At 39.9% G+C, this 72,089-nt stretch overlaps 1 protein-coding gene across 4 annotated transcripts; it reads left to right on the top strand.

Moving 5' to 3' along the window:
* The first annotated feature begins 37,222 nt into the window (after window positions 1–37,222).
* Window positions 37,223–68,415, top strand: BLACAT1 (BLACAT1 overlapping LEMD1 locus). 4 transcript variants are annotated; one of them, XR_012688133.1, is made up of 4 exons: window positions 37,223–37,424; window positions 38,234–38,415; window positions 67,364–67,481; window positions 68,168–68,415. XR_012688133.1 is itself a non-coding variant. In XM_075196132.1 (3 exons), exon 3 carries the CDS (start codon window positions 50,654–50,656, stop codon window positions 50,753–50,755), a length of 102 nt encoding a protein of 33 aa, XP_075052233.1. In that variant the 5' UTR covers window positions 37,223–37,424; window positions 38,234–38,415; window positions 50,616–50,653; the 3' UTR covers window positions 50,756–53,271. The 4 variants fall into 4 exon arrangements, 1 of the variants encoding a protein (XP_075052233.1); XR_012688134.1 differs by lacking the exons at window positions 67,364–67,481; window positions 68,168–68,415 and adding an exon at window positions 44,602–46,246; XR_012688135.1 differs by lacking the exons at window positions 67,364–67,481; window positions 68,168–68,415 and adding an exon at window positions 41,088–41,319.
* The last annotated feature ends 3,674 nt before the right edge of the window (window positions 68,416–72,089 follow it).

Raw genomic sequence — 72,089 nt, 5'->3', positions numbered from 1 at the left:
GTGAGGGGGTAGTATGTTAATATAATGTGTGTGTGTGAGGGGGGTAGTATGTTAATATAATGTGTGTGTGTGAGGGGGGTAGTATGTTAATATAATGTGTGTGTGTGAGGGGGGGTAGTATGTTAATATAATGTGTGTGTGTGAGGGGGGTAGTATGTTAATATAATGTGTGAGGTAAGGGGGGTTTTTAATATAATGTGTGAGGGAAGGTTTTTTTTTAATATAATGTGGGAGGGAAGGGGGGTTCTTAATTTAATCTTGGATTGCAGGTAGATGCTAATTATTTAATGGGTGCTATTTTATTTGTGGAGTGATGGTGGGGCAATTTAATGTAATAGTGTGGGCTATCAATTTAAGATGGGGTGATTGGACCTTTAAAATTTGATGCTGGGGTGGTTTGGAAGCTCATAAATGAATGTGGGGCTGTTTGGAGAAAATTAGGTCTGTTTATTAAATGTGGATATGAATTATTTAATGCAGTGGATGATTGTGCAAAATGGTTATATTTTTTAAACATAAATGCCATTTAATTTATTGATAGGGCTGTTTCGAGGGAGGGAAATATGTTTATATATTAAATGGGAATACTATTGATTTAATGCTGGGGTTGGTTGGAATTTTCTAATTTTCATGTACCCATTTTTTTTTCCAAATAGGGCCCCCATCATTCCAGTATCCAGACAAGCAGCAACTGAGCTAAAGACACCAGCAGCCACAGGTGGAGAAAGTGACAAGAACAGGTAGGAGAGAGCAGGGCAGTCTGCCAACTGTCCTGAATCTGGTCGGGCAGTCCTGAATTTGGGTGACTGTCTCAGCGTAGTCAGGATTGGGTCCGACTACAAGGACAGTTGGGAGGTATGTCCCGCTTCACCTTGTACTGCTTGTGAAGGCAGAGCTGCGTGCACCTAACAGCAGTGCACACAGCATTGCCTGTGTGTTTGTCTAAAATGATAACCATGTTACATCATAGGGGCCCCCCTGCCTAAAGTGCCCCGGGCCCCCCAGAGCCTTAATCCAGCTCTGCTCCCAAGGTAAGACCACGGAGAGAAGGTAGGTGAACAAAGTGGTTTATTAGAAACACAGGTAATACAGGTTCAGGATGTAACACTGGTAAGGCAATAATATAACCACATTTCTTAACAGTGGAATAGGCAATGTTGTAAAGCAATGGAGAGATGCAGTAGTCAGCAAGTTGCAGGGTGGATTCCTCTGGAGGAGGTGGAGAGATGAGTAGTCTGCGGATTGCAGGATTGGATACCTCTGGAAAGGTGGTGAGAAAAGTAGCCTGCGGGTTGCAGGGTTGGATACCTCTGGGAAGGTGGTGAGATGAGTAGAACAGGTAGCAATAAGATGCAAGGCATTACCACAGGATAGTGGAGTAGACACAGTGGCTGAGTCGATCTGCGGATAGATGTGCTGGAGATTCAGAGAACAGGTAGCAATAATCTGCAGAGCTTTACCACAGGATAGAGGAGTAAACACAGTGGCTGAGATGATCTGCGGATAGATGTGCTGGGAACTGCAGAGAACAGGAGCCATGGAACAGGAACAGCAACACAGGTAAATGCAACAGATGATCTGGCAAAGGTTGCTTAGGACAGGCAGGCTTATATAGGCCAGAAGCAGGTGTTTGCAAACTAGGCAGGTAAGAGCAGTCTATGTACCAGTCTAAGTACCACAGTGACCTGCCACCTGTCATTGTGGCTGATATTGGAGCGGTTCCTCACAACTTGCAATTGTCAATGTTGACAGCGCACAGATCTTCAGAATGGGATGCCTGGATACAGCAAAGGGGAGCGTCTGGAAACAAGGAAGGGGAGTGTGGCAGTTTGGGTATTTGCATCATAACTGACCAATCCTCTTATTAGGGAAAGGATGGTGTCATGGTTCCACACGAGGGGCCAGGGCTTTACTATAAGAATCCTAGGGTTCGTACAGTTTAGCGCCACTCTAGCAAGGCGCAGAGTCTAACGAGGAGACGGTGTTAACCAGGAACCGCCGAAAAGCAGTATGGTCTTAGCTGCATCTGACTCGCAGGTGCAGCCTCCGCTAAGAGTACTGAGCGAAACCCTTTGGGGAAGTCAGGTGAGAAGGAATGGTAGAAGGATTAGTCAGCACCGGTGAAGAATAGATAAAATACAGGAACAGCAGATGGAGCTTCAGCTCTGTAGTCTAGCCGGTTACCACACAGGGATGGAGTGGAGAGAATCAGCCTTAAGACAACTGTAGAGGGTCAGCTCTGCAGACAGATAAAGTAGCACACAGGTACCACGGATAGAGCGTCAGCTCTGCAGTCTAGCCGGTTACCACACAGGAATGGGGTGGAGAGAATCAGCCTAGAGACAACTGTAGAGGGTCAGCTTTGCAGACAGATAAACTAGCACACAGGTACCGCAGATGGAGCATCAGCTCTGCAGTCTAGTCGGTTATCACATAGGAATGGAGTTGAGAGAATCAGCCTAGAGGCAACTGCAGAGGGTCAGCTCTGCGGACAGGTAGCGTAGCACACAGGTACAGCTGATGGAGCGTAAGCTCTGCAGTCTAACAGAATGGTATGCAGGTACAACGGATTGAACATCAGCTCTGCAGTCTAATAGAATGGTATACAGGTACAACTGATGGAGAATCAGCTCTGCAGTCTAATAGAATGGTATGCAGGTACAACGGATGGAGCGTCAGCTCTGCATTCTAGCTAGTCACGTAAGGAAAGCCACGTCTAGCACCAAGGGGTAACTAAAGGAACAAGCACCCGGATGTCCAGAGGAGGTGCCATTTAAACTTGGTGCCAAATAGTCTGGCCAATGGGAGAGCAGCCAAAGGTTTTATATCCAGCGGGTCTGTACATGCGCAAACGCGAATCCAAGATGGCGGCGCCCCCGGGTCGGGTGCGCCGCCCGATCACCCGGCGAGTGACAGATGGGTCATGAGGGACAAACTGAAATCCATAGTTTGGAGAAGGTAGAAGCATAAGGGACAATGTAGAATTTGATGGTATGGAGAATTCAGAATTGTTAAGGACAAAACTAAAGTTGATAAACAGGCAACCAAAACAACCTTTGAAGTACCAGCAACAAAACAAAATTCTATCGTTGCTTGTGCAAATATTGGTAGTAGTATATTAGTAATTAGTCCTACTTGACTTGCTTTTTAGCAAAGTGCTGATAGCAGTAAGTGTTAAAGAATGTGCAATTGTCAGTAGCTAAACTTGTGGCGGATCCTCACAGTGCCTGCCCCCTTTAGGAATAAACTATTGATGCTGCACTCTAGGGTTGTTAATATGTAGCCTGAAGAATTTGGCAGCAAACAAGGTGCCTGAACATTAGTTGACTTAATCCAAAAGTGACCAAAGCCTTTCCAGTGTGTTAAGTACTGCACGCCACTTTTGGATCTGCAGGAGTCAATGCTCCACTAGATGATGTATTCCTGGTGGCACTCTATCTCTACTGTGGAAGAAGGAATCATCTTTCATCTTAAAAATTGGTCACCTGTTTCAGAAGAGAGATGTGAAATACCAGGTGGATCCTATTCAGCCCCCAATTTGAATTAATGCATCTTCAGGGCAATGCTGCATGTGGAGATCTACACTTTAGTGACAACTAAGATCCTGCACATGCTTGTCTGCAGAAGGAACGCCATAGGGAGCATGGAATGACAGGATGGCCATCGAGTATAAACTATGATCAAGGTGGTATGGGGATTCCCCATGAAGTCCTATACAAAGTTGTTCTGTGAGAACTCACACAAGCAAAAGGAACCAGTTGTTCTGGCCACCGAAGCAAAGCACCATAGAAACTGCTCAAGGGATTGGTTAACATTCTCCGTCTGTCCATTCTACTGGGGTTGGAACCCAGATGAGAAGTGGAGTAAAATTCCCTGCCCCTTGCAGAATGCCCACCAAAATTTATCCTGGACCCCCCAGTTCAGTATCTCCAAGGGAAGTCCGTATAGCCAGAAGACCTCTTTGGTGAAGATCCAGGAGAGTTGAAATGACTGTGGCTATTAAGAGAACTTGCTTGGGGAAGTGATCTACTACAACCAGTATAGTGCTGTTACCGTCACCTTGTGAGCTGAGGAGGTCAGTGATGAAATCCATGGAGATATGGGTCCATAGCTTTTCTGGAATAGGTAAGGGCATCAGGAGTCCAGAGCACAGGGTCCATGGCACCTTGGTGCATGCCCAGGTATTACAGTATTGGACAAAGGAGGCAATATCTTACTGTCAGCCACCAGAATTTATAGAGGACCAAATATTTTAACTAAGATCAAGAGTAGTCTGTCCTAGGAGGTTATGACCTGGCCCTCCAATAATGGACAGTCTTTCCTGATCCTCTGGCCAGAAGGCCAGAAGATTGAAAGATAAAGTGCCCCAGAGTAGTGACCCGGGTGTGCTGAGAATCACACAGTAGTGGTGAACCCAGTTTACAGAATAAGGTGCTTTGCACAAACCACCACTTTTAAGTTGCACATCATTTTCTTTGTTGTAGGCTTTTGGCTGAGCAGGAGCAATGTTTATACATCCAACTGAAAGAATGGGTCTGTAATTAATGGTCAACAATTATTTTATTTTTTTTCACTTGTTTTGCCACTTAATTTTTTTTTTTTTTTTTTTTTTTCATCAGGAGTTTTGATCTAGCAGAGGTGATGTGGTCCTAATTGTAAACACCACACACAAACCTTTGGTATGCCCCCCTTTTGAGGAGAGACAGAAGATTTTGTGCCATGTGGGAAGTGCTGTTGCAACCCAGGCGATAAAGCACTCTCCCTAGCCTTGAGGGATGGCAATGTATTTCTGTGGGTGTGCACCTCTTCTCAGAGATTCAGGAGGCATTGTCTTTTACATGCCATGACCAATGGAAATGCTTACAGATCAAACACTGCCTACAGAAGAGAGGGCACAAGTCTGATTTGAGGAGCAGATAATTGATTACCCCTAAGGTACTATGCATTGTCTCAGGGTCTGAAATATTCTATTTTTATTATTTATAAAACGCATACAACTCTATGTGTCACTTTACTAAGGCCAGGAGAAAGGACTAGAGTGGGGCCCTTGCAGAAAACCAATGGCAAAACGTAAGTTTTTTTTCACATATGCTTTTTAAGTCTTTCTGTGATAGAGACTCAATTCAATATTCTTTCTAGATAGATTAAGTGGCCTAGTATACTAAATACATTTTTTCCAAGCCTCACAGCCATTTGCTTTAATTGCAGCTTAGCTCCCGGGACACCCACGTACATTTGGTGGAAATGTTTAATGATATCTCCATTCTGGCTGATTATTCACTCGACTGATCCTGATTTTGGTGACTTATTCACACTAGTATTTTGATTTCTACATAGAAAAAAATTCTGCTAAAATAATCAGTCATTCTTGTCCACTGAAGATCCCTAATGTCCCCTCTATAGCGAGTACATTCAAAAAATTGATTTCTACATGACTTTGGAAGCTATGATGCATGCTGCTTCATATAGATATGCAGGGCTTATATCTTCTTGGTTTAACTGGTTGTAATTTACAGATATTTAAAGACTGTCATACCTATAAATCATAAACACCCTTAGGCTAGTCCGCCACACCTAGGAGTATGAGGCTATATTATGTAGAACCACTATAGGTATGGCTTTGTCAATCTTAAGTGATCTTTAACATTGTCCCTTCCTGCCACAGTTGGTCACTCTAAGCATCACAAGCTTTTAAAATTGTAGATATATGCCTTCCCCACACCCCTTCCTTTCTCCACCCATATTTTTCATGTTCCCTTTTATTACTTCCGCTCGATCTGTCCCCCCTCTCCCATCCTTTGTTTCATTATTCTAATTGAAAACCTTTGGAAAATGAACAATACTGGAAATATGTATATTGTGTGTTTTATTTGTTTCATGTACTTTGCAAGTATTATTAAATACCATACTTGCCTGCTCTCCTGGAAATTCTGAGAGGCCCCCGAACTCCCAGAAAAGTAGGCAAACCTCCCGGACCCTGTAAAATGCCGAAGTTCACGGCATTAAACAGCAGGAGGAGGGGCTTAATTGTGTCATTAAGCCTCGCCCCCCGCTTTTCAATACCTTTAATTCTGTATTTTATAGTAGGGGCAGAGCTATAGTGACGTAATGACGTCATCACGTCCCCTCCTAAACTCTGTCACATGATCTGTACTCCAGGATCTCCCGGAGGACAGATTTAAAAGGAGGCAAGTATGTTAAATTCAGATAAGATTAAAATAAAATATAGCATTAGTCCTACGCTTTAAAAAGAGCATTGGCATCACTTATTAAAAATGTTATTTACATCACACAATAAAAATAAGATTGCCTGAAAAATGAAAATAAGACCTGACACTATACATCAAAACTACCTTCCACATTACACAATAAAACTACATTAACAATGCTGCAAAAAATAAAACTACAGTATCATTGCCAAACACATTAAAAGTAGTTTTGACAAGGCGCACTACAACTAGCATTGGCAGTGGCATTAATATTAGCATTGGCACCATTAAAAATGGAATTGGCACCACACACTAAAATTAGCATTGGCATTTCACATTTTAAAACTAGCCATGCACAAAAAATAAAAATAAGCCCTTGCTGCACACATTAAATATTGCATTGACACTGAACATTAAAACTGGCATTGGTACCACATAATAAACTGACCAACAGATTTCAGCTATCATTGGCACTGCACGTTAAAATGAGCAGTTACCCATATGAAAATAGAGATTGGCTTTGCACAGTAAAAATAAAAGTGCACCATCAAAGTAAAACTGTCATTGGCGACAAATTACACAATAAAACTAGCTTTTGCACCACACATTAAAATTAACTTTAATGCAACACATTAAAACTAGAAATTCCTGCATATTCAAATAAAGACGCACATTGGGCCTGATTCATTATTAGGGATGTGCACCGGCGACTTTTGAGGTCTCGTGTTTTGTGTTTTGGATCCGGATTTTCGTTATTTTTGAGGTTCGGATTTGTCTCGCAAAACACTTGACGAAAGGTCTCGGTTCGGATTTAAGGTATTGGATTCGGATTTTTTTTGAAAAAAACATAAAAAGTTTAAAAATCAAGTTTTTGGGCTTATTTTCACTCCTAGGCTGTTATTAACCTCAATAACATTCAATAACAAGCATTTCCACTAATTTACAGTGTATTCTGAACACCTCACAATATAGTTATTAGTCCAAAACGTTGCAACAAGGTATCTTTCTGGACTGCTTAGAGGAGTGGGTCACCACAATATATTATAAACCCTGAACTTTTATGATTCGCACCAATAATTGTACCTGGACTGCGTAGAGGAGTGGGTCACCACAATATATATTAAAAACCCTGAACTTTTATGATTCGCACCAATAATTGTACCTGGACTGCGTAGAGGAGTGGGTCACCACAATATCTTAAAAACCCTGAACTTTTATGATTCGCACCAATAATTGTACCTGGACTGCGTAGAGGAGTGGGTCACCACAATATATTAAAAACCCTGAACTTTTATGATTCGCACCAATAATTGTACCTGGACTGCGTAGAGGAGTGGGTCACCACAATATCTTAAAAACCCTGAACTTTTATGATTCGCACCAATAAATGTACCTGGACTGCGTAGAGGAGTGGGTCACCACAATATATTAAAAACCCTGAACTTTTATGATTCGCACCAATAATTGTACCTGGACTGCGTAGAGGAGTGGGTCACCACAATATCTTAAAAACCCTGAACTTTTATGATTCGCACCAATAATTGTACCTGGACTGCGTAGAGGAGTGGGTCACCACAATATATTAAAAACCCTGAACTTTTATGATTCGCACCAATAATTGTACCTGGACTGCGTAGAGGAGTGGGTCACCACAATATCTTAAAAACCCTGAACTTTTATGATTCGCACCAATAAATGTACCTGGACTGCGTAGAGGAGTGGGTCACCACAATATATTAAAAACCCTGAACTTTTATGATTCGCACCAATAATTGTACCTGGACTGCGTAGAGGAGTGGGTCACCACAATATCTTAAAAACCCTGAACTTTTATGATTCGCACCAATAAATGTACCTGGACTGCGTAGAGGAGTGGGTCACCACAATATATATAATAAGAAAACCATCAACTTGTATGATTCGCACCAATAAATGTACCTGGACTGCGTAGAGGAGTGGGTCACCACAATATATATTAAAAACACTGAACTTTTATGAATCGCACCAATAAATGTACCTGGACTGCGTAGAGGAGTGGGTCACCACAATATCTTAAAAACCCTGAACTTTTATGATTCGCACCAATAATTGTACCTGGACTGCGTAGAGGAGTGGGTCACCACAATATCTTAAAAACCCTGAACTTTTATGATTCGCACCAATAATTGTACCTGGACTGCGTAGAGGAGTGGGTCACCACAATATCTTAAAAACCCTGAACTTTTATGATTCGCACCAATAATTGTACCTGGACTGCGTAGAGGAGTGGGTCACCACAATATCTTAAAAACCCTGAACTTTTATGATTCGCACCAATAATTGTACCTGGACTGCGTAGAGGAGTGGGTCACCACAATATATTAAAAACCCTGAACTTTTATGATTCGCACCAATAATTGTACCTGGACTGCGTAGAGGAGTGGGTCACCACAATATCTTAAAAACCCTGAACTTTTATGATTCGCACCAATAATTGTACCTGGACTGCGTAGAGGAGTGGGCACTGGGCACCACAATAAAATATATAAAAAACCTTCAACAGATCTGCATTACACTACACATACGGCTGCTCCTCCATCCTCTCCATCATATACATGTTGGAGTTTTAGCGTGTGACAACCTCTTGTTTTTGATAATGTCAGTGCATTTTGAATATTTTTCAATTTGCCCCACACCACTGAATGTACTTTATCTATGATACGCAATACGCATCTATCTATCTTGACTGCGTAGTGTGGTGGCCCCGGTACACAATTTGGTACCGAGGCCACAATATAATTAAAAAACCCTCCACGTGTCTGAATTCCACCAAACAAGTATCTGGACTGCATAGTGGGGTGGCCCCGGTACCCAATTTGATACCGGGGCCACAATACCTCCTCCAAACATGGTACAGACAATTCGTCATTGAGAGACCCCAGACAGACAGGGTCGAAGTGTTATTGTTTGACTTTGTAAACCCAAAAAAATGTCCCTGTTGCACATAGTCGTGCAATGAAGACTGACTTTTTCATTTAAAGGCACGATCTTTAAAGTGTAGTGTTTGTAAGTCTAAGTCATATTATACTTTTGGTAAAATTGGTTTATTTTGTTCCTCTTTATGGTAATTAATTAGTAATAGAATTAAAGTAGGAAATAGAATTAAAGTATGAAATAGAATTAAAGTAGGAAATAGAGTGGTATAGAGTTGTAGTGTGGTATAGATAGAGTGGTCCACACAATATAATAATAAAACCCTCAACTGGTCTGAATTCCACCAAACAAGTATCTGGACTGCGTAGTGGGGTGGCCCCGGTACACAATTTGGTACCGAGGCCACAATATAATTAAAAAACCCTCCACGTGTCTGAATTCCACCAAACAAGTATCTGGACTGCATAGTGGGGTGGCCCCGGTACCCAATTTGATACCGGGGCCACAATACCTCCTCCAAACATGGTACAGACAATTCGTCATTGAGAGACCCCAGACAGACAGGGTCGAAGTGTTATTGTTTGACTTTGTAAACCCAAAAAAATGTCCCTGTTGCACATAGTCGTGCAATGAAGACTGACTTTTTCATTTAAAGGCACGATCTTTAAAGTGTAGTGTTTGTAAGTCTAAGTCATATTATACTTTTGGTAAAATTGGTTTATTTTGTTCCTCTTTATGGTAATTAATTAGTAATAGAATTAAAGTAGGAAATAGAATTAAAGTATGAAATAGAATGAAAGTAGGAAATAGAGTGGTATAGAGTTGTAGTGTGGTATAGATAGAGTGGTCCACACAATATAATAATAAAACCCTCAACTGGTCTGAATTCCACCAAACAAGTATCTGGACTGCGTAGTGGGGTGGCCCCGGTACACAATTTGGTACCGAGGCCACAATATAATTAAAAAATTGGGCATCAACTGTCACCGTTGTTTAATATCTGATACACCTAAATATGGACTGCACAGTGGAGTGGCCCCGGTAGTAAATTTGGTGCCGGGGCCACAATACCTCCTCCAACTTCCAAGTGTAGTGTTTATAAAGACACACAGCGTCGAAGTGTTATTATTAGTTGACTTTCTTAACCCTAAAATTGTCCCTGTTGCAAATATTCGTGCAATGGACAGTTACTTTTCTATTGAAAGACTCAAGCTTTCAAGTGTAGTGTTTATAAAATATAAACAACAATACAGTAGTTTTAGAGCACGTCAATACCTCTTGTTTTAAATTATGACACAGCATTTTACTTTTGGTTTAATTTCTTGAATTTTTTTACATTTGGTTTTACTTTTTGAACATGGCAAACGACTGTTGCTTGGTCATATAATGCAAAAAAAAAAGTTCCAAGATGGAATTGTCCTTGGGCCCTCACACCCACCCTTATGTTGTTGAAATAGGACATGCACACTTTAACAAACCAATCATTTCAGCGACAGGGCCTACCAAACAACTTTGGCTGAAATGATTGGTTTGTTTGGGCCCCCACACCAAAAAAGCTATTCATCTCTCCCTGTACAGACTAAACAGGCTCTACTGAGGCAAGATGTCGTCCTCATCCTCAACCTCTGATTCCTCTCCCCCTACAGTGTGTACTTCCTCCTCATCACACATTATCAATTCGTCCCCGCTGGACTCCACAACCACAGGTCCCTCTGTAGTATCTGGAGGGCAGTGCTGTACTTCATTGAGGAATTGATTATTCATTTTTATAAACATCATTTTTTCAACGTTGTGAGGAAGCAACCTCCTTCGCCGCTCACTGACCAGGTTCCCCGCTGCACTAAAAACTCTTTCCGAGTACACACTGGAGGGGGGACAACTCAGGTAAAATAGAGCCAGTTTGTACAGGGGCTTCCAAACTGCCTTTTTTTCCTGCCAGTAACAATATGGACTGTCTGACATGTCTACTTGGATGGTGTCAGCAAAGTAATCATCCACAATTTTTTCTATTGTGACAGCATCCAATGCAGCGAGAGTAGACATGTCTGCAATGGTTGGCAGGTCCTTCAGTCCGGACCAGATGTTATCAGCATCCCCGCCAGTGCCTCTTTTGGGAAAACTGAGCTTTTTCCTCGCAGCCATAGATGTGGAAGAAAATGAGGGTGGAGCTGTTGGCATGTCACGGTCCTCTTCAGAGGACAATCTCCTGACCAGCAGGTCTTTGCACCGCTGTAGACTTGTGTCCGCCGGAAACAGAGACACAACATACGCTTTAAACCGAGGATCGAGCACGGTGGCCAGAATGTATTCCTCTGACTTTAAAAGAGTGACCACCCTCGGATCCTGGCAAAGCGTACGAAGGGCTACATCCACAAGAGCTACATGCTTGGTGTAATCGCAATGGCTTACCAGCTCCTCCCTCACTTTCTCCAGCTGCTTCTGCAACAGCCTGATCAGGGGAATGACCTGACTCAAGCTGGCAGTGTCGGAACTGACTTCTCGTGTGGCAAGTTCAAATGGCTGCAGAACCTTGCACAACACGGAAATAAGTCTCCACTGCGCTTGACTGAGGCGCATCCCCACTCCTTTGCCTATGTCGTAGGTGGCTGTGTAGGCCTGAATGGCCTTTTGCTGCTCCTCCATCCTCTGCAGCATATAGAGGGTGGAGTTCCAGCGCGTCACAACCTCTTGTTTGAGGTGATGGCAGGGCAGGTTCATGCTTTTTTGATGTGCCTCTAGTCTGCGGTAGGCACTGGCTGAATGCCGAAAGTGTCCAGCAATTTTGCGCGCCACCGCAAGCATCTCCTGCACACCCCTGTCACTCTTGAGGTAATGCTGCACCACCAAATTAATGGTGTGGGCAAAACATGGGACGTGCTGGAAATTGCCCATATTTAATGCCCGCACAATGTTACTGGCATTGTCTGACACCACAAATCCCCATGAGAGTCTAAGTGGGGTAAGCCACTGGGAGATAATTTCCCTCATTTTCTCTAATATGTTGTCAGCGTTGTGCCTCTTATTAAAGCCTGTAATGCACAATGTTGCCTGCCTTTGCATGAGCAGCCATTTTGTAGATGCTGCTACTGATGCAGCTGTTGCTGTTGCTGCGGAAGGGGATGCATCTACCCAGTGGGCTGTCACAGTCATATAGTCCTTCGTTTGCCCAGAACCACTTGTCCACATGTCCGTGGTTAAGTGGACAGTGGGTACAACCGCATTTTTAAGAGCACTGAGGACACTTGATCGTACTTCTCTGTACATTTTTGGTATCGCCTGCCTAGTGAAGTGGAATCTCGAGGGGATTTGGTACCGGGGACACAATACCTCCATCAACCCTCTAAATCCCACTCCACTGATGGCGGACACCGGGCGCACGTCTAACACCAACATTGCAGTTACAGCCGCAGTTATACGCTTTGCAATAGGGTGACTACTATCGTATTTGGTGGTCATGGCAAACGACTGTTGGACGGTCAATTGTTTTGTGAAAGACTTAGCGGTCTTACGACTTCCCCTCTGGGAAGATGACCGACTAACAGCAGCAACAGCAGCAGTGGCAGTAGTAGGCGTACCGCTGCAGGATTCCTCGGATGAATCCCGTATTGAGGAGGACTCAGTCTGGCTGCTGACTTGGGCTGCAGGACTGAATCTGATGGAGATTGTGGAGGAAGTTGACGAGGAGGGTGTTGCTGGTGTGTATCCAACTGGACCACGGGATTTAGGTGTCCCTGTACCGATGAGGGTCCTAGCCCCAGTTCCTGAACTAACCACTGAACTATGAAGGTTATTCAGGTGACGTATAAGGGAGGATGTTCCTAGGTGGGCAAGATCCTTACCTCTGCTTATTTGAGCTTTACATAAGCTACATATTGCCATACATTGGTTGTCTGGATTTGGATAAAAATAACTCCAGACCGAAGAGGTGCATTTTTTGGTCTTCTGACCAGGCATGACGATGGGCTTTTTCATCCCATGGACATCAGCTGTTTCCCCCCCTGGTGCCTCATTTACAATAACCACATCACCATCCTCATCATCAAGTTCCTCCACAGCGCCAGCTACATCATCAATAGCCTCCTCCCGAGCCACCTCTTCCCGTACAGTGATGGGAAGGTCAGGCTTGACAACCACCAACACCCTTGGACTCGCCTTGGGGATTTGTGATAATTTCTCTTTAGAAGGCAGAGTTGTTTGCTGTTTTGTTGCTGACAGCATAACTCTCTTCAATTTTTTGTAGGGGGGGGGGAGGAGGAGGAGGGCTAAGATCCGTGGGTGAAGCTGAACCACTAGTCATGAACACGGGCCAGGGCCTAAGCCGTTCCTTGCCACTCCGTGTCGTAAATGGCATATTGGCAACTTTACGTTTCTCCTCAGATGATTTTAAGTTTCTCTTTTTGCTACTTTTTCTTAACTTGGGCTTTTTGGATTTTACATGCCCGGTACTACGAGATTGGGCATCGGGCTTGGAAGACGACGTTGATGGCATTTCATCGTCTATGTCATGACTAGTGGCAGCAGCTTCAGCATTAGGAGGAAGTGGGTCTTGATCTTTCCCTACTTTATCCTCCAAATTTTTGGTCTCCATTATATGTAGCACAAGATACTGCAGAATGTGTGAACTTGGTAATATTGCAGTACCAATGGACTTATACTGCTGGATTGGTTTTGCAAATTTGGTTATAATTATTATATATTTTTTTTTTTTTAAATTTTTTATTTTTTTTTACTTTTTTTTTATTTTTAAAAAAACTTGGGAATAGTGGGGAAATAACTATGCCCTTAGAAGCACAGAGCACAGGACACAGCACCACTGGACTGAACAGGACACGGCACAGGACCCAGCAGCACTACGGAACTCAGCAGGACAGAGCACAGGACACAGCACCACTGGACTGATACTGCAGAATGTGTGAACTTGGTAATATTGCAGTACCAATGGACTTATAAATTATAATGCTGGATTGGTTTTGCAAATTTGGTTATAATTATTATATATTTTTTTTTTTTAAATTTTTTATTTTTTTTTACTTTTTTTTTATTTTTAAAAAACTTGCGAATAGTGGGGAAATAACTATGCCCTTAGAAGCACAGAGCACAGGACACAGCACCACTGGACTGAACAGGACACGGCACAGGACCCAGCAGCACTACGGAACTCAGCAGGACAGAGCACAGGACACAGCACCACTGGACTGATACTGCAGAATGTGTGAACTTGGTAATATTGCAGTACCAATGGACTTATAATGCTGGATTGGTTTTGCAAATTTGGTTATAATTATTATATATTTTTTTTTTTTTTAAATTTTTTATTTTTTTTTACTTTTTTTTTATTTTTTAAAAACTTGGGAATAATGGGGAAATAACTATGCCCTTAGAAGCACAGAGCACAGGACACAGCACCACTGGACTGAACAGGACACGGCACAGGACCCAGCAGCACTACGGAACTCAGCAGGACAGAGCACAGGACACAGCACCACTGGACTGATACTGCAGAATGTGTAAACTTTGTAATATTGCAGTACAACTGGACTTTTACTGCTGAATGTGTGAACTTGGTAATATTGCAGTACCAATGGGCTTATACTGCAGGATTGGTTGTGCAAATTTTGTGGTAATTAAAAAATATTAAAGTAGTTTTTGGTATTTTTTAAAAAAACTTTTTTTTATTTTTTTAAACACAGGGGAATATTGGGGAAATAACTATGCCCTTAGAAGCACAGAGCACAGGACACAGCACCACTGGACTGAACAGGACACAGCACAGGACCCAGCAGCACCACTGACCTCAGAAGGACAGAGCACAGCACACAGCACCACTGGACTGATACTGCAGAACACAGCACAGCACAGCACAGCACAGAACTAAACAGCACAGAACTAAACAGCACAGAGGACCACCTAACACACCCTCCCTCTACCCTGATCAATGCCCGAGTGAAGATGGCGGCGACTAGCGGGGAATTTATAGGATCCGAGTATCGCGAGATCCGACAACGGGATTATGAGTCAGAGCCTCAGTTTCACTTTTGAATTTGGCGCCAATACCCGGATCTGTCTCGGATCCGACTCGGATCCGCAACGTTCGGGTGGGCTCGGATTTCATAAATCCGAGTGCGCTCATCCCTATTCATTATCCGATTCAAACTTTGGGCATCTCTAAGGCATGTGTTTTTCAGACGTATCACTTGCACCAGCTACAGGTCTGTAAAGTGCCGTTTACTAGTGATGATGGCTATGTATGCATGCTAGAACATGTACTAACATGTGTATTGAATCAGGAGCAACTGTAAAAATTTATTTTATGTACAGTGGACATTGATTACATCTCACTAAATATATTTCCTGGAACAAAATAAAATTATATATATATATATATATATATATATATATATATATATATATAATTTTGATGTTTTCTCATTGATGACTATGTTATTAACAGGTGGAATTAATTGAATAGTTTTTATTTTTATGTGCGTTCTTTTGGGACGTTATATACCACGTATGTATTGGACGTATCCTGCAGTGTCCTGTCAATTAGAGTAAAGCGGACATGGAGCCGTATGCTTCCCCAGACTTATATTCACATCCGCCCCATGATAAATACAGCTGTGTACATACTAGAGATGCTCAGACTCGGTTCCCAGAGAACCGAACACACCCGAACTTAGCAGATCCGAGTACTGAGCCGAGGCGGCACGGTACTTTTGCGCACCGTCGTAATTGAAAACTAGGCAAAACTTCATTGTTACATCATCGGATCTCGGATCTCGCGAGTTTTGGATTCTATAAGTACCGTCCTCCACGGCGATCCAGCGCCATTTCACAGAGGGGCACAGAAGGGGAAGCACAGTTCTTGGCAGTCTCTAGTGCAGTTGGGCAGCGTCATAGGTAGAAAAGAAAGAGGAGGGGTAGCAGTGTTCTTCAAAGTCTCCAGTGACATTCAGGAGAGCTCCATTGCTCCATTGCTAATTGTCATTGCTGAAATACAAATAATAGGTCTGGCAGGCTTGGTCTTCTAAATTTGCAGTAACATTGTGCTGTGTTATAAAGGTAACATACAAAGAGGAGAGCTCCATTGCTCTATTGCTAATTGCCATTGCTGAAATAGAAATGATAGGGCTGGCAGGCTTGGTCTTCTAAATCTGCAGTCACATTCTACTGTGTTATATAGGTAAAACACAAAAAGGGGAGCTCCATTGCTTCATTGCTAATTGCCATTTCTGAAATACAAATAATAGTTCTGGCAGGCTTGGTCTTCTAAATCTGCAGTCACATTGTACTGTGTTATATAGCTAAAACACAAAGAGGAGAGCTCCATTGCTAATTGTCATTGCTGAAAAAGAAATAATAGGGCTGGCAGTTTTGTTCTTAATCTGCAGTCACATTGCACTGTGTTATCAAAATGAATTCACAGCAGTACACAGAAGACCAGGAGCACCAAGCAGCTGCTGGCACCAGTCATTATGATAGTAATCCCTCTATGTCATCTGCTAAAGCCTATGTTAAAGTGCATAGTGTTTTTAAGTCAGGGAAACAAAAATGTAAAAAAAATCCTTTTAACCTGGTCAAAAAAAAAGTCCTGTAATTCAGGCAAAGTTATCTGCAGAAAAAAAGTAAAATGTCAACATGCCATTCTACACATGCAGTTGCAAGGAAAGATTGAGGCATTTGCCTTTCTCTATGAGTGCTAGTTCTGCAACTGTTACTGAGACATGTTCTTGTAAGGTCAGTCATGACCAAGCAAGACCTTGTCATTCGGACTACAAAAGTCGTGTCCAAATACTTTTATGTGTAAAAGCCGAGCTGAAAGAAAACAGTAAGGCATTACAGGAAAATGTATGTTCAGATTCAGAATTGACACAAATCCTTGAGGAGAGTCTATCCAAGAGTGCGATGTGTAATCCTGACCTGACTGAGAGTGTACACATAAAGAAGGCCCCTTTTAGTATTTCTGCAGATGTGTGCATGAACAGTCCAAGTGTAGGAGGTGATACACAAATTAAGGATGCCACTTTGGAATTGCAACAGGATGAGGGTGATTTTTGTGTAGCTGACGAGGGCGCTAATGAGGATGTTAATGAGGATGATGTTGTTTGTGTAAGTCCTGCACCAGTGGAAGCAGTTCTTGCACGATATAAGAAGAAGGCCATTGTCATGCCTGGGCATAAGACCAAAAAATCCACCTCTTATGTCTGGAATTATTTTGAACCAAATCATGACAACAGTTATCTAGCCATTTCTAGCGTTTGTAAAGCCACAGTCAGTAGAGGTAGGGACCTTAACCATCTAGGAACCTCATCCATGTTACGCCATTTGAAGTGAGTTCATGCAAGCTGTTGGGAAAATCTGAAACTTATTCTAAAAAAATAACAACAAGCAGTCCATCATCAGCTAGGTCCCTTCTCTCAGCTGGATCTCGACACCTTCAATCTACACCCACAGCACCATCCTCATCAATATCCTCAGTAGCAATCGGAGTTAGTCCTGCGTCCAAGTTGCTAAGGCTAGATGACTCCTCCACCATTCTGGATTCCTCAGAAGAATTCTTGAGCGTTAGTCCCACTGCTGCTGCTGCTGGTGCTGGGGGTGAATCTTCATCCCAGAAGCAGACCAAGAAGAAGACTACTAGTAGTTTACAACAAATGACTGTTAAACAATCCTTGGCAAGAGAAAGCAAGTATGAAAGCTGTCACCCAGTCGCAAAAGCGGATCACAGACGCTATGGTGACTATGCTAGTATTAGATCTGCATCCAATATGGACTATTAATGCATCTGGTGTTAGACAATTACTTGAGGTTTTGTATCCCCATTACCAAATTCCATCACTACACCATTTTACTAGAAAAGCTATTCCTCACTTCTACCAGAAGGTTCGCAAAAAATTAATTATTGGGCTACAAAATGCCATTCTACCCAATGCACACTTAACCACAGATGCGTAAACAAGCGGAACTGGGCAAAGTAAAGATTATATGACTGTGATAGCCCACTGGGTTGGTGATTCGCTTCAACAGCAGGAACAGCAGCAGCATGTACCCAAGTACGTCACATTTTTCAGAGGCAGGCTATTCTGTGTGTCTCCTGCTTCACTAAGAGGCATATAGCTGACAAATTGTTACAAAAACGAAAGGATGTCATTGCAACATGGCTTATCCTGCTTGGACTCTCCTCGGTATATGTCATTTCTGATAACGCCACCAATATTGTGAGAGCATTACAGCTGGGTGATCAATCACATTCCCTGTTTTGCTCACACAATAAACTTGGTGGTTTAGAGCTTTATTAAAAAAAAGACAGGGACGTGCAGGACATGCTGTCTGTGGCCTGTAAAACATTGGACATTTCAGGTATTCGGCAACAGCATGTAGTAGATTGCAACAGCTAGACGCTTACTCCACAAGCCATGACATTGGGGAAGGAGGGGGATGTATTTTACTCAAGCGCAGTCGAGAATGCTTTCCGTGTTGTGCAAGGTGCTGAAACAATTCGAAGTAGTCACCTCTGAAGTGAGTTCAGACACTGCTAGCTTGAGTCAAGTGATTCCCTTAATTAGACTTTTGGAAAAGCAGCTTGAGAAACTGAAGGAGGAGATTAAACAAAGCAATTATGCTAAGTATGTCGGACTTGTAGATCAAGTACTTTATTTGCTTCAACAGGATCTAAGAGTAATCAAAATCTTGAAATCGGATCACTATATTTTGGCGATTGTGCTTGATCCTAGGTTTAAGAGCTATGTCTTCTCTTTATTTTCAACGGACCCAGAACTAAAGAGATGTAAGGAGCTCCTGGTGAGCAAGATGACAGCTCAAGTGTTACGTGACAGGACGTAACACTTCAGTTTCTCACTTAACTGCTGCTAGGAAAAAAACTTTCCCAAGAGACCCAGAGATGATGCAGATAACTCAGCACAACATTTTGACATCTGGTCTGGTCTACAAGAATTGACCAAAAAATTTGACACCTCTGCCATAACTCCCCCTGAACCTACTATCAACATCCAAAGGATGGTGGAGGATTATTTTCACGACAGTAGAGAAATAGACACATCACACAGTCCCTTTAAATACTGGGAGGAAAAAAAGGGAATTTGGAGACAGGGCCATCTTAACAACATTATGGGCCCCCGGGCAAAGCAGTGCACTGGGGCCCCTAGATATAGATATAGATATAGATATATATATACAGATATAGATATATAGAGATAGATAGATATACTTGCTCAGTGACCCTTGTGGGGTTTTTTTGCAGGTTTTTTTCTTTTGCAGGATTATTTATTCTCATTAAGAGCCGTGCCTATGGGGCCCCCTTGTCCGTGGAGCCCCCGGGCAGCTGCCCATCGTGTCCAATGGAAAAGATGGCCCTGTTTGGAGACCCATGTACCAACTCGCTTTGCACCGCCTAAGCTACCCACCCTCCAGTGTGTACTCAGAAAGAGTTTTCAGCACAGCCGGGAACCTTTTCAGTGATCGGCGTAGAAGGCTACTTCCTCAAAATGTGGAAAAAATGATGTTCATAAAAATGAAATTCAATTTCCACGAGGAAGGCCTTTCTCGCCAATTACATCAAAATACTGAGACTTTGTAATGGTGGATTCCAGCGGTGATGAATTAATAATGTGTGAGGATGATGTACAAACTGATAAGGGTGATGATGAGGCTGAGAATGATGACAACAACATCTTGCCACAGTAGAGTTCATTAACAGCACTGTTACCTTAGGTGTTTTAAGCCCATTGTTAGCTTGTTTTGTGGGGGCCCAAACAAACCAAGCACATCAGCCTCAAAAGTGGCTCCTTGTCGCTGAAGTGCTTGGTTTGTTAAAGTCTGCATGTTCTTTTTAAGATCCAACATAAGGGTGGGTGGGAAGGCTTAAGGACAGTTCTATCTTGCACCACTTTTCCTTTCAGTTACCGCTGTGTGCCAATGTTACCTACATGTGCTATATACTGTTGTGTGCTTTGCAAAAATCTTAGACACCCATTGATGATGCAGTTGACTCAGCACAACATTTTGACATCTGGTCTACTGTAAAAGAATTGACCAGAAATAGTGACACCTCTGCTGTAACTCCACCTGGTCCTACTATCAACCATCAACATCCAAAGAATGGTGGAGGATTATTTTAAATTTTAATGAACGGTATAATGACAACATTGCTTGCAGAAGTAATGAGAGCATGGATGTCTAAATAGACATGTATATGTATTACCTTCCATTTTGCTGCTGTTCCATTAGTATTGCACAAAGTGTTTGTAATCTGCACTTTACGTCAAAGGTACCTAACTCTATAATATTTTTCTGTGAATTGGGGCTGATTCAAAGCTCAGTAATGAACTTGCTTTTTGCTGTGAATTGCAATGGCTCTTTTTAGTGCATTGTCTGGCCCCCTGTATTGGTCTGGGTCTGATAAAAGCAGCATCCCGGGGTGGGAAGGGGGGGTCAGCGCTCGTCGCCACGTACTAGCTGTAGAATTACCACAGTTTTCCAAGGAATGGGTGGCGCGATCAAATGAACCATAACTGATTTCATGATCCAAACACAATTCCATCTTGCACCACTTTTCTTTACTGACACTGCTGTGTGGCGATGTTTCCTAGATGTGCTATGAACTGCCGTGTGTTTGAGTCATTGCTCTGTCGCTTAGCTTCCAGCCAGGTCACTGCAGTCTTTGTTTGAAAGTGTATGAAAATAATATTGTGACCTGTGAGTTGGTCAAAATTTACTGCAAATGACTTGAAATTAGTGTTATTGAGGTTAATAATAATGTAGGGGGGAAAAAAAGGCAAAAATATGTGATTTTAGCAAAAAAAAATAAATAGGAATTTTATAAAAAATTGGGATCCAAAACCAAAACACACAAGGGCGGTTTTGCCAAAACCAAAACATGAAGTTAATCCAGATCCAAATTCAAAACCAAAGCCAGAATACGGGGGTCAGTGAACATCTCTAGCATATACCCGTTGTATGTGCGTTTAAAAAAAAACAAAACGCATATTACGTTTGTTTTGCATTAGCTAATGAATCAAGTCCATTATGCCCACAGACTAAAAATAGAACTGAAACCATATACTACACTGTAAAACTACCTTGGACACGGCACACTACAACTAGCATTGGCAGTGACATTAATATTAGCACTGGCATCATTAAAAATGAAATTGGCACAGCACACTAAAACTAACTGTCTATAATAGAAAGCTTAGATCCTCTCTTACCCTCCAGGTGGCAAAAAAAAGATTTTGGGTGAGAAGCTGAGATAAAACTTTGGTAATTTTAGATTGAACGTTTGAAAAAATTAGAATTGGTTATGAGTGTTTACAAAGATGTTGACTAAGGTATAGATCAATTTATTTGGTTCGCTTGTCCCAGATATGCCTCAGTTAAGGTACAATAATTCTAATAGTGTTGGTGGCAGGAGAGATCTGATCTAAGGGTTTCCCCATATCATATTTACCCTAGTAACCACTTGAAACTTATAATATATGGCTGACAATGGTGATATGCCCTCTGCACATATTAAATAGAGGATGAAGCATAATTTTACTGGCATATAAATATATACAATAATTAATATGTGCAAAAGGCTAGATTTGCTGGGTATAATGATTATTATAGCTATTGCCTGGATAAGAGAATGACGGCCATTTGCTTTGCAGAAGAGTGGCGGTCATTTGCTGGCATTTTGCGTGTTCACGCTGATTAACAGAACAGTACCATTTAAAAATAAAAATATTATGTAAGATATTACCGAGAGCTTAAACCAATAATGACATTTTTAATCAAATAAGCTTTTTACTTTTTTCTTCTAAAATAACTTTTTAGTCAGTTTAATTAATGGCTTGTGTTAACTATGTTAATGGGGGACACCAGGGGGTAAATGTATTATGCTCCGTTTTTTTCATCTTGCGGGAGATCGGCGACTTTGCATGTAAAATTTAAAGCGACGCTGGCTTGTAAAGGCAAGTTTGCCTTTACAAGCCAGCGGCGCTTTAAATTTTACATGCAAAGTCGCCGAGCTTCCGCAAGATGAAAAAACCGGAGCATAATACATTTACCCCCTGGACTGTCTTTATTTCAGATGGCACTTTGTGTGTGTGTGTGAAGTTTTTTTTTTACATTTCTGGGAGTGCAAGTGGAAATATGCATTTCTACAATACAGAGGTGCAAAATAGAGCTCATTAAAAGTATAGCTTAATTCCAATCTCTGCCAGGTCTGTGCTAGTGCAACCTTCAAGTCATTTCCCTAGTGGGAATAGTTGTGCGCTTTGTGGCAGAACTACCACATGAGCTGCCCTAAACCTATGCACCCCAGCAGAAAACTAGGTGCACACGCACCAGAAGAAGCATGCACCAGGTCCAAGTCTGTGTTTATGCTGCTATTGCTAAGATGACGTAACTTTCTCCATAAATAACCTCCAGTGTGATAATCAATCCTTAGGGCCTTGTTAAGTTGTCAGTATAACGTCCTCAGTTCAATAGCTAATTAATGTAGCCACACAATACTTCAATAAAATATGAGCAAATAATTGGAACTGCTATAATAAGAAGATATACCTATGTCTTAAATCTCAAGTATACCATAAGCATATATTTAAGGGCAAATAAAAAATAAATAAATGTTGAGGTATATATATTGAAATAACCACTCTGTAAACTTTTGATGAGGAGCTGCTGAACCGAGCATCTACTTGAACACAGTACACCCAGAACAGGGGCTAGCTGAGCTTTAGGGCAGAGGGGCATCTGTTCCCCAGTCCGGTCCATAGTGGGCTACCTTGAGCTGGGTCACTGGGCTACCTGAAATTGTTTTCCTTTAAAATGTTTCTAATAGGCTGCTGAGCTGAGTCCCCTCTCCCCCACTGGGATAAAATTTGCTAGCCAGTCCCTGACACAGAATGATATTCATACACCTCTGTACAGAAGCACACGTCCTTTGATGTTCACATATGCTGGGAGGTATACACTACATTTTGATATTCAGTGATCGAAGTGGAAATTTAGAAGTTGCTGAATGGAATTTTAGAAGTGGCGCTATGAAAAATGTTATGGTAATGTAAGTAAATAGAATTTGATAGTTTTACAATTACAGCAGTGAGATAAGTGGTGGTATGGCACACCAACGTATACCCCCCCACTTCAACCACTGAGTATATCTATACTAACATAGGAAAAATGTTATCATTTCTTGATAACATCTGGCTAGAAATATATACCAGCACATTACAGATGAAAAGATACATTATGCTAATTTATATAGATGCAAATGTACAGTAATCCACAGCAACAAGTCATTTGTTCCCATCTGTTTTAAGCAATTACAATTATACAATATCATTCATGTTGCCCCTTTAAAATTTGGACAACCGGCCAGTGAAAGGTTACAATCCATTGCTGATTTTAGACAAAATGTGACCACAGCAGAGCTTAAGGTGGGTTCACCTAAGCAGTACATTTTAGACCAGCACCATTACATCGATCCTAAGGTAAATGAAAGTTTATCTCTCTCTCTCTCTCTCTCTCTATATATATATATATATATATATATATATATATATATATATATATATGTATATAAATATATATATATATATAAGAGAAGAAGTTTGTTTGTTGGCAAATATCTTCCACAGCTCTCACGATAAAGTTGCCAAATCTTACATAATTGTTTAGTAGCAAAAAAGTAAGCTACATAGCGACAACACGGCAATGCAACAAAGCGACAAATATTGAAAACATAATGTTTTGGTTGTAAACAATTGTTTAACTGCTGGAAGGGAACCTTGTGACAACACAACATTGTGACAAAGCAACAAATCTTATCTTCAAAATAGCAATTTTGGTCTATTTACTGAATAATTTGCTAATATATAAGATCTGCTACACAATACAAATTGGACCCGTGCAACCCGGGTGACCCTGCTTGTATCTTGTATATAAAAAATCCTTTGTCTGTTTGTTTGTCTGTCCGATTATGCAGTCGGACACCCCTGTACCGATTGGGATGAAACCAATGCAAGGTGGTCCAGTTGGCTCCTGGCCAGGTATTAAGGGGGTTAGCGTCCCGGTCGGAGCTACTGTTGCTGTACGTTGGGCAGACCTTTAAACTGAGGAGTCTGTTCTAAACCTTTCACTGAATGAACTTAGATGAAAACTTCACAGAGTGGTAACATTGGATCCCAGAAGACATACTACAGGGTTGAGGTCCCGGTCGGACCTCCCATTGGTGTACGCTGGGCAGAACTTTGACCCGGGGAGTCGGTTCTGAGCCTTCCACTGGATGGATTTGGATGAAAACTTCACAGAAGGGTGGCAATTGGTCTGGGATGCCTAATGGAGTGGTTGGGGTCCAAGTTGGACCTCCCGCTGGTGTACGCTGGGCAGAACTTTGACACAGGGAGCCTGTTCTGGGCCTTCTACTGGATGGATTTGGATGACATCTTATCTGCAAATTATTTTTAAAATGATGACAGTTACATCCAACTCATTCATAACTTAATAACTTCAAGATTTAAACCTGGGCAACACCGTGTACTTCAGCTAGTTTAACTATAAAGCAAATTCTTGATGCACTTAGATTAGTATGATATGTGAAAATAGGTTTCTTACTGTTTTAGTTTATTCCTCAAAGCATTATATAAGCTGAGTATTTTCCAGAGTATTTTAAACCGACAGTGCTCCCAGATAAACCACAGGCAGTGCTCCAAGCTTCTTATATCAACAGTGCACCCCATAAACTGCCGCTACACATCAGGAGAGCCAGGCTACATAACAGCACATCATGCTTGCCAATATTTTAACATCACCTCCAGGCAAAATTTGTTTTGTGTCAGCCTTTACAAATTTGATGATATTGCACTTTGTTGCCATTTAAGTATTCCTTAATAGATATTAACCTACAGAGCATAGAGAATACAAATGCATGGTGAGAAGCATATCAACCGTGCACAAAAAGAAAAATATTCAGTGCAGTTGGACAATACTGTGAAACAGGTACAAAAATTTTCAGGAACAAGTTAATGTTTTAATATAATGACATTACAACCGGAAAATAGTAACTCATGGCTGGCACAGCTGTACGATTCCATATACTGGGAGTGCCCCACAAAACAGCATTCCCCCATATACCAGCATTGCTTCTCACATACATTCATGATGTAGCCAAGCTATCAATGCTATCATATGGCTCACTGCATCTGCATTTCAATTCCAGAGTGATTACACTTTGCCGTAACAGCCAATCAGCGTTGAGATCTGTTATTTCAGCTGTATTAAAAAGAAGAAAGTATTTTTCAGCGATATTCATCTCTTATCTCCATCTTGAGATGACGATAACAGAACATGTAGGGCCTGAGTCATTAAGGGACGTATCTCTGTTTTTTGTGCGTATCGTATGCAATTCTCTTCTACGCATGCCCAGAACGAGGACACTCGGCCGTCAATGAAAACAAGTCTGCTGCGTATGCCAACGCAAATGACAGTTACGATGACCTACGATTTCGGGGAGTGAATGGGGCAGGGAAGGGGCGTGTGTCCGTACTCGATGCACAATGTGGGCGTGCCAAACTCAAGTGAATGCAGCCACGTCGGAATGAAGCTCTGCGTGTGTGAAAGCTTCTTGTTTTTCTGCCACACCTCTTGCACCAGCTAAGGGTCTAGTCTAAGTCCTGGGTCAGTATTGTATGCATGCTATAACATGTGTTTGCAATCAGGAGCAACTGTAAAAATGCATTTTATGTACAGTAGACATTAAGGACAGCCTAGGAAATGTTTTTCAACGGGAAAAATAAATTATACATTTTTTTTTTTAAACAGTTTCCATTTCTAATCATAAATGACTATGTTATTGATAGGTAAAATTAATTGATTAATATTTTTATTTATGTGCAATCTTTTGAGAGTTCATATTCCACATACATATTGGGAGGAATTCAATTCACCCCGAAGAACCGCCAAGTTAAACGTATTACCGTTATTATGGTAATATTAACCAGGCTTTCTGCTTGTAGCTCAGGGATCTGCAAGCAAAAAGCCGGCGTTAAAAAAAAAAAGATGTAAAGTGTGATTAGCTATTTTGCTGTACACAAAAAAATCTGACGAAGGGCCGGTGTCCCCATAACATCTAATTTCTGTGTGCGTCTATAATAGAGATGCTTGGGTTTGGTTTCTGGAAAACCAAGCCCACCTGAACATCAGAGATTCGAGTATCGAGCCGGGCTGGCTCGGTAGTTTCGGGTGCATTCGGAACCGAAAACGAGGCAAAACATCATTGTTGCGTTGACAGATCTTGTGAGTTTTGGATTCTATAAGTACTGCCCTCCACGGAGTACCTTCGCCATTTTACAGAGAGACACAGAAGGGGTAGCAGGGTTCTTGACAGTCTCTAGTGCAGATGGGCAGCGTCATATCTAAAACAGAAAGAGGACAGTGACATTCTACTGAGTTATAGTACACAGAAACAGGAGAGGTGCCAGTGTTCTTGCCAGTCTACACTCTACGTGCCATTGCTCATTGTCAGTGCTGCTATAGATATAATAGGACTGTCAGTATTCTTATACATCTCCAGTCACATTGTACTGAGTTATTATAGCTCACACAGAAACAGGAGAGGTGCCAGTGTTCTTGCCAGTCTACAGTCTATGTGCCATTGCTCCGTTGCTCATTGTCAGTGCTGAAATAGAAATAATAGGGCTGTCAGTGTTCTTAAAAATCTGCAGTGACATTCTTCTGTGCCATAACTCACCCAGAAACAGGAGAGGTGGAAGGGTTAAGTGCTGAAGCAGAAATTCTAATTATAGAGCTGTCAGTGTTCTTAAAAGTCTGCAGTGACATTCTACTGTGCCATAGCTCACCCACAAACACAAGAGATGGCAGTGTTTAGTGGTGAAACAGAAATTCCAACAATAGGGCTGACAGTGTTGTTAAAAGTCTGCAGTGACATTCTACTGTGTCAAAAAAATGGATTCACAGCAGTCCAGAAAAGTCCAGGAGCACCAAGTAGCTGCTGGCACCAGTTATGATGATAGTAATCCATCTACTTCATCTGCTAAAGCCCATGTTAATGTGCATAGTGTTTTTAAGTCAGGGAAACAAAAATGTAAAAAAACACATTTTTCCTTGGTAAACAGAAAAAAATACCTGTAATCCAGGCAAAGTTAACTGAAGAAAAAAATAAAATTGCCAGTATGCCATTCTACACATGCAGTGGCAAGGAAAGAATCAGGCCATCGCCTTTCTCTGAGTGCTAGTTCTGCAACTGTCACTGAGACATCTTCTTGTAAGGTCAGTCATGACCAAGCAAGAACTTGTCATTCGGACTCAAAAAGTGGTGCCCAAATACTTTTATGTGTAAAAGCCGAGCTGGAAGAAAACAGTAAGGCATTAGAGGAAAATGTATGTTCATATTTTGAAATGACACAAATCCCTGAGGAGAGTCTATCCACGAGTGCTATGTGTAAGCCTGACCTTTCTGATACTGTATACATAAAGAAGCCTCATTTCAGCATTTCTGCAGATTTGTGGATGAGCAGCCCAAGTATAGCCGGTGATACACAATTTGAGGATGCCACTTTGGAATTGCACAAGGATGAGGGGGATATTAGTGTAGCTGATGATGGCACTAATAAAGATGTTGATGAGGGTGATGTTGTTTGTGTAAGTCCTACACCAGTGGAAGCAGTTGTTGCACATGACAAGAAGAAGGCCATTGTCATGCCTGGGCATAAGACCAAAATATTCACTTGTTATGTGTGGAATTATTTTTACCCAAATCCTGACAACACTTGTCTAGCCATTTGTAGCGTTTGTAAAGCCACAGTCAGTAGAGGTAGGGACCTTAACCATATAGGAACCTCATCCATGTTACGCCATTTCAAGTGAGTTTATGGCAAGCTGATGGGAAAATCAGAAACTTATGCTAAAAAAATAACAACAAGCAGTCCATCATCAGCTAGGTCCCTTCTCTCAGCTAGATCCCGGCACCTGAAATCTACACCCACAGCACCATCCTCATCAATATCCTCAGTAGCGATCAGAGTTAGTCCTGCATCCAAGTTGCTAAGGCTAGATGACTCCTCCACTATCCAGGATTCCTCAGAAGAGCGTTAGTCCCACTGCAGCTGCTGCTGGTGGTGCTGCTGGGGGTGGATCTTCATCCAAGAAGCAGACCAAGAAGAAAACTACTAGTATTTTACAACAATTGACTGTTAAACAATCCTTTACAAGAGGAAGCAAGTATGAAAGCTGTCACCCAGTCGCAAATTGGATCACAGACGCCATGGCGACTATGCTAGTATTAGATCTGCGTCCAATATTCAATATTAATGCAGCTGGATATAGACAGTTAATTGAGGTCTGGTGTCCCCGTTACCAAATTCCATCCCACACCATTTTACTAGAAAAGCTATTCCTCACATGTACAAGAAGGTTCGCAAAAAAATTAATTATTGGGCTACAAAATGCCATTCTACCCACTGTACACTTAACCACAGATATGTGGACAAGCGTAACTGGGCAAACTAAAGATTATATGACTGTGACAGCCCACTGGGTTGGTAATTCGTCTTCAGCAGCAGAAACAGCAGGAGCATGTTCCCAACTATGTCACATTTTTCTGAGGCAGGCTACTTTGTGTATCACCGGCTTCACTAAGAGGCATACAGCTGACAATCTGTAACAAAAACGAAGGGATGTCATTGCAACATGACCCCTCACACAATAAACTTGGTGGTGCAGACCTTTTTAAAAAATGACAGATGCTGTCTGTGGCCCGTAAAATATCTGGACACTTCTGGCATTCTGCAACAGCATGTAGGAAATTTCAGCAGCTACAAGAACAATTTAATTTGCCCTGCCAGCAACTGAATCAACAGGTGTATATGCTTCTGAGGATGGAGGAACAGCGAAAAGCCATCCACGCTTACTCCACAAGCCATGACAAATTGTTACAAAAACGAAGGGATGTCATTGCAACATGGCTTACCCCGGTTGGACTCTCCTCAGGATATGTCATTTCTGATAACGCCGCCAATATTGTGAGAGCATTACAGCTGGGTGAATTCCATCACATTCCCTGTTTTGCTCACACAACAAACTTGGTGGTGCAGAGCTTTATTAAAAATGACAGGGACATGCAGGAGATGCTGTCTGTGGGCCGTAAAATATCTGGACATTTCCGGTATTCGGCAACAGCATGTAGGAGACTGCAACAGCTACACGCTTACTCCACAAGACATGACATTGGGAAAGGAGGGGGATGTATTTTACTCAAGCGCAGTGGAGAATACTTTTTGTGTTGTGCAAGGTGCTGAAACCATGCGAAGTAGTCACCTGTGAAGTGAGTTCAGACACTGCTAGCTTGAGCCAAGTGATTCCCTTAATTAGACTTTTGGAAAAGCAGCTTGAGAAACTGAAGGAGTAGCTGAAACAAAGCAATTATGCTAAGTATGTCGGACTTGTAGATCAAGTACTTTTTTCTCTTTGCCAGGATCCAAGAGTTATCAGAATCTTAAAATCATATTATTACATTTTGGCGACTGTGCTTGATCCTTGGTTTAAGAGCTATGTCTTCTCTTTATTTCCAACTGACCCAGATCTCAAGAGATGCAAGGATCTCCTGGTGAGCAAGATGATAACTCAAGTGTTACGTGACAGGACGACGTCTCCTTCTTCAGTTTCTCACTCACCTGCTGCTAGGAAAAAACTTTGCTTTCCCAAGAGCCACAGGGATGATGCAGATGACTCTGCACAACATTTTGACATCTGATTTGGTGTCTTTGTCCATGTTCACAGATTCAGCTATCATTCGAACACTGGGTCGGCGGTCTTTTCGAACAATCTAACTGATTTTCTCTACATTTTATTTGGTTCTTGAAGAGCAAGGTCGTCCAGGGTGTTCATCTTCTTCGACATTCTCACGTCCCTCGCTAAATCTTTTGTGCCACTCAAACAAACACGCACACGAGACAGGCAGTCATTCCCATAGGCCGTAGTAAGCATTTGAACACATTCTGTTGGTGGTTTGTGCAATTTTACTAAAAATTTCAAATTGACATGTTGTATAACTTTTAAACTTAGCATTTTTTTGGCACTCTACAGAAAACACAACCAAACTAAATGGTGACTCACAATAAACTGAAAGTCTTAGAGTGTTGCAGCTTGTCATGCAGGTTCAGACAGATTCAAGGTTACTACGTATGCAGTTATAACCGGTTCTGACTGCATAGTTTACTAGGTGGAATCACAGTCTCGTTATTTTTATATATATATATATATATATATATATATATACATATATATATAGATATAGATATAGATATATATATACACACACACACACACACACACATACATTGATATATATTTTACAGTGCCGTCAGTTCTCTATAAATCCTTGTGCTTTCCCTCTACCAGAAAAGGTTAAAGACAGAATTATCCAGAATCCCCACATATTCGGTTTTATAATTCCTATCCCTCATGCACTCCTGCACAAGATGTACACCCCACACATTGGATTTACTGACATTGATAGGAACGGGATTCCCCTGATCTTTGCAGGCGAGGTAAGAGGGTGGAAATTGGCACTGCTGGAGTTTGGCAGGGGAATGGAACTCACTGACTCTGCCTTCTGTTTCTGTTCAGTACCGAAATACCACTTTGCAACCTGTGTGCAAAACAATGACCAGCACGTCCTTATATTTACATTTAAAGTTTCACTGATATGTGTCAGTGATCATTTAAACTGTAGATATCAAGTTAAAGTCACAAATGTACCTTAATAAGATGTTTGGGGAGCTCTGTGCAGACCTTTCATGCAACAGTGACTCTCATAAAAGCATTGCTAATAGTACTTCAGACGAGGGTTTGCACTTAGCAGGCCTGATTAATGTAAATGCAGCCGTATTTTGCATAAAAATGGCCCTGTGCATAACCAGAACATACACCAGTGAACACAGCAATATCCAATTCATTTTCAAGCACACAGGACCCTCACTACAGCCTACGATTTCATGGGCGGAACGGGGAGGAGACTGGGCATTTGCATGTATTCAATGTACACTATGGGCGTGCCAAGCTCAAGCGCACGCAGTAGTGTCCGATTAAGGCTTTGGGCATCTCCAAGGTACGTGTTTTTCTGTCATATCATATACACCAACTACAGGTCAGATATAAGTGTCGATTGCTAATGATGATGGTCGCGTATGTGTGATAAAATATGTGTTTGCAATCAGGAGCAACTGTAAAAATGCATTTTATGTGTAAGAGACATCATATCATCCTGATAAATGTATTTTATGGGGAAAAATAAAAATAAAATGTTTTTTTAAAATGTATATTTATTAAAGGCTATAATTTTAGCAGGTGACATAAACTGATTTTTTTTTCTGTGCGTTCTTTTGGGACTTTATATTCCACATATATATTGGACATATTCTGCAGTGTCTGTTAGAGCAGAATGCACCAAGACCCGTATTGAAAAAAAGTGAGATCCTAGTTGAATATGACATGAGTATGAGTATGGCCGATTTCCCTGTGTTTTAAAAAATTCCACAATTTACCTTAGTTTTACGTGCCTTAATGAATCAGACCCCCCATGTTTCTCAGACAAAGGTGTTTGAAATACAGCTTGGCAGGCTGTCATGTGCATAAATACAATGTGCAGTTGGTGGATGTAAACATAGAAGCAGGGTCAGTGATGTCACAGAAACTCTAATGAGTCTAACTCTAGTTTCTGCCTTTTGACTTGCATCAGATCGCATTAGGACTTTGGGACATATTTTATAAATATGTGGCAAAGTATGATTTTTTTTTCCATTTATCGCAACAATTTATCAATAAAATATCGCCAGGCTGATGAACAATAGTCAGTTGCCCTGGTGATAACAGGTCAGTCTCAGGGAATATCTGCAGGTGCATGTCTTTCAGTTTTACTGTAACACTGTAAAGAAAAATATATGTATAAAAAAAGCAGAAAAAAAAATTAGATACCTTTTTATGTAAAAAAAAAAAAAAGCCCCAGCCCAGATTTTTAAGGGGCACAGACAATCTGAAAAGGGGGCACAGTGATTAAGGGGACACAGTATGATAGGGGACACAGTGATGAAGGCTTGCACTGTGTGATGAAGGGACACAGTGTGAAATGGGTGCACATTGTGAGTGATGAAGGGGCACCATGTGATTAAGGGGGCACACTATGAAAAGGATGCACAGTTTGATGAAGGGTGCACAGTGTAAAGAAGGGACACAGAGTGATGAAGGGGACACAGTGTGATGAAGGGGCCACAGTATGATGAAGGGGGCACCGTATAATGAATAGAGCACAGTGTGACATTTTACTGAACACCAAGTACTAAGTACCACTACTACAGCAGGCATATTATTGTGCATTACAGTTATGGTTGGCTTATTATTGGAAACAGGGCCGCCGAGAGGGGGGGGGGAGCGGGTACATTTTACCCGGGCCCGGCCCTCGCTGCTAACTTAATAATTTTAATTTTTTTTTATTTTTCATTCCTTTCTTTATTTTTATTTTTTATTTTTTTCGCGGGGGGTGGGGGGTGGTTGCGGGCTTCGTTGGTGGGGGGAGCTGGAGGAAATAAAAAAAATCCCATACTCACGTGACCCGCGGCGCCGCGTCCCTCCTCTCCTGTCTTCTCCATTCACACTGACTGCCGGGCGTGACGTCATCAAGTCACGCCCATCAGTCAGTGAGGAGCGCCGCAGCCAGACACAGCATGAAGACAGAAGAGAAAAGAAAGAAGCTAAGAAAAGGTAAGCAAAGAAACAGAGAGGCAAGGGGGGAAACAGAAAGGGACAGTACTATAAAGAAAGGGGAGAGATAAAGTAGGGATGGCTTACACTTAATCAAGTCAATCCTTGCTCTGTGCACTTATTATTTTACAATCCACATACCTATATACCATTTAGATATGGCCTGCTAAATAATGCTTTGCTCTTACTCTATCACTCTGACTTGTACCATTTTATTTTGTCTATAGCTTATCTTTCTGCACATCACATTGTGTAGTTTTTGGAAGTGCCAGACATAAAGGATGCAAATAAACTCCTTCGTTAATTTTTTTTATATACTAACACAGCAGGAGTTATAAAGATGTAAGATATGTTACTTGCCTTATTATGTAAGCAATGCTCTGTTTTCAATGTGCCATGTAAAGGTGTGTATTAAACTTTTAAATACAGAGTTCTCCGATTGGCCATTTATTGATGGTTACATATGAGTGATAGATTCTGCATAGCCGCATTCCAATCAGTTTCAATCAGTTAAGATGCATGCTACATGTTTGCACAGTGAAAGCTCCAGGCATGGAATACAAATATCATATGATTACAATACATCCATGCAACCTGTATATTCGGTATATGGACTGATTCACTGATCATTATAGTAACAACAAAACAGCATAAAGAGGTGTGCTAAAAAATGTATACAATGTTCTTATTCAAACTCAATATGTTGCCTTAAAACTTAATTTTTTTTTTTTTTTTAGATGTTACCAAACACAAGTAGCATTGTAGTGTATTTACACGGTAAACAATAGTTTGTATTGGAATGGAAGTCCCTCCATTCACCCAGCCTCCAAAGTGTAGTCTCTCGTGTGTGGTACATGGCCTCTATGGAATACATCACCAGCCTTCTCCATGACAAAATTATAAATTTCAATAAGGTGTGGAACTTTTGGTACTCCTTTCATCAAGCAAATATGCCCGCTACTTAAAGGCTATTTTATTCAGAAGCTCTTACCATGTCCTCTCCCCCATCCCCCCTCCCTCCTCTTTCTCTCTTCTATCTCTCTCTCTAAAAAATAAAAAAATAAAAACAGCATCGATATAGAGTTCCAGGGCAGTTGAGTCTTCCAACACCCTTGGCTGGGTCAGCCTATCTCCTTTCCATGGGTTAACTTACTGCTTTTTTTATGTTTAGGAATTTATGTAACAATATGTCATTTGCCTGACTTTTTTTTTTTTTTTTTTTCGTTTCTCAATTGACATGTTTTGGCCCTTATGTTCAAATGTTTTTCTTTTTTTTTTATTATCTGCTATGTGGAACTCCTTTTTTTTTTGCATAAATAAAGAGTTTAAAAAAAAAAAAATAGTTTGTATTGTACAATATGTCTATCTGGAGAGATTTTAAGAAACTTACCTACGAAATTAGAGAAAATAACTAAATTATAAATGCACACTAATGACATGTTAGGAAAAATAAGGGAGAGAGGCACAGAGGAGGAAAAATAAGGGAGAGAGGCACAAAGGAGGAAAAATAAGGGAGGGAGGCACAGAGAAATAAATAAAAGGGGGTGAGAGGCACAGAGGGGAAAAGAAGGGGGAAAAGCAGCATGGAGGGGGCAGTGTGAGCATAAGGAGGCACAGTGTAGTTGTGATGAAGTGGCATAGTAATGTGTGTGTGACGGCACAGGGGGCTTGTTGCAATGTAGTGAGTGTGAGGTAGGTATTTTGTTTGTAGGGTGATGGTGAAACAATTTAATAGTGGGGACTATTAATTTAAGATTGGGTGGTTTGGGGGCTACTGAATGTTGGGGTGAGTTTGGGGAGAATGAGGTCTATTTATTAAATGTGACTATGAATTTTTTAATGGCAGTGATGGTTGCGTGAAATAGGTATTACTGGGGCTGTTTGCAGGAGGGGAAATAGGTTTATTTATTAAATGTGAATACTATTATTTTAATGCAGGGGCTGGAGAAAGGCCTAATTATTAATCGTGGGTGCTATTGATTTAACGCCGGGGCTGGCTGTAATTTTCTAAATGTAGCCATTTGTTTTCCCAAATAGGTCCTCCAACATTCCAGGATCCGGACAAGCCACAACTAAAGAAACCAGCAGCCACAGGTGGTGAAAGTGAGAAGAACAGGTAGGACAGAGCAGCATAGTGTGTGAAATGTTGTGATTCTAGTAGGGACAATGCCAATGTTTGGTGAGCCCAGTGGGCGCAGGCCAAGACTGAACTCTTTCTGTACACACTGCATTCTTCCTATACTACACAAGGGTGCTAGATGTCCTGAAAGTCAGGAGTGCTTGGACAAATGTCACACTCCGGTGAATTCAGGACCTAGTGATTTTGATGTGCTAGCCACACCCCAATGCCGCATTGCCACGTGACCACACCCATCCCAAATTTTTGGGCTTACTCAACTATAGGGGGGCCCCATGGATTTGTTGTACCGGGGCCCTGAATTCCTCTTGGCAGCCCTGATTGGGAACAACTGGCATATATTTTGGGACACTACTACCCCTGTAAGTATGTTACTAATAACTAAAAACTCAGCTGGCATTTTACTGGGCACCTCTACTGATAGCATATTACTCGGCACTAAAACTATTTACTGTGTACATCTTACTACTACTATTTTTTTTTTATTGACATAAATATTGCTATTTATGCTACTGCTTTATATATTAATAGGAATTTCCTCTTCTGCTTTAAATATTGTTAATTGTATCTCCTACTGCTGGCATACTCTGCACTGCTGATGTTGTCTGGCAGTTCACATAATCCCTAGTGAAGATCCTCAGTGCTAGTGACGTAGCAGTGCGACCCCAAATAGGCAACAAGCAATTTAAGGGCGGAAAAAATCCTTTCCTATACTTAGACAGTTACACTGCCTGCTATGTGCCAACAAACAGTAGGGCTAATGTAGAATTGGGTGTACATATGTTTTATTTGCATAAAAACACCTTTAATACTGCATATGTGCATCAAAATATGCATTAATGTGTCTGTATGCACATTCTATTCCAGCTTGCACTTACTAGCACCTCCATTGTGCTGGCGATACCCACACACAACTGGCCACGCCCACACATCATTGGCCACACCTCTGGTGGGATGGCACTTCTCACAATAGGTCCTTGATCATTTTCAACCCCAGGCCCATGTGGCCCTTAATCTGGCACTGAAGGCAGCAATTATAACCACTATGTCACCGTGCCACCCCTAGATGTATAGCATACTTGCCAACTCTCCAGGAATGTCCGGGAGACTCCCGAAATTCGGGTCAGTCTCCCGGACTCCCCCGCGACAAAACCACCATTAAACAGCGGGGACGGGACCAAAATGATGCAATTTGCCCCGCCCCATCCCGCCCTCCGGTCATGCCCATCTCCCGGAAACAGATTAGAGAAAGTAGGTAAGTATGATGTATAGGGTGATGCCCTATTTCCATTGAAATCACCATATTTTGCCAGACATGGGGTTTTTTGCCCTTCAGATTAATATGTCCCACTGTTCTAAAAAGAAGTTTCAGCTGTGTATAATGTAGTGGGACTATATTTATTTTAACAGAGCAACATTGAAAAGCCAAATTAAAACTAAACAATGTTTTTTACCTTCATGGTTTAAATCTGAAAAAAATACATTTGGCATTAACCATACAATGATATCTGGCAAAATAGATGCCTGTGTATAAAGAATGCTTTAAGCCATCACATTTCTCCTGGATTATTCATTTTTCAAATGTTCATGTTCAAGACCACTTCTATTTTCTCCCTTTACTGAAAATTGGGTAGAGTTTTGAGTGTTAATCCTTGAATTGCAGATTTAGTAAGCAATGAGTAATTAATCTGTAAATTTGATTAATTAAGTCATTTGTAGCATCTGATGATACGTTGTTGTGTTGCTCTGTAGTGCCACAGTGTTTATCAGACACAGTATGTGATATGTTCTGCACTGTGTTAGCAGCGAAAAAGTGCTACAACAATGGCAAGGACAGCTTGTGGTGATCAATCAGTTAGTAGGCTCCTGTGAATAAGTTAGTTATAAACCCTGTAATGCATTAGCGAAGTGTAAAGGCAGATGGGATCAAGGATTTCATTATAGAGCAGATTGATGGCATTTATGTGGTTTATCCCATCATTGAATAGGCTACTAAGAGTCCAGAAATACCAGCAGTTTAGTGTATTACCGTGAAAGCAAAGAGCATCTATGTGGTGAGTATGGAACAGAGCTCCAGTACTGAATGGGTTAGTAGCATCTTTCTGAGGCTTCTCCACTGGGATGTATTGTGACATAGACTATTCACCCTCCCTCACTCCCCCTTCTCCTATTACCTCCACTGCCCCCTCAATTCTTGCCTGTGCAAAAGGAATCCCACCCGCTCTTCACCTGCCTCCCCACTGCCCCTCTTACATATCTTTTTCATTACCTTCCACTGGTTATTTACATTGCTCTGACCATTCTCAGCCACTGTATGTGGGTTTTCCTCAGTAAGGGATCCCGGAGCTGTGACATAAAACTGGGAATCTGCAGAGAGCATCCAGAAGGTAGGAGAACTCAGTATCTCTGTGTCTGTGGGCAAAGTGTGTGTGTGTATAGTAAAGCACTATGAGTGTGTAAAACGTGCTTGGGTACTTATACCTCTAGGAAACCTGTGTACATGAGTGTCTGTTTATACATGTTTATTTGTGTCTGCATACACAGTCTTCTGTATAGTAAGCAATTTATAAATATGGTTTACTTGTCATGTGTAGGGGCATGTGCATATGTGGATATTTAGTGAACTATTTGTATATATTTCTTTCAAACATCTTTACACTCTGTGTTTAATTGGCAGGGCCTTAAATATTCTGTTTTTTTAATCTCTAATGCGTTACCTGTTTTTTTCTATAATTAGAGTATTATAGTATTTTATAAGGTAAGTTTTAATTCTGTGTCTAGTTGTGTAAGATTGTGTTAATACTTTTGTGTAAATGGTTAGATGCTTATTTAACTGTGTACAAGTGCAAGAGCCATCGCCCAATAAAAACCTAACTCCAGAGTCTCTAGTAGCATCAAACACCTCTGATTGCCACAACAAACCCACATTGTGTGAAGTAGCGTAAATTTCTTCCCTCACACAAACCTCTCAAGACCTCACTGCTTGATCTTCACTCCTATACTGCACCTAGATATAATCACTGTTGTTTCCACCACAAAAATAAGACTGCCCTCCCTCTGATCTCATTAGCAAGAGCATTTAAATGGTGTGTGTGAGGTGTTTATCCAATTCTCTTGTAGGAAATAGGAATGTGGTTGATAAGTCACCAAAATATTTGTTGGAGGTACTTGTGACATGTTTTTGTGATCCTTTTAGGCTCCCACCTTATCTAGCCTGTCCTTTACAGCCCCTCCTTATAAAACAGGGGGGACCTCTGTGTTTGTAGGAGCGGATCAGGCGGAGGAGAGCACAGCACTACATATTCTGCAGCCAGCAAGAGAGGGACAAAGAGACAGGGGGACAGAGACAAGGCTGGCACAGCTTGAATACAGAACACTGTAAGTATCATATTTAAGACATCATTGTATTGAGTTGAAGAGATGGGGAGGGAGACCTGAGCAAAGAAGATATTAACAGCTGTTATGTTCCATTGAGAAAGAACAATTGCCAGAGTTCTTAATGTATTGTTGGGTCTTGTGGCAGTGAAAGGGTGAAGCAGTAGCTCTCAGAGTGAAATGCGCAGACCATCCTGCCGTCTCCTAACAGAGGGGGAAACACAAATGGAGGGAGACAGAAAGGGAGCAGGGACAGGGTAGTGAGTGAGGCAAAAAGATGTAGAAGGTGTTTGTTTATTTAAAACCAAAAAAACTATGGATGTGCTGAGAGAGAGGGGGGAGAAGTGATCATAGGACATTAAGAAATCATACTGTAGGTTACATTGTTCTTTATTTTATTTTATAGAGCCCAGTGGCCAACAAATAAACCTGTTTTATTTTTAGTATTCAGTGGGCTTTCCCCAGCCACAGGGACCAACAACTGAAACTAAGTGATGTATATTTACAATATATTGTATACCTGGTATTTCAAAAGTGTTGCAGCACAACAGTTTCTTTTTATTGAGTTTGAAAAAAAATCAAAATAATAAGATTGGATAGGGCAGTAACCACTTATTGGATAGCAACACCTCATGCACATAACACCATTGCTTGGACAACTAGCTGTAGATGCTCAGGAAGAGGTAACAATAACCCAAATGTGACAGAAAGGCCAATGTATTCATTGTCAGAGAGGGAGGAGGGAGAAGGACCATAGGGCATGAGAGAAATGGGGGTACAGCTTAGGACATGAGATATGGAATGACAGCATTACACTACTCCATCCATCATATGTGTGGTCCAGACCAGCATATGTCATATATATATATATATATATATATATATATATATATATGAGAGGCTGCTTAGGATAACTGAAAAACAGGTGATAATTGGTATGGATGGTATAAATATGCTTATGAAGTGCAGAGATTATCCATATTGTGTGTCGTCATTTCTTTTTACATAATCCACTTTGCTCTTTATATGCCGAGAGACATATGTACAGGTGGAGCCAGCCAAATGGCACCATCAGGCACCTGTCACAGAGCCCACTAATGTTGCTGCCTACACCTAGCCAAGCCTCCTTCACAGAGGTGTATGTTAGTGGGTGAAGCTAATGCTGAGCAATCATTTTCTTTAATTATACAAGAGTTAGATTACACAATTTGGCTAAACAAAAAGAATTTCATCTGCATATTCTAACTATATGCCCACAGGGCAATTTTTATTGAAAAAAAGTCATACAATAGCATGGGGCTGACAGACAAGTTGATCGCCACAAAAATGCCTTAGAGGACCGCAACCAAACAACAAATCACTGCTGATTTGGCCTAATTGATATTTGCATAGTCCAAATAATTAATCAAATAAAAAAGTAGAGACTACTGATATATACTATGCCTTGTATTTATGAATTGTCAATAAATATATATAATTATGTCATAATGCACAATATTGACAGTATGTGAGGTACCACCTTACTTGCTGCCTAATCTTTCCAGTATATATAAGAGTGGGATGAGTTGTAGTTTATGTTTAATGCATGTTTAACGATAATATCTGAGGACATGAAAAGACAAAGCTTCCAAGAATATCTGAAAAGTATACAAATCACACACACAAAAGACACAGCCCATATACTATAGAACGACATCATAACAAACTGTGAGTGCGACAAAGATGTGTGACTTTATTATTCTCCCCGCTAGACCAGCACCTGTAAGCAAAGTGTTCCTCCCAAAATAATTGTGCCTACAAACTGTAACTAAACTGTGACTATCCCGCCATTAGTGCCATCACTTCCTGTCATGGCACCTCCCCAAGATCCTCTGTGCGTTAGCATATTTGCTGCATACCTCCAGCAGATTCTAGATATTTATAGAAAGGATCAAAGTAAGGAATATTGAGTTTACATTCTCAAAGCTAATTTTCAGAGAGGCTAGAAATCTATAAAATCAAAGGTTATACACTGCAGATGAATGGAAATGATATATTGTATTACACATGAGGTATTTACTGAGACTCTGAAGATAGATTCCCCGCCTCACACTAGTATTGAATTACCACCGTACATGAGGGAAAAGATATGAGCTGGCACAAATATTACCTCTTTTTAATTTCATTGTTCTGATATTAATAAAAAATAAATGTAAACTTTGGTCAATAATGCCTCAGAAATTCAGACTACCAGATAATTTTTTGTAAAATGTAATTTTTGTTTTGCTAATTAATGTCAGTGCTATAGACTGAGATTTTTTCATTACATAAATGAGTGCCGAAATATCTGTTATTTTTATGCATTAAGGGGTTAAAAAAAAAGGTGCTTTATTCATTTTGGCAAAAAGAAAATATTCATGGTCAGCTTGAAACAAAAATGATCCCCTCACTTTTACTGTTAATTTACTTCATTATTTTGTAGTTGACACTGTGGGGTTTCTAATTTATTTACCGGGCATTCAATTTGGCAATATACCTTTCCTAAAGTTCCTTAAGTTTCATGCCATTTTTTGATATTTACCAATGAAGGAAAAACATTTCAGTGTTAAGCGAACTTTTCACTGCAGTTGTTACTGTAAAGTATTACCTCCATTACAATCCATTACAGATAGTTGAAGCTTCTCTCACATCTTTAGGACAGTGTCCTGATGGAATCTAATACAAGTGGAAAAGTTGAGGCTGCAGTCTTTTGAGTTACTGTGACATCACTGGCCCTGTACATGTGGTTCAATCCACCAACCACACAGTGCATTTCAGTACAGTATGTCTGCCAAGATGTTACTCAAACTCCTACTGCTCAGGTAGAGGTGCAGATCCCTTCTAACAAGACAACCGGCTGCAGAGGAGTGACAGAGAGGATGATGGGCATATTTAGTTAAGTATAAACATTCCAGCTACTTTCTGAATATTATTCATCAATACTTTGATAAATATTAATGTCAAATAGTGGTTTTAATTAGGATTAGTTCCTCATTTACGTGGTGGGTGGGTGGAAAAATATTATTGAAGAGATTTGCTCATTAGGGTATCCCTTTGCTTCTAGATTCTATAATATACATTAGTCCAATGGCTATTATAAGTTTTTATCAACGTAATTTGTTGATCGCTATCACTTTTTCTAGGTTTCAAGAGTATACTTCTATCTGTACCAAACATACAAATTCGCTTTTCCACTGAAGCTGTTCCACAATTCATACTTCTATATGATCTATGTGTCCATCTGAATCTCTCTTTTCAATTCATTTTGGTGTGTTTCCTGACCTTGTAAGGTCCTGAGCTTGCATCAAATATTTTTGTACTGTGTGAAGGTAATTGTCATAATATGATTGAATGTTAAGAAATCCCATTACCATATGAAGATAATTCTGAAATTCCTTGCTGTCTGAAATAGTGATGGGTTCCATTCCCGACCATGGCCTTACCTGTGTGGAGTTTGTATGTTCTCCCTGTGTTTGCGTGGGTTTCCTCCGGGTGCTTCGGTTTCCTCCCACACTCCAAAAACACTGGTAGGTTAATTGGCTGCTATTAACTTGACCTTAGTCTCTCTAGGTGGGGTACTATAGAGCAAATAAGAAAACCCTGAGAACATTTACAGCAACATGGTAATCGTGAAGCAGTAATTCCTGACATACTGCCAATACCGACTGTTTGAAAAACTGACAGCCAACAACTGCGAGACATCAAAATCCCGGCACACAGATGGACGTCAGTTTCAAGGACGACATTATTATTCCTGCTATTAAGGGGGCAATGTAAGGAGGTGCTGGCTGTACAATGTTTTTTCACAAAAGCTTGTACATTTTACAGACGGTGCCTCCTTGCATTGCCCCCTTAACAGCAGGAAATGTGATTACCATGTCGCTGTAAATGTTGTCGGGGTTTTCTTAATCGCAGTAATGAGAACCGCCTCTCTCGGTCTGTAGGTATATTAGGGAATTTACACAGTAAGCTCCAACGGAGCATGGACTGATGTGAGTGAGTTCTCTGTGGAAGTAGTGGCACTATATAAATAGATGATGATGATGATCACTATGGGGTGTCCTCCATACATAAAGAAGTCAATGAAATTTTACAAGGTCTGTCTTTCAATGTAAAGCTGGGTACACACTACAGAAAATTACTGCAGATGTGATTTTTTTCTGTAACAATTTTTACTGACGACTGGAAGTCCCATTGAGTATGCTGGTTCAGCCATAAACACCTACATGATTTACCTTCAGATCGGTGCTCCTCATCTTTCATAATCATCTACTGAAAAGATTGTGACTTTGTACACTCTATGGAGATCTGCCACTGCTACACTGCTGGTTGTGAGTGTGTACACACTTCCACATTTGTCATCGTTCCATAGTTGATCCTGATTTTTAGAAAGTTTAGAAAACCAAATTTAAATGATACAATGTGCTTTGGGTCGATAAAACATGATCATGAGAGCATACACACTAATGCAATATCTTACCAAGTGGTCATTTATCGTGTGATCTGCACGATAATTGCATGAAATTACTGTAGTGTTTACCCAGCTTTAATCTGGTCTCAGAGGATTTGCTAAACAGTTTCTTTAGCAAATTTTCTTTTTCCATGTGTCAAGGTGCTATTTTGTTTAGATTGTAAGTCCAGTAATATTGTCTTCTCTAGGAGACAGACAAGTCCTCGTAAGGCCTCACCACTCTAAACCAAAAAACCTATCTGTCACAATAGCATGAGAACTGATCTAACCACGTATGTAATGATGCCCTGTCTAATTCAGCACATACAAGTAACAGATTATTGACCATATGTAAGCAACTTTAAGCTGTTTAAATCATACATGCCAACTCTCCCGGAAAGTCCGGGAGACTCCCGAAATTCGGGTCAGTCTCCCGGGCAAGCTGGCATTTCTCCCGCATCCCAATCTCACAGAGAATCACGCCATTTTGGAGGGTGGTAGAGGGCGGGACGAGGCCAATCGCGTCATTTTGGCCCCGCCCCCCGCCCTCCAGTCACGCCCCCTCTCCCGGAAACAAGTTTCCGGGAGTTGGTAAGTATGGTTTAAATCCACTATTGTTCTTGTTTTGATGTAGCTCTAGTCTGAATATAAAAGTGATTCTCTCTTTATATCATAATCACGAACAACCTATTTGGTCTTAGTTCTCCTGGGCATTCTTCCCACTGAAAAGGGAATTATCTAGAAAATTAAAAAAATAATAGTTTACCAAAATTTTACATTAATTTAATATCTGAATTTGAAAACAGACTGTGATAAACTCTTTATCACACAGCATACATGGCTTTCAAATTATTATTATGTCTAACAGCCTAATCAGAATCCTAAAGCCGGATGCTGTGTATTGTGTATATTAGATTATAGCAATACCTGATCAATATATTTTTTCCATTTATTATATTAAACAAGTTGTCCATGTTTAAAGTCTGCCTTTTAGCTTGGCTTGGAAAGGATGTAAGTTTGTGTGTACATGTGCATAGATTTCAATAGCCTCATACAAATGGAGTTCAACTAGTTGACAATCACACAATTTAAGATTCACAAGGATGAACAGCTTGCTAGGATCTTATTTCAGAACCAGTGTTGAGTGTTCTTACATTAGAAAGTCCCCACTGAAGAACAGTGGATCGATTCTCTAAGTTGCGTGCTTGCATATGGGGGTGGGGAGTTTCACTGTGGGTCATATGGTGTGGAATTATAAAAATATAAAAGTAGATATATACTTGAGCACACATGGACTGATCTTGGACAGTTATAACGTTAAAATTAAAGTGTCATTATCTGAGCTCCTAGCTCTTGACAATTTTACTCAGCTCTTGAGTCCAGTTACAGTAAAACAATTGCTACTTTATGAATGTACTATCTATCTCTTTCATTTATATTAAAAATTCACTAGAAAACAAATGTTTTTTTAATACATAATGAACTGTTTGTTACTATTCGGTCTGTTCCATCTTTCATTTTTGTAAATGTATTGAATGGTTTTAAATAATCATTTATAGCAGGAAACTGTATCTACCTAAGTAGTGGGCACCTGCAGAGTGGAGAGTGAGTGTGAGTAGAGGATGAAAGCAGGTGCAGAGTTTAGTAGCTGCCCCGTGGTCTGATTGGGAGGTGTATAGATGGGGCTGACATAATAGCCTGTTGCATTTTCTATTTCACAGACCAGAAACAGCTGAATAGAGCCTTTGTTAACTGGCTCCTTCAGGAATAGAGAAGGCAAAATACCTGACCCCCCTTCCCACTAGCTCTGCCTCCCTAGCCCTCTACTCCCCCCTCCAATTTCGTCCTCTTCACCCCCCATACTCCCTCCTTCATACATCTGAAGTGTTCGCTGCAGGCCTGATGGGTCCCTTTCTGGGAGAATAGAAGGAAGGAAAGAGCACACATATGAAGGGAAAAAAAAAGAAAATACAGATATGGACAGAGAAAGGTGACCACACGACTGCAAGATAAAGACAAACAATATACTAATACAAAAAGATGGACGAGGAGAAAGCATGAGTTTTCTGATTAGCTTGATTAAATGATGAAGATTGTATAGAAACAGGTAAAGCTATGGTGGGGGTGAGCTATCTTAGACAAAGCTGTTGGGGTCTACTCGTCAGAGATGTAGGGCTTCTCTCTGAGGTGGGGAGGTCTCTGGCATAGAGCCAAATAAGAGTTTTCCAGTTTCGCAGATGTTTCTGGTTGTTATTTTCTAGCCCCCGAGAGGCACCATGCTTCATGTTTGTGTACATTTGTGTGTGTGTGAGTGCGCATAAATATATAATACATGTATGTTTTAGCAATTAATTTCACCTTCTATTTTTAAATGTCCAGAACTCTTAAATTCTATATATGTGTATTCTTTGTAGATTCTGTGTATCTGTTTTACATATAGCTATTATTATTTCTCTGTTATAGTATGGTAAGTTATGTTTTTTCCCCACCAGAAAGCACTGTGTAGAGAGGTGTACTAAAATATTGGTAACTGAGAAAACTGGCAAGCCTCAAGAATGTGATGTCACTGTATTAAAATTAGGTATTATTATTATTATTATTATTATTATTAATAAAAGTATGGGATGTCTGGTAAGTATGCATTGTTTGTAGAAAGTGTTATATACAATATATGGTACTTGTATATTAGGATTAGGCAATAGGTATGTGATGTCTGTGTGCTCAGTTGTGGTAGTAGGTATGGGATATCTGCATACTAGGATTAAGGCTCAGATATGGGATTATGTCTAGTAGTACTATAGTATTAAATATACAGTAGCGTATAATGCACTCTGTTACTCTGCGCCTGTTCTGATTTAGACCATACGTCACAGAACGCAGCATCTTTTGATTCTTCTTCAAGCGCAAAGGTCACTTACTACAGGCTACATTTTCATGGGCGGACTGCAGAGGGGAATAGGAGTATACCCGCAGTCATTGCACAGTAAGGGTGTGCCAAGCTCGAATGCACGCAGCAGCAGTGTCCAATTCAAGGTTTGGGCATCTCTAAGGTACTTGTTTTTCAGCAGTATCACTTGCACCAGCTACATGTCTAGTGGAAGTGCCGATTACTAGTGATGACCGCTAAGTATGAATGCTAGAACATGTGTTTGAAATCAGGAGCAACTGTAAAAATGTATTTTATGTACAGTAAACATTAATTCCATCCTAATAAATATATTTCATGCAAAAAAAACTAATAAAACAAAACAATTTTTTTTATGTTTTTTATTAATGACTATATTATTACCAGGTGACATTAATTGAATATTTTCTTTCTTTCTCTGCGTTCCTTTGTGACTTTATATTCTACATATGTATTGGACGTATCCTGCAGTGTCCCATTTAGTACAGCAGAGCAGACCTAAACCCATATTTATCATCAGACGTATCTGTACATCTGCTCCTTGTTTAATACAGACGTGCATATACCCGATATAGGTGTGTTGTTTACAGCAGGCACATTACGTTCATTTTGCATTTGTTAATGATTTACGCCCACAGTGTATTTATATTAGAAGCAGATGGGTGTTATGTGTCACATCACTGCCTTTAAGGAGGAGGTAAGTATATATACTTATCGGTGACGCTCTTTCATAAATGCCCTTGCTGTTGGTGTGTCATGTCTCGGTATTTGGAGAAGGTGGTAGGTAAAGGAGTTAGAGGATTACCGAGGCAATACTTGTGTAACCCCACTCTGGTCTCCAGACATTCACTGCAGGAGTGACGGCTGTGTGGTCCCTATTTATTAATCTGCGGTATTAGCACAAATTTTCTATCACCGCTTATTTCAATGATAGATCACTGCAATTTATTATTAAAATATCAGCCGAGTGAGAAATATTGTCCTGGGAGCTGTAGGGCCTAACTTACCACTTCATCGGGCCAGGTCTCAGGGCATATGCACATGCATGACCAAGCTGGATAGCTCACGCATGCATAATGGGACTTAAAGCCTATGCTTTGGCTTTCAGTTCCATTTTCTACAAAAACTAAAAAAAAAAATATATAAAAAATGTAAATAAAAAAATAATTATTTTAAAATGTTTACCTTTGGAAAAAATGCTCTATTCAAATAAAAAAAAATTGTTTCATAATCATCAGCTATCGCCATCTTGAGAGGGGTAGGGGAAGAAGATTCTTATTCCTGTCCTACAGTTATGACAGGAAGGAGCTCAGGACACTCATGTCTGTTTGCACTCAGGCAATTAATTATTGTAGAGTAGCTAGTGACCACAGTACAGGAAGAAGTTAGAAGTTGGGGGCCAGGAGGAAAGGTGAGAACCTTGGGCCTGATTCATTAAGGATCTTAAATGAAGAGGATCCTTATTTCAGTCTCCTGGACAAAACCATGTTACTTGCAAGGGGTGCAAATGAGTGTTCTGTTTTGCACATAAGTTAAATACTGACTGTTTTTTCATGTAGCACACAAATACTTGATAGCTTATTTGCACACTGAAATTTAAAGTTGATATGTGTGTGCTACATGAAAAAACAGTCAGTATTTAACTTATGTGCAAAACAGAACACTCATTTGCACCCCTTGCATTGTAACATGGTTTTGTCCAGGAGACTGAAATAAGGATCCTCTTCATTTAAGATCCTTAATGAATCAGGCCCCTTGTCTCTAACGCTCCTAGGAAGGATCGGCCCTGTAAGAGATGTCTTTGTAGTCAGATAAGGTAGTGAATATGTGATTTGTGTAGTAGGCGGTGTCAGTGTTTTAGAATACGGTATAGGTATGTTATGGGTATTAGGATGAGGTTGTAAATATGGAATAACTGTATTAAGATAAATCTATAGATAAGTGATGTCTGTAGTAAAATCAAGCTGTCCTTGCATCTGAATGTGCACATATATTTTATTTGTATGTTCATGATCTCCCTGCTGTGGTATATGGCTTTTTATTCCTATGTGATTGCATTTCTACCTCACGTAGGGCTGAAGGCCATGCACTGCACAGGGGACACACACCTCTTTTATTATTAACTTCTCCACGTGCTCGCTGCTCAACTGTAAGTATCGCCACGTGCATGTGTACCTACAAGGCATAATCTAATGTTTTCCACAGTTACAATATGCTGCTGCATACTCTAGCATGTCACATGATAAATAAGGTAAATATGAATGGCGGATCAGAAAAAAGGAATGCCAACAGAAGAAAATTCATGTCAGAAGCATATCCCATACAAAGAGCTATAGCATTGTGCAAAATACATAAGACCCTGAATTAATATGTTTTACACAACCAGTACAGGTGGCATCTATAAAGATGGCTGTACCATAGTTGCCTACTCTCTCAGAATGTCCCGGAGACTCCCGAATTTCTTGGAGTCCTCCCGGACTTCATTCAAGTTCCCGAATTCTTGCCACTTCGTTAATTATGTGGTGGGGGATGGGGCTTAGCAACGTGATTCTCACGTTATTTTGCCCCCCCCCCCCTCATTTAATAGGCTAACTTGTTAATGACAGGATAGGGACAGGGGGTCAAATGACGCTACCTGCTTGGCCATGCCCCGAGGAGTGGGTGTGTATACATGAATTAATACATCAACGAAAAAAAAAAAAAAGACATAGCAGACTAAGTCATGAAAAATATGTCTGTGTAAAATCTCTATAAAGGTGTAGCAGGTGGTTCCTATCATTGTACACCAGGGGGTATATTTACTAAACTGCGGGTTTGAAAAAGTGGAGATGTTGCCTATAGCAACCAATCAGACTCTAGCTGTCATTTTGTAGGATGTACTAAATAAATGATAACTAGAAACTGTTTGGTTGCTATAGGCAACATCTCCACTTTTTGAAACCCGCAGTTTAGTAAATATACCCCCAGGGATGTTTGTTATTAAAGTTCCTTAATTTCTATCTGTGCAAACTTCAGACTTTTTTTAAAGACAAGTATATCTCCGAAACTTTAAATGTATTAACATAATTATTTAGGGGCAATATATAGACCCTCCATCTAAAACTAAGCATCCTGACTTTTGTATACTTAAAGCATTATTGCAAAAAACATTTCCCATGTCAGCTGTCCACATAGATGTCTCCACTTTACGCAGTAAGATGGGTCTAATTAAAGGTGAGCTGCTGGTGACTTCACATCGCTCTATTTAAATGGTGTTGCATCTGCTTCAAAATTGCCTCTGTGCTTATACATACATGTTTATAGAAATAGATTCTGTGTAGAAAACAGACATTCATTACATTTTAATTTAATTTTTTTATTAATTCTAACATATGTGTAAATTTATGCATCCTTTATGGCTACATTTATATTTATTTTAATATACTGTATATTATATAACTTAATGGATCAGCACGTCCCATAGAGCTCACTAGTTTTAATTATAATTTCTATTTATTGACGTTAAGGTGACAAGCAGACCTTATGAGTGCCATTTATCAATAAGGAGCTGCAATATCATCAGGTTTCTAATATCCCACTCTGTCTGAATGGTTATTTAATTGTCTTGAAGTCACAAAACCCCAGAAACAAGACCTAGAACTGTGAGCTCATTATAGATAAAAATAGCTCAGGCCCACCTCTGAGAGCTCTCCCTGTGCAAGTGGTGTAAAATAATGTTATAAAATACATAAGAGATTGCAGTATTAGGGTTTGTATATGTTTATTACCATAATTATACATTTTATATTTATCTCTTTCTGTATCCTATTATTTTGCATTCATGCTCTTTTTTCTTACCATGTGTGTTTCCAAATCCATATATCTTCTATATTCTGTCCTCTGTCTAGTCCCTCATCTCACTTCTCTGTTTCCATCTCACACCTTCCCAACTCTTTCTTCATAATTAAACTCTATTGTACTTGCCCTACTGTGCTGCTCATTGTCCAGGCAGTTTTGTAGAGTAGACAGGAAGTAGTCGAGAACTAAACCCAAAGATGAAAAAACAGTTGAATGCTGGATGTTTGTTTCATGTAGAAATACGTTAGACAACATGATATATTTCTGCACAAGTTTGTAGGTGTGAGAACTCTGCTCCTTCCACTTTCCTCTTGTCTCCATTCCCCTCATCACATCATGACACTTGTACCCATGGCACATGCAACCCTGTCCTCACTGACGTCATCACATGAATAGAGAGGTCACTGCCTCACACAAGATCAATACACTCATCTCTGGCTGCTGATGGTGATCTGATTGGTTACAGGTTGCTCTATCCCGATCCCAGATGACAAGGATTTTAAATACAATAAGGTGCTCAGACCCGAGTCAAATGCACCTTAAAAATGAAAATTTAATTTGTGATATTTTTTGAATGTACAGGACACAGTCACCAAAATGTTTTGTTCAAATGTGCACAAAATAAAATAAATCATGGTACAAAAAGTTTTTGGAAATACTCTTCCTTGAAGTAAAGGGTATAATTTAGTTTAAACAGGTGGGAAAAAAATGAGGTGGGAGGCAGGGAAGTCCCAATAGTTAAAGCGAAGAGAGGGTGGGGAGATTCCTAGTTTAACTATCTCTATGGTGGGAGGATGGGAATGTTTTGTGGAGAGTATTCTTTTAATAGAAAAATACCATTACCATTAAATATATTTCAGCAGATACTACAATTCAGTTGCATTGTAATTCATTGTAATTGTTATATATTAAATATTTTGCAAAACAAAGTTTGTATTTCTTTTTGATAGTATACTGATTGAAACGATATTTAACTCTGCTCTTCTGCTGTAGGTGCCCTTGTTGGACATCACCCTCAGTGTCAACGTTCCATGCCTCAGTTTACCTTTGCGTGTTTCTGTGGTCTTCATGGGTTCTGCAAAATGAAACCAAAGAAAGATGAACCGCAAGCCGAACAGGAGACGTCAGTATGAGGGACATACAGTATGCTTCCCTCTCAGGGACAAAGCCATTAGCGTGCTACAGTGGCCTTTATGCCAGTGAGCATGTAGGAGCTCATCTATTAACAATACCATTACAACTTCACATCTGGGATAGCTTGCAATGTGTTGCAGAGCAATGCATTACTGGCATCCTGCTGTTTCCTGTGTAAGGGAATTCAGAGGGTATCCAATGCTATTGTGAGATGGCATGTTGGTAACTCATAGGCTGAAAGCTGACAATTTAAAGTCTTGATAGGGGATGGAAATTCAAGGTGAAGTGGCCACTACCTTATACTCTTCGGTCACCAATTGGATCCACCTGTTGTGCAGAGGTATCCCAGATGAAGGTTTTAGCCAGCGTAGTGAAATGTTATCTCAACCAATCTAATTTCTAAAAGAGTTAGTTTAAGGTTTTTCCCTTGATACTGGACATGTTGAGTTGCTGTGGCTACTTTTGTAAAGCAAAGTGACCATCCTAGTAAGACAGCTTAATTTACAATGGTATAAGACAGATATTTATAGTGGCTTATAGTGACTTTCAGGGACGGTAACACTTTCAGCAGATTATAAGTGTTTCTCAGCTTCAGCAAAGCTGCCCCACTCCTATTTACTAAGCTAATGGCTAATTAACTAGTTACTTCAGGAACATTACTTAAACGTGTCCTATTTGTAGCTAATGAGGACAAGAGATGAGGATCCTGTAACAGTTACATGGTGCAAATCTGATACTAGTGCACTGTTCATTATACCGCAAGGAAAGAAATAGAGAGCTGGATGGGTTCAATTATACAGCACAAAGTTTTCACATTAAGTGGCCTTGACGTACGCAGATATATTCACTGTTAAACAAAGCTACTGAGATGTTCAGTAACAATATAAAACATAAAATTTCCATAACCAGTGTTATTATATAAAGAGGAATACACATATAAACATTCTTATTCAAGGCAGTATATTTAGCAACAATCATTGTATAAAGATATACAGCATGGCCAGGATCATGGTAATCTGCATTATTATAACGAGAATCATGTTTACTATTACTCTATACAATTTGCCCTCATCTCCATACCAATATGCATAGATAATCAACATGAATTGTACAAATACAAAATAGCTCTAAAGAAATACTTTTCATTTACATATAAGCACATTCATTATTTTTGTATAGATATATTAGCTTTATGAAAAGCAAATGTTTATTAGCCATACTCAGTATACCTATGAATGAGTGCGCACAATGGGTAAAAATTACAATATGTAATATGATACAAGTTTCCAGAACCTGTCACCAAAACTATCAGTCTTTTGTCAAGTTTCTTTGTGGCCTGCAGCTTCCCTGAGACTATGGGGGAAACTTACTAAAGTGCGGTTTTGCAAAGCAGCTTGATTTATGACTCTTTGATGTGCGTTTTGTAAACCATGCAATTCAATAAAGGCCTAAACACACATCAAGGCGCATCAGTCAAGCCCCCCAGGTCTAGAAGCGCAATCTCAATTTTTAGACCTGGCAGGTTTCCAAACTGTCCCGTTTACTAAGAGACAGTTTGCCAAACCACTGCTTTTTGTTATAAAAAAAAAAAAAGATGTGGTTCACACAGGAGAGATGTGGTTTGAACTATCCTGGTTGTCAGAACGTAAAGCAATAAATAAAGTATAAAAAAAACAACAACTCCCTTCTATTTTAAAAAAGCTCAGCCTACTAAGCATCAGGCCCAGTCTTCTAGAGGCAAGGCCAGAGCAACCCCTTGGGCCCTCAGTCGGAAACAGTGCCCCATGCCTCTTGGAACTGGCGGGAGGTTCGGTGGCCTCCTTGGCTCTTTACAGTGGGAGTGTGGCACTTGATTGCGAGTCACACTCCCAGCGTAATACTGACATTATGGAGCACCAGCCGACAGCTTCACATTCAAAATGCTGCTGGTTGCTTCTCTTCATGTCAGTGACCATCACTCACCCAGTGTCACTGTGGGTTACTGACACTGGATTGGTAACATTATGTCAGTGTTTTAGGCGCTGCCAGCCATTGACGACATAGGCAACTGCCTAGGTTTGCCAAATTGTTGTACTTGCCCTATTTATGGGTTGGGGAGATGACACCAAAAAAACGATTGGGCCCCCGCACCTAGAGATGACCGGCACAATACTGAGTCAAACTGGGCTCTTACATGATTTAAGGGGCAAAACTGGATGGTTTGCATCCAATTTGGCCTAAATCAAACAGCTGAGGTGTCAAAATACAACAAACTCCTTACACATATGGGGCATGATTTAGAGATGCACAGGCACAAGCTAAACACGTTCCTTTGAGATGTATTTCATTTTAGTAACATGGATCTTGAAATACATTAGCTACAACAATGTAAATTGTGAATATCCAAAACTGAGTGCAAATTTTGAAGTTGATGATGCAGATTGTCGCATTTTTGTTCCATAGATATCTACACACTAGATTTAAGGTTGCTTCTTAAGTTGTGTACAATTCACAATATACAGACGGTGAAACGGGAGTGTGCAAATGCTTCTTTACTCATATGCAAATGGTGTATCTCAGGGCCGTCTTTCCCATTGGGCACAATGGGCAGGTGCCCGGGGGCCCTGCAGCCCAGGGGGGCCCGTTGGAGGCAGCAAAAAAAAACCTGGAAAAAAAAAAAAGACAATACTTACCTTGCGGTCAGCTGGCGATCCGGCTCCCTCCATGGTCTCCTCCTCCGTACTGCGCTCGCAGTGCATGCCGGGCGTGACGTCATCACGCCCGCCCGACATCCATTTTTTTTGCGCTGCCTCCGACGGGCCCCCCTGGGCTGCAGGGCCCATATATATAATAATTTTTATATATATATATATATATATATATATATATATATATATATATATATATATATATATATGTATATATAGGGGCCCCGGTGCACTGCTGTGCCTGGGCCCAAGATGTTGTTAAGAGGGCCCTGGTGTATCTTAACATTAATCTCTAAATCAGCTCCATTTTGGATACTGCCATAGACTCAGTGGTGAAAATAACAGAGCTTGAAGTATAACTCTTAGTACATTGACGCACATGTAAAGATCACACAATGCCATAGCAAATTGCAATACTTTCATAGAACGAACACTTTTCTAATTGTGTCTCTCCTTCATTTTTCAATATATATATGTATATATATATATATATATATATATATATATATATATATATATGTCTCATTAATATGGGTTTTTAAAAATAAGTGGTTTGTGCCCACAAAGAGACTGAAATGTGAGGGGTTCCCCTGTGAAATTAATAACTCTCATTTGCCACACTTGTTTATGGTCATACTGCTACTTTTTAACATGCATTTCAACAAGGTCGGAGCAGCCTATATATTTTCACCACTTTCTCATCTGGGATATCCTCAGTATTGAAGTAGGTGGTGATAAAACACCATGTAGCCAATCAGGTCATCTATATGTTGAGTGTGCTCATGTTTTGTGAGGCAGTTGTCCATGATGTGTAGCGGAGGTAGAGGCAGCTGGAAGTGACAGACTAAATGTTAAATAATAAAAAAAATCTGAGTAGTGATGTAAGGATATTTTTCTGGTAAAGGGATATTGTGGTGTCAAACGCACAAACCATCTGTATGGAGTGAAGTTCCTAATCCAACATATTGGGGGGTTTCTTGTTATGTATACTTAACCAGCCAGTGATTTCAGTGCACCGTGAACATTGTACCTACACTGCTCAGCTGCCTGCCCCCGGTCTGTATGGAAGTCATTTGACTGGTCAGCAGACCCACATTGTCTTCATGCAGCTCTTCTGCACTCCGACACACTATAATGTGCTCTATACATCAAGTACAACACAGACAGTGTATCAGAGAAGGACGAGTACTGCATAGAGATGCGGGTCTGTAGCCTGGTCATATCCTTTCCACGCAGGATGAGAGCAGTATCTGCACAGGACTAAATAGCACTGGAATTGCTGGCTGGGTAATTATTAATAAAAACAGAAAAGACCATTGTAGGGTTTATGACCATTGAGGTCATATACAGATGGGGTTGAGAGTGAGTTATTAATTTGGCTGAAGAATCCCTTTAAAAAGATGGTACCAGAACCAAATATGAACCAATACCAGTTCAGAACCAGTACCAAACATGACCTATGGATTTTTTATATAGTGGAAAAGACAAGCTGAGAGAAAATGAAAATGTTCCTAGTTTATTCTTTAGCGCTTGAAGTAACTGTTTCTACTAACTGGCAATACGTTATTACATATAAGTACCAACATGCTGCATGTTTTAGCAACCTAGTTCTGACATCAGAGCTCTTCTATAATAAGACACCTGCAATAAGTTATTAAAAATAAGTTGTGTTTGTTTCTTTTATATAGTTCTGACTTCAGACTGAGAGGTATCAAATGCATGTCACCTTACAAATACATTAGTTTATGCCCATGTACAAATGTTTGTACCTGTATCAATAGTTCAATACACAGTGCAGGATGTAATATGTATTGATAAGCTGCATGATCATTACTCATGTACATAGATGCTAATTTGATATTTATAATGGATATGTATTTGATGTTTATAGAGATACACAGACACATAAATAGAAAACATTTTTGGGGGAATGACCACCTCTGACTCTTGCCTGCAAGATATCTCCCATGCTACCACTCACCTATGCAGTTCTTTACCATGCTGATCAGACTCGCCCCCAGCGTTGACATTTTTAAACACTCTCTGAAAACCCACATCATTGCTAAAGCCTGTCTTACTCCCACACATACAACACACAGTTTTACACCCTCCACTACTGTCACACTCTCCACTTTGAGCCACACTCACACTCACGCCTCAGCTCTGTCTTAGAACCATTAGATTGTAAGCTCTCTCATGAGCAGGGCCCTACCTATCTTTTGTTTTCACATCTTCATTTAATTTGTCTACCCTGTTTGTCCATATTTTATGTGTGTATGTTTTCCCCAATGTCCTATGCTGTGGAGCACTGTGGCTCCTTATAAATCAATGATAATAATAATAAGGACACTTCACATGCATATTTCAAGTCTTATTATGCTAAATAAGCGTACAAATAACTTATGGGAACATCCACTGCACTGTTCAATTTTTCATTGTAATATTTTCATTATTTATATTGCAGAAGATACTGTGGTTTAAAATATATTGGGAAACTTTTTGTACTCTAGAATTAAAATGAAGACACAAACGCAGGTCACGCTGAGCCCATACTATGTCCATCTTGATTTTAAAATACAACATAAAAGCAGCTTTATATACTCAGCACAAGTCTTTGGAGTGGCTTAAGGGCAGTGAGGAAAAATGAATAACCAAGGAAAAGGGCATCACTGCATTCTATTCTATTATTATTACTCGTGTTTTGTTCAATTTAAAAGAACAAAGCAAAACATATAGTTTTGACAAGTGAATCTATTGTATAGCCAGATCTATTAGAGTCACTTCTGGTTACAATCCTCGAAGTAGACATAGCTCACACAAGAATAATGCTTGCATCAATTCTGACACTTGGCTAAACTAATTAAAAACGAATGTGGTATAGATAAAGTATTTTGGGATGCCCTCTATGCATTATATACATAAATAATTAATTTGAACAATTAATTCAGGGTTTTCCAGACTGGAAGATATTTTATGAATATATTATCAATGGAGCAATATGTCTACTTACAATACAATGGCAAAACATCTCTTAATAAGTCTAGTTAGTTCCGCAGCTTTGGTGTCACTTTAATTTTGGGTCAACGTGTTCTAGAAATATGTACTCACTATAAATTCAGTTTATTATACAGAAGGGGGAAATACCTTTGTTTCCCTGGTGTGGCTGTTGAAAGCAAGGTGGTATCACTTGCAGGGAAAACTATAATCCTTAGCAGATAAGTATTAAACATATCCAGTGTCACGTAAAAGACTGAGCTCAACTATTCTCATGGAGACAAAAAGCAAAGCATATTTGTGTCAATGAGATGTACTTCTGAGGTCAAATAAACATCCTTTATTGGAAGAGATATTCATTGTAAACAGTATCTCAAGAACAAAGTATTCCTTGTAAATTATGGGAAAAAGAGAGATTATGTAGAACATATTAGGTGAATAATTAGTTTTTGGTTTTAGAATCTATTAAAAGAATAAAAAGGATCAAATTCATTGAAATCAAAAACCACAAATTTTTTCATCAAAACGATACAGTTCCTATAGAAGATCACCCTACCCTGACAAAATCATTTCCTTTGTCACATTACACCATGGAAATTTAAATAAATTAAATCAAACTTTTTCCAGTTTAATTTACACATTTCAACTGACAACATTCAACTAGCGAAAAAAAAAGGCAATAGTTCTGAAAATATATAACTAGAATAACTGGGTTGGAAAAGTGATCAGTCCCCTGACTTAATACTTTGTAGAGCCCCCTTTTGCTGTCATTACAGCCATCAGTCTGTTTAGACATGTCTCCCAGCTTTCTGCACCTAGATTGGAGAGTGCTAATCTTCCTTGCTCAAGTTCAGTCAAATTTAGTGATGAGCACTGATGGACTGCTCTCTTCAAATCCATCCACGGATTTTCTATCAGATTTAGGCCAGGGCATTGACTTGGCCAGTCAAGGACAGTCACCTTCCTATACTTAAGCCACTGTGTTGTTTTCTTGGCGGTATTCTTAAGGTTATTGTTGTGCTGAAAGGTGAACCACCTGCCCATTTTCAGCTGTCTAGAAGAGGGACGCAGGTTTTCCACAAGAATTTTATTGTACTTGGCAGCATCCATCTTCCCTTCAATCCTGACCAATCACCCAATCCCTGCTCAAGAGAAACACTCCCACAACATAATGTTGCCACTACCATGCTTGACAGTAGGTATGGTGTTTTGGATGGTGTGTTGTGTTTGGTTTGCGCCAAACGTAATGTTTGGAGTTCAGTCCAAAAAGTTATATTTTGGTCTCATCTGACCATACAACCTTTTGCCACATGGCATCAGAATCTTTCAAGCGTTTATTTGCAAAGCGCAAACGAGACTGAGTGTGGTACTTTTTAGAAGAGGCTTCTTCTTACCACCCTGCCACACAGGGCAGCTGTGTGTAAAGCTTGTGAGATAGTTGTCACATACACAGACCGACCAATCTCTGCCATAAAGACTTGTGAGTCATTCCATGATGTCATTGGCCATTGGGTAGCTTCCCTGATCAATATCCTCCTAGCTTTGTCATTCAGTTTAGAGGGATGACCTAATCTAGGCAAGGTGTTAGTGGTGCCATACCATTTTCACTTCTTAATAATGCTTTGAACAGCAAAAGCCTTTGAAATCTTTTTGTATCCTTCTCCTAACTTGGTCGTTCCACAAACTTTATCCCAGAGCCCTTTTGAAACACCTTTCCAACCATGGTGAATTCTTTGCCTTACCATGCACTACTAATAGTGGAATCCTCAAAGAACAGCCAGTTTTAATCTGAAGAAATCAAAACCATTACATTTGATGTCAGGTGGTGGCCAATTAGTCTTTTGTGTGATCTGGAAGGTCATTGGTTGTACCTGAGCATGTTTATAGTGGTTACTCTAACGGTACTTATCCAAACCAGGTAATTTAGTAAGTAGATTATTATTATTATTTTTAAGACGTTTTGTAAATGTTATTTTCACTTTGATGTTAAGGATTATAATGTGCAAATACAGCTGGAAAATATCTGATTTAATGTATTTCGATTTCCATGGTTTAATGTGACATTTTTTAAAACTGATGCAAAGGAAGAAAGGTGACTTGTTCTTAAACTGCTACATAGGATGGGATTTGACTTTAACTTAGGCAAACAAACATGTTGAGAACTGTAACTCAGTTACAAATAATTACAACATGCAGATAAATTAAGTTCCCTGTGCATAATGATATATGTCCACATTTTACTGTATGTTTATAGAAGAGTACAGGGAAATAAAGCCATTCTTAATCATAGGCTGTCTTTCCCCTTGCATTTCTAACAAGGTATGGTTAAGAATGCCAGTCTCTGACACCTTTTTATCCAAGGGCCCATGTCCCCATAAAATAGAACTTTTTAGATTGGGGGCCAGTCTCTCGCCAGGGATCCCCACCATTCTTGGCATTCTTTCACTGCTGGCTGCCATGCAGGTGCAAATAGACACCCTGATTCTACACTGTTTGCTTATAGTATTATATATTATAAAATTACAGCCCAATTATATTTCATATATTATAGTAATGTATTTGGGGACACTTTGGAGTCAATATCTCCTAACTTTCCCAATTTCACCCCCTGAATTCAGTCATATCTTATGGAAACACAACTGAAATATAAAAAGCTAGCTGAGTGACACCCAAACAGATTACAAGCGCCCTGAGTTACCTTGGAAACTAATGATAAACAACCTACTTACATACATTTGTGGCTTCATCATGATCTTTAACTTTCATGCCAATCATTGTAAAACTTTTTGGGGGTTTTGGTCTGTGTGTGTTTTATGAGGGATTCTGGTATTTTTCATGGATGTGTCACACTATGCATTTAGTTGATTGTTCAGGCTCAACTAAAACATTAGCTTTGGCTCATTCAAACCTGGATATTTACATTTTACACAATTTGCTTGGTAGACCCAATACACTAGCATAGTATGGCTGTATATGAAATATAGCTTTGTTACTTTACTACTACTACAAAAAGGAAGCACACAGTACCTGATTCCAGGCGGCTCCATTGTAGGATTACGCCACATAAGTGGGTGCTATATTCAATCACCTCACCCAGGAATTAGCAGGACCTATAACATGGACACACTACCAATGAAACCAGCAATTGCTCATCAATAAATCATGTCAAAAACATCAATGTTGACTCATGCATTTAGGGGATGCTTACTTTTTTTTAGTTAGAAAACTAATAAAACAAGATAATGGCTACTCTTGTTGAGAAAATAGATCACATATTCTTTGTCTTTATGTTTTAGGAGTAGTCTGCATTTAATATTCAGTTAAATCATCTGAGACTGAATCAGTATTCATCCAAGCCATAAAAATATGTATTGAGTGAACTGATAATTCTGTTACACAGCTTGACAGATGTGGAAAGACGCCTGCAGTGTGGTTCAGTATTACTAAGTGTTCTGAGAATCACTTTTCCCTTATCTTTATATTTTGATGAGCTTTGTAATACATATTGATACAGTGCCTTCTGATTCCGGAGAGCTTTAGCTTTTATATTTTTGCAGTGCAGCAGCCAATGCTAAGGAGTGTTTAATATGTTCATATTAAGACATAGTGAAGAATTTACCTCACTAGAGAGCTAAGCAAGAATTCTGTGGTTATGCAGCCTTATATAGGGTCTATTGACTAAAATGGTGCAAAGAACAATGAGCTGCTTTAAACCCTGTCAAGCAATCAGATACCAGCTGCTAGCAGTCCACTGTAGTCAGAGTAATACAAACTAACATCTGATTGGTTGCTATGGGTTACAGCACTACATTGTTTTAAAATTAACCCCCATGTCACCCAATATATAAGAAAACGAAGTAGCCTACCCTGACAATCAGCCATCATTATGTAAAAGCCAATTTTACACCTTCAGAAATATATATATACTGTTGGGTTGTGTGTGTATAATATATATATATATATATATATATATATATATATATATATATACACACACACACACACACATACATATATTATATATATATATATATATATATATATATATATATATATATATATATATATATGTATATATAAAACACATACCAGGAAAGGCACTCACGTTTGTAGATATTTCTCCAGCCTGGGTGCAGGAACTCCAATAACATGAATGTAAAAAATAATATAGTTAGGGGGCACTCACAGGACTTTTCCAGAATATTAAAGTATTTATTCCATTAAAAATTTATCAAAGTTTCGGACTCCATATATATATAAATCCAAAATCTGTATGACAATTATATGTACATGGATTAAGTATTTGTACTCATTGCAAAGTATATATTGAAATACATAAATAAACTTGTCTCAGTTTAACAGGTATACTTGTTCAATAAATGTGTGAAGGGGTCACTTAATGAGTAAAAAATATCTTCTGTTCTGTCAAATATAAACAGCGGGCATGGTATGGAATACCCGGACTTTTTTTTACCCATGATTGTACAAATGTGCCCACCTTTGGTTCCAGTGATCCCGATGGCACTTCTCATTCTTACAAGTATTGTGATTGCAATGGATACAGTCACATGTAGAGGCATGAACAGAATCTACAACATACATTTAAAGGGTTACTACTACAATAACATTGAAACCTTTGATGAATAAACTTAAGCTCAACACAAAAGCTAAATATTTTAGCATTCAAGTGACCGATACACAATACAGAGAGTGTTATTGAAAATGCAGGTCCCCCACACCCTTCAGGTCCGTCCATGACCAATAGCAGGAAATGTCCTTAATACTGTAAATACAAACATATGTCATGAATGGACAGAAAACCCATTAAGTTCAGGAATTATCCATATTAAATTCACCATTTAATCCTATCAGATGTAATGGTGTACCCACAGTTCCTATTTTTACATAATATCTCCAATTGTTTAAACAAGTCTGGATCAATCTTTACCTGCAACTCATGAATAGGACTCTCAGTTGCTTCCAGAATCTTCTATTTGAAATTGGCAGAGAAAAACAGTATCTCTGCTCGCTATGTTTCTTGCCCTCCAATGTCTTCAAAGGACATGCCCAAATACTGATGGTGCTTGGCAAATACTACAGAGTTCAATGTAAGCTACTGGAATGCCAGCACCAGTCTCTCAGGCTACACCACCCACACTTTATTCCATGGAAGTTGCTTCTTCCAAGGGATCAGTACTTAGTCCCGACACAATTTCCTCACTCTGTATCAGGATACAGCACCACAAAGCAAGATTTCATAAGATTATGCAAATTGAATTTTTACCCACAGAGAGCACACATGGAATCATGTTTCGAGATAACAATAACTTCATTAGAAAAGAGTTATGCATCACAAAGTGGCCATCTTAATACATAACTAGCTGTAGTTTAAATCTTCAAGTTATTAATTTATCAATGAGTTGGATGTAACTGTCAACAATTTAAAAATAATTAGCAGCTAAGATGTCATCCAAATCCATTCAGTGGAAGGCCCAGAACAGGCTCCCTGTGTCAAAGTTCTGCCTGGTATACACCATCGAGAGGTCCGATTAGGCATCCCAGACAAATTACCACCCCTCTGTGAAGTTTTTGTCCAAATCCTTCCAGTGAAAGGCCCCGAATAGGCTCCCCGGGTCAATGTTCTGCCCAACATACAGCAACGGGAGGTCAGACCGAAACTCTAACCCCTCTAAAACCTGGCCAGGATCCAACTGGACCACCTCACATTTATTTCATCCCAATCGGTACAGGGATGTCGAATGCATAAACGGACAGACAAACAGGCCAATGAATTTTATATTTAAGATTAAACCAAATCATTATTTCTCATGTTTACCAAATGGTTATTGCTGTTTATTAACATACAGACCCCAGATCTCTGGTCGCTTTACTATACAGATGCCTCTTATGTTAGTTTACCTATACAGACCCACCTATGGTGGCTTTAATATAAAGACCCCAGATCACTGATGGCTTTATAATGCAGCCCCACACCCACCACTTCTTCTAATGATTAAATGCAGACCCCAGTCTGATGGGTGAATGGCTAGCACCATCTTGCAATGAACATGCTACTAGCCTTCTATTGGGGATGACATAAGCCCATCATACCCAGTAACTGTGCAGTTGCACAGGGCATAGCTAAGCCTGGTGGCCAAGAAGAAAGCAGAGAATGCTCCCTGGCTGCTCCAATAGGGTTGTAGGGTCCTAATGGTATATGATCAGGTCAAAAAGATGAGACTGAGACATCACAGGACCTGCCCCTGTGCGTGAATTCAGCAAACCACACGTGCATTTCTGCACAGCAATTTTGCAAACCTGTCTCATTGCTGCCTATTTAGCTAGAGAAGTACCTACTCCTGAACATGGCAACATGCCAGATTGGCCATATTTAGTTAAGTTTAAACCCTTCCGTTCCTTCAAGTATATCATTCAGATCTTTACACACACACATAAACAGTGGCTATTAAAAGTATTCACCTGGTATTTTTCACATTTTATTTTCTTCCATCAGGGAATCAAAACTGATTTATTCAGAAATGCTTACCACTGCAACACAAAATAATGTAATGTCAATTAAAAATAGACTTAAGAGATTTTTTACTTAATTAATTGCAGAGAATATTAACACAATGACTGCGTCCATAATTATTCAACCCCAAGAAATTCTTACATAAATCCCGAAGCAATCAGGTCACAATTAATTGACTGGAGTCCACTTGTGTACAATTAAAATGTTTCAATTTATTTCACAATAAATGCAGCTTTCTGTGAGAATTCCCACTGCTGTTCAGCGCATTTCCAAATAAGAGCTTCCTTATGAAGATCAAAGAACATTCAAAGGAAATATTAGAAAAAGTTATTGAAAAGCACGTATCAGTTAAAGAATAGAACAACAACTGTGAATTTGTCTAGAAAAGGCCGCACCCCAAAAGTGAGCACCACAGTGGGAAGGGCACTTCTTAGGTAGGTCACCGAGAGATATACAGCAACTGTGACAGAGTAGCAGTTTGACAGATTTACTTGCATGGTAAACATGGAAGAAATTGTCCACAGGACAATAGTCGAGACACTTCACAAACTTGTGCTTTATAGGAGGATGGCAGAAAGAAAACTGTTAGAGAAAACTGACATTAAATTGTGTTTAAAATTTGCCTAAAAGCTTATGGGAGACTCTCTTACCTCTTAGGGGATGGTAGAGTATATATTCTCATGAAATAAAGACAGAACTTTTTGGCCTCAACGATAAGTGTAATGTTTAGCAGAAGTTTAACAGTGGGCATTATCTTAACTGTGGTAGAGAAAAAATAGTACTGGTAGATGTCTCTGCTTCAGGGACTGGTAAAACTTGGCAAAACATCACTGCGCATGAGCAGCAAAGATTTGAATAAGTTTTAGCTAGTGTTTGCTGGAGTCTTACATACTTGAGGCTTACGCATTTGATTCAAGGATTAATTTGGTAAAAAAAAAAAAAAGTTGATTAAATTGCCACATGTGTGGCTAGTTCAAGGGCAATTTTCTAAATATTTCACAACAAATCTAAAGGTCATATGTAATATGGCTTCTTTGTGTTTCATTCCAAGACATGACAACCTACTCGGATCTCTGAACCCTGAATAAAGATCATTAAATTAGCCCTCCGGGACAGGGTATCCATTTTTTAAAAATTGTACTTTAAGGAACAAATGCTGGGCAAGCATGCTGAGATATTGCATAACTAACCCCAGAAAGAGTGTGATGCTTGAGAATGATCCAATGAAAATGGATCTGTTCATTTTCAGGTATGCCCATAATCTAGTGTACAGATGACAGTGATACAGCCAGTTGTCCCTAGCACTGAATCACCGATGTGTGGCCAACATGGTAACCAACATTAGGAAAACACAAGGTGTGAGGTAGAGGGTGGTATTTTAGATAAATTTATCTAAGTGGATAGATTTGTGTAAAAGATAATTGATGAGCATGCTATATTATATATATACATATACATATATATATATATATATATATATATATATATATATATATATATATATTATATGTTTACACACACAAATAGCAGAATGATTTGCAAGTATGTGACTAGCATAAGGGTATGTCTGTTGTATGTCTCCTTGTTCTGCTGATGAGCCTCAAGATAGTGATCTGCCGATCATATAAAGGAACTCCTTTATGTACACTACATGGCCAAAAGTATGTGGACATCACTTCTAAGTGTGTTTGTCCATTATAGCCACACCCATTGCTAACAGGTGCATGCATTCGAGCATACAGCCATGCAATCTCCAAAGTCAAACATTAGCAGTTGAATGGATTTTACTGGAGAGCTCATTGGCTTTTAATGTGGCACTGTGAGGATGGCACCTTTCCAACAAGTCAGTTCATCAAATTTCTTCCCTGCTAGAGCGGCTCAGTCAACTGTAAGTGCTGTTATTGTGAAGGGGAAATGTCTAGGAGCAACAACAGCTCAGCTGCAAAGAGGTAGGCAACACAAGCTTACAGAACAGAACTGCAGAGAACTAAAACATGTAGCACGTAAAAATTGTCTGTCATCAGTGCAACACTCACTGCCGAGTTCAAAACTGCCTCTGGAAGCAACATCAGCACAATAACTTAGTTGAGAGTGTGATGAATTGGGCTTCCACAGTCGAGCAGCCGCACACAAGCCTCAAATCACCATGTGCAATGCCAAACATTGACTGGAGTGGTGTAAAGAGAACCCTGATTCATTCATCGGACTCATCAGAGTTATGTGGATGCTAGAAGAATGTTGACTGCCAACTGTAAAGATCGCTGGAGGAGGAATAATGAAATTAAATTCTAGAGATATTGTGTACTATCAACTTTGTGGCAAGTTTGGGGAAGGCCCTTTCCTGTTTCAGCATGACAATGGCCCCAATGCACAAAGCATCTAAAAATGTTTTGGCGAGGTGGTGTGGAGGAAATTGACTAGCCTATAAAAAGTTCTGACCTCAACCCTTCAAACAGCTTTGGGATGAATTGGAACATAAATTGGATAAACCAAACGTACAGTTGCGCTCAGGTGGCCTGAGTCATTAAGAAGAGCAAGGCAAATAAAGAATTAAGTTTGATCCTGGACAAACCATGTTACAATGCAAAGGGTACAAATTAGTTTTTTATTTTGCATGTAAGGGAAATACTGGCATCTTTTTCATATAGCACACAGATACTTGATAGCTTTATTTTCACGCTGAAATTTAAAGTTGATCTAGGACATGCTCTTTCTCAAGATGATGGTGTAGATGTTTACAAAAGAAAAAAATATTTGCATGCAAAATACATAGAAATAATTAACAATAGGAAACTTAATTTGATAAAAAAAATAAACTATATTAGAATATAAATCTAATTAAGCTACTGTATATCTACAATTTCATGAAGTTAGTAATAAATATATGTGTAAACATTGTTGGAACTTAAATATTCACAGGTGGAAATGTTACCCAATCTTCAGACTAAATAACAAATAATACTTTTACTTGCTGCAAGTCCCCTCTAATAAAAATAGATGAGAAAATGTTTCATTAGGGATAAAAGAAAGTGCTAAGGTAAAGCTAACAAAATTTTGACTGTCTCCATGTGCATAGATTGAAAAGCTTAATTATTTTAATTTTGTGTTAACACAATATTGTATTTGAACTTTCCCCAAACACACATTAAATGGTTCATTCTTATTTAAGGATTTTCATTTTATGCTCTTCTAGTGTTTGACCACTGTCAAGTGCAAAAATGAAAAGCACAACGCTCACATTTTTCAAAGAACTGGGAGAGGAATCAGATATTTTTACACCATTATTCTTAAGGCATAAATGATTATCCTTTTCTCACTATATAAATAACTGACAGGAGATGCATATATTCCAGTCTGATTCTGGATGCTGCTCTTAGGCTAATTATCTGTTCTGGCTTTGTCTAGCATAGCAAGATAAAGTACTTATGGCTGTCAGGGAACATTAAACCGAATACACAACAGACCTAGAACATATCCATTTGTACATTTGTTCTGTTCCGGGTTTTGATAAAGTACTAACAGCCATGTTTCAGTTTTTTGTACATGTAAATCATTGATTCCCACCTAGCAGCTCACTTTTTAACCCCTGTGTAGTTTATGACATTAGAGCTTTTGTGAAACACAAAATAAACATGTTAACAAAAATCTGTAATCAGGAACCTTCTATTCCATCTATATCTCTGTCCATCAGATGTCTGCACAGTGTAAGATCTTGGCAGTTCAGAAAGTGCTGTAACTGTCAGGAAATTCACTGTAACTGAGGATTCAATTTTGATCTACCTGATTTAATGCTACCTGCAATGGAGGCGTAGGTTTTCGCCAGTTACTCCCGCAAGGAGTGGTCTTCGCTGCTAACACCACACAGTTTGTAGCCCTGTGTACAATTAATAGGGGAGACCCAGACCTGCACTATAATTTCACATCTTCACCAGCTATTTTGGTTTCTTTTGCCTTCCCTTCAGCAACTGTTGAGCTGGGATAACAGTTGGAGTCTTGAAGTATAAAAGTTGAGGAGGTGGTGTCAGCTTTCTTGCACCCATCCAATAGTAACTGGGCTGGAGATGATCCAATATCTTTAAGTAGGATGTTTCTCCAGTTTAATAAAGATAACTTTAACATTAACTTAACAGTCTGTACCTCTCTTCCACCCAGATAGACTGAGTAATGGAGACTTGATGTGGTGTAGCAAAAGCCCCATTTCTTAGTAGAATCTAAAATCGTTTTGAACTAATATGTGGAGCATTATCTGAAAAAAGAAATTCAGGAAGTGGCTTTATTATAATGATTTCCAATGGATTATGGTCTGATTCAACTTCAACTTCTTTCCTATACACAAACTGATGTAATCTTTCAACTACATAAACTACAGCTAACATCTTTCTCTATTTCCGCAGAGCATCTGTGTCACGATAATGACTCTTGTGGTTGCCACTGACTGATATTGGCGAAACAAAATAGGGAGGCGCGGAGTCTAATGCCCCCCCGGTACTCACCAGGGACCCCGGCAAGGAGGTATGGACTTACCCGCGTGAGTTGCGCAGGTCACGATTCTCCAAGTTTGTTATCAGTGCAGCGGAAGAGAACAGGGATGGTCGTACAGTCCGAGTCAGATGCCAAACGATAGTGCAGTAACCAAGGGTGATTCAGAGGGTAGGTCAGAAGCAAGCCAGAGGTCAGAATCCAGATAACAACAGAACCAAAGGGAAGGACAGGAGAGAGGTAGGAACAAGCCAGGAATCGGGAACCAATGTAGCAAATAACAGGAACAAGGGAGTAGGAGGTAGAACGCTGGAGCTGGTGAAACCAATAATCTGGCACCAGACTAATGGAAGGAGGTGCTTAATATATCCTATAGAGGCCCCTGATAGGGTGGACGACATATAGAGAGAAGCGTCCCGTTGCCTAGCAACGGGATGCGGACCTACTGCGCATGCGCACAACAAAACCCGGAAGTACGTCCCGTTTCTAGGCAAAGGGACATGAGTTAGTAAGGAAGACAGGCATTCCGTCCCCAGCACGTATGAACAGTGCGGTGACAGCGCCTGACAATCTGTATCTCCATCAGTCATCGTTTTTAAGGCATATACTACTGGCCTGTTGCTTTGAAGTAAAACAACACCTAAGTCACTTTTTGAAGCATCCACAGAAACTGTCACTGTATTTGAGTATGGTTGCTGATGTTGTTCCTCCCATTTCAGGTGGCTCAGTATGTTCTGATGAATTTGGAATATTTTGACATCCAGTTTACATTCAGAAATGGGATTTTTTTTAATTGTTTCACTTTCACACAGATCTATTCTTGTAAAGTGGTCTGGATATTTTTATTTTCTACAGGAAAAGTGTATATTTTTATTTTTTCTATTTGAAATTCTAGTCTAACCCTCTCTATGACTTATCTCAATCATTTACCATGCTGTTCCTATCAATACAGAGGTAGGTTTCTATTATTCAAATAACTGTTGCACCGTTTTACGAAACACGTCTGCTCCCGAGTTTACCCCAAAATGGGAACCTCAACCTAAAACAGTCAAACGGGATGTTAAATGTACAAAGACATAAACTGCTGTCATCTAAACTTAAAAATGTGCGTTCGCATCCAGCACTGTGAAGTATTTTACGTCTTAAAGCCTACATGTGATTGCATTCAGTGTGGCAGGTTGGTAATGCTTTCTCATCTATAGTCGGGTCCCTGGAATCCAATCATGCTCTCAAGTTTCTATTGTATTTTCAACAGTCAACAAAGGACTAACTTATGTAGTTGGCTCTTTAATTCTGGTAATTATATTCTTTTTCTCCATTCTGTCTTGAGTTTTTTCCTTAACATGACTGGTATTTTTTTGGTGGGTGGGAATTTACTGTAATACTGTATTACTTTAATACTGTATTCTGGCTCCAGGCAGCCTATTTCTTTATATATACAGTATCTGCATATTATGCTGTGCTTGTCATTTTCATTTTCTGTCATCAGTCTCTGAATAAACCCCATGTTTGCATCTACTGGTGTTTTATTATTTGACTTTTTTACTACACTAAATTGTACAGTATATACCTTTTTGTGCATAATCACTTCTAAAATGCATCCACCATTAACAAGGATTTAACCTCTTTTATGCCGTTTAGCCTTAGCTACTGACCTTTCAGACCTCTCCTCTGGAAGCTGCGGTAGGGTAGCTCCATGAAGTGGGCAGGTAGGACTTAATGATGAGACTTGTATCATAACATGCTAACCACAGCAGCGAGATGATGCAAATTGCATTATTAAATTCCTGTGGGCGAAGCATGATGAAATTAATTCATAGAGATTGCCATATTTTATCAGGAGTCCGGGAGATCACCCATTATTTTGATAGTCTCCAGGACATTCCAGGAGATAGTCAGCAAGTATGCTTGTAATACTTCTGCAACGATTAGTACAGACTGAGTTCAAAGTTACCAAACCTGATTCCTAAATTCAGTACTAATTTAATACAATATTTCAGACTTTGTACTGCCAGGAGGCTGGGCTATCCCCTGTCAATATGTGTGTAAGAATCTGTATAAAAAGAGCCCTGTTGGACCATGTTATGCTATTATACTATCTGAGCTTAGTTGTCAGGACTCTTGAGCAATAAAACATCACTGCTGGAAGAGTCTGCCTGAGACTATAAACTGCTGTATCCTGTGACCAACAGATAAAAGCTTACACTGTAATCCATTTCCCAGCTGTCCTGTATTGAACCCAGAGTCTCTGTGTCAATGCACTGCCCACTGCCCAGGAGCTCTGATCCATAGTTAATGGTCAGGAGGTACCAGTCAGCCCACAGCAAAGAGGCACAGCAGCAGCTATACCAGCTACCCAGAAGTATATGGTTCTAGGCGCCGTTGCAGGAGCCTAGTGGTGGTAGCTGAATTCTCCTACAACTACTGCGCAATTGGCATTCACAGTGCACGAGTCTGGTGGCAAGGTGACACCAGTGGGAATGGTCAGTAACAATCGGTCACTGAAGGTGAAAGAGAAACCCAGATAAACTGTGCAGGCAGCATATCCCTCAATCCTTCTCCCCCCTACAGAACGGGAGGCAAAGTAAGCCCATACAGTCACAACAGGTATTTCACAGTAGGGATGAGGTGAAGGGGGGGATGCAGAAAAATAAGAGGGAGTGAGGGGTGGGCAGGAAGGGGGTGTGCATTGCAGGCACATATGACTAACAGTAGACCATGAACAAAAACAAAGATATAATGTACAGAGCCTTGTTTTATACAGAGTTACATATACTGACCATATTTAATAGTCTGTAGATTATTAAATATTGCAGATTATAACTGAAATATCTGCAGATTATTATTTATTCTGCCTTGAAATAAAGCTAGATATATCCTGTTTGGAAAGAGGGTTTGTTAATGAGAAGCCCAATCTTAATATTGGAGAGCGGGAAGTGGTTCATTGCCTAGTTATGGGCTTGTAACATGCACCAATATACAGGTGCAAAAAGGTTCAAAAGCCACAAGCTTCCAGGGATTGATTAAGACCCGAGTCATTAGCAGGTTTTTTGATAACAGTTGCAACAGACTTGTGCGGTGATCTGAAATTTATAGCTTGTGAGCTATTGAAGCTCTGGGGGCATCAGCTGGGCTTTACCTATAGTAAGGTAAATGTAGAATGCAGGTAAAGCAAATTCCCAAAATCCAAGTGGAGAGAGAGCATGGTCGGATTCCATAGACATAAATATAGATTTGATGAAAGAATATTACCAGCTTCCCACATTGGCTAAATAGCCATTCTGAAGAAAAATACTCCATAGTTCTGGATGCAAGCGCAGGTTGCATATTATTGGGGTTGTATATCAACTGTCCCTGGGTATATTTGATCACCATAATGCTGTTTAGAAGGTTTTTTAGGTTGGGAGTGTATACGCACAGTGCAACTTTTCATTGTGTATTTGTCGTAGAGTCTTTGCCATTTTGACGGAATCTTATTGAGCTAGCCCTTGAGCGCAAGAAGCCTCATGTATGTAGCATGGCCCAAGTGCTACAAGCATGCTTCGAAAAGTGTTGATGACTATTTGTTAGGTGGCCGAAGTGGGTTGGTACACAATGGTATGCCATACTGCCACTTCTCCCACTATTTAGGCCCAAGATTTGTAGCTCCAATTCAGCTATTTATTATGTTCTGCCTTTCTCTGGGCCACAAAGATACTCATGAAGACTCCATAGCTTGGTATCTTGCATTATAAGTATCATTTCGACTTGCGGCTATTGCTTGCCCTTTTTAGTAGGGTAAGTTCTAGCTTAAATGTGTCCTGGACCAAATGTGGCATGGTCGATGTAGGACATAGGGGAGATTTGTGTAACATGATTCACCATAAAGAGATCAATTCAAATGTGACTATTATCTAGGGCTGAAAAGTGTGTATATTGGGCCTGACTGAAGTCTGGACATACACTTGTTTGTGTAGCATATATTATGTGAATTCAGAATAAACGTCCTTCTGTAAAAATATGTAGCGCTTCTTTTTTTAATCCTCTTAAATTCATGCCTCACTCTCGAACACGCACAAAAAAAAAAAAAGGGGGGGAAAATTGAGAAGCATATCTTCCGATAACAATCCTTCTCTACAACATATGTTTAAGTTAACCACACAGTGTCAGAGTAATGCGGTAGTGTTTAAACCATGCACAGGTGAATAATCTTCATCGCCCAGCAAAGAGTAATTTACACAAATTAATTTCAATTGCTCAAAGGTTTCAGAAAACAATAGAAACACAAAAATAAGTGTGGTGTCTTCCATACAACAAAATCCAAAAATGGGAATAAATTGCACTCACAAAAGTGTATAAGGTTTAAGCCTTTCAAGCAAACCAACTTTGTCTCCTTAGGATCCTCCTTTATTATATTTTCCCTCTCTTCACCCTGCATAGCTCACCTCAGTCTCAGATGAATAAATAGACAGAGAAAGAAAATGCCCCTAGTGTATTATTTTAATAAACATTTGCTTAAAATACAACAGATGCACTTACACAATATAAGTTAATATTTAAGGAAAAAATAACTTAAACCTGTATCCCTCATTCGTGAAGCAAGTCTCCTACTCTGATAAAAATAAACTCATAAAAACAGTCAGCAGCAGTCAGTTGCTACAC

The sequence above is a fragment of the Mixophyes fleayi genome, chromosome 2 (genome assembly GCF_038048845.1).
Source record: "Mixophyes fleayi isolate aMixFle1 chromosome 2, aMixFle1.hap1, whole genome shotgun sequence".
Taxonomy (NCBI): Eukaryota; Metazoa; Chordata; class Amphibia; order Anura; family Limnodynastidae; genus Mixophyes; species Mixophyes fleayi.
Note: the sequence above shows the minus strand (reverse complement) of the source record. Positions and strands in the feature narration are given on the sequence as shown.

Excerpts from the sequence above, each read along its gene's own strand:
- BLACAT1 (XM_075196132.1), top strand. The coding sequence starts at position 50,654 with ATGCCTCAGTTTACCTTTGCGTGTTTCTGTGGTCTTCATGGGTTCTGC.